The 50,507-nt window shown below is 34.0% G+C and overlaps 6 protein-coding genes across 7 annotated transcripts; 4 read left to right on the top strand and 2 right to left on the bottom strand.

The window, feature by feature from the left end:
* The first annotated feature begins 5,640 nt into the window (after positions 1-5,640).
* On the top strand, positions 5,641-21,523 carry LOC138313043 (uncharacterized). Of its 2 annotated transcripts, XM_069253701.1 has the most exons (5): positions 5,641-10,641; positions 14,390-14,533; positions 16,962-17,024; positions 17,479-17,555; positions 21,436-21,523. In XM_069253701.1, exon 1 carries the CDS (start codon positions 7,067-7,069, stop codon positions 8,384-8,386), a length of 1,320 nt encoding a protein of 439 aa, XP_069109802.1. In that variant the 5' UTR covers positions 5,641-7,066; the 3' UTR covers positions 8,387-10,641; positions 14,390-14,533; positions 16,962-17,024; positions 17,479-17,555; positions 21,436-21,523. The 2 variants fall into 2 exon arrangements, with proteins under 2 accessions (XP_069109802.1, XP_069109803.1); XM_069253702.1 differs by lacking the exons at positions 16,962-17,024; positions 17,479-17,555; positions 21,436-21,523 and adding an exon at positions 15,352-16,952.
* Positions 21,524-25,208: 3,685 nt separating this feature from the next.
* Positions 25,209-26,025, top strand: LOC138313039 (clumping factor A-like). The gene is made up of 3 exons (XM_069253698.1): positions 25,209-25,226; positions 25,308-25,703; positions 25,804-26,025. Exons 1-3 carry the CDS (start codon positions 25,209-25,211, stop codon positions 26,023-26,025), a joined length of 636 nt encoding a protein of 211 aa, XP_069109799.1.
* An 11-nt stretch (positions 26,026-26,036) lies between these two features.
* LOC138313040 (clumping factor A-like) lies at positions 26,037-26,552 on the top strand. Its single transcript, XM_069253699.1, has one exon. It carries the CDS (start codon positions 26,037-26,039, stop codon positions 26,550-26,552), a length of 516 nt encoding a protein of 171 aa, XP_069109800.1.
* Positions 26,553-27,657: 1,105 nt separating this feature from the next.
* Positions 27,658-32,226, bottom strand: LOC138313037 (uncharacterized). Its single transcript, XM_069253696.1, has 3 exons — positions 32,045-32,226; positions 31,465-31,578; positions 27,658-31,076 (listed from the first exon to the last, which is right to left on the bottom strand). The coding sequence occupies exons 1-3, from the start codon at positions 32,224-32,226 to the stop codon at positions 28,277-28,279; spliced, it is 3,096 nt and encodes a 1,031-aa protein (XP_069109797.1). The 3' UTR covers positions 27,658-28,276.
* A 362-nt stretch (positions 32,227-32,588) lies between these two features.
* Positions 32,589-36,023, top strand: LOC138313038 (uncharacterized). The gene is made up of 2 exons (XM_069253697.1): positions 32,589-32,705; positions 33,664-36,023. The coding sequence occupies exons 1-2, from the start codon at positions 32,642-32,644 to the stop codon at positions 34,596-34,598; spliced, it is 999 nt and encodes a 332-aa protein (XP_069109798.1). The 5' UTR covers positions 32,589-32,641; the 3' UTR covers positions 34,599-36,023.
* Positions 36,024-48,436: 12,413 nt separating this feature from the next.
* Positions 48,437-49,797, bottom strand: LOC138313041 (heavy metal-binding protein HIP-like). The gene is made up of 3 exons (XM_069253700.1): positions 49,687-49,797; positions 49,245-49,512; positions 48,437-48,951 (listed from the first exon to the last, which is right to left on the bottom strand). Exons 1-3 carry the CDS (start codon positions 49,795-49,797, stop codon positions 48,566-48,568), a joined length of 765 nt encoding a protein of 254 aa, XP_069109801.1. The 3' UTR covers positions 48,437-48,565.
* Between the last annotated feature and the right edge of the window lie 710 nt (positions 49,798-50,507).

Below are 50,507 nucleotides of genomic sequence, written 5' to 3' on the forward strand. Positions count from 1 at the left end.
CCAGATGTTTACTTAAAAACACTATAGCTGCCTTGTAGAAGCCACTTACCTGCTTTTGACAGAGGGGATATCAAAAAGTGACCTCAATAGAGCAGAAATGCTGTTAAACACATTTTGTGGAAACATGGCTGACCTTTATGGTGCAAATGTAATGAGTCTTAATGTTCATAACCTCACTCACCATTGTGAAGTTCGTCAAGCTCTGGGGCCCATTATTGGTGTTGGTCGTGCTTTGCGTTTGAGTCCTTCAAATGGGGAAATCAAGAAGTCGATCCATGGTACAGGCAATGTATGCAGGGAAGTGTTCTGGGCTCTACAATCCCAGAAACGAGTAGAGCGGAAGATGGAAGAATTACGACTTGAGGAGAAAACTCATTCTAATGCATTTTGGGTCATGCAGAAAATGACTTTGAAGCAGGAAAGTACTTCTGGACAAGCTGCATACATGTGCAGTGTGGTGAAAGTAATCAACTTCAGCACAAATTTCACAAAAGAAGTGAGCGACTCGTTAAAGCAAACATTTAAGAGTGACAAACAAGATGACTTTTTCAGTGTGGCAAAAATTCAAAAAAATGGATTTACTCTATACAGCAAAAAGTGCACAAAAGTCAAAAAGCAGAACTCGTACACAGTATTGATGGATACAAGTACCTCAGAATGTGATGTTCTTGAAATTGAATTCTTTGTTATGCACAAAGAATCACGGAAGGTGCTAGCATTTGGAAAACTGTTGAAAAGAGCAGAATACGTTCTTCTCAATCGAGTACCACATCTTCGCCGTCTAGTTTACGAAAGGTACTTAAGTTTATCTAAATATCTATAATGTCATTAATAATCCAATTCCATGAAATTAATAATTAACAACAAGTTAAAAATACAATGAAATAATACTGCTATAAGGTTGAGAAAAATCTTTAACTCTATAATTTTGTATTTTGGTACAAAATTAGTAACTTAAAGCTTAAGACAGGTGTCCTATATAAGTTTGTCTCTTGTCAGAGGTGTTAAGATCATCTAGGCCTCCTTTTTACAGTTTAATATATGGTAATAGGTAGCTCTAGTTAGCAAAAAAATAAAATCACTGACAATGTACAGAAAATATATCATAATCTTAATTTATTAATTTAGAAAATAATTTGGTCATGTTTTTATGTTCAGCCTACCTTCATTTATATCTACACTATATATATTATTATATATCTACATATATTGTGACTGTCGTGATGTTGCAATTTTAGGGGACCCATACTTTTCTGTAAAATCTGTATGCTGTCTAATGGAATTTAATCCAAATTTTTAAATCAGGCTTAAGGCTTAAGCGGTAAAAAGTACCAGGTACCGCCTGATGTTGAAACCTCAGATGTTGGATCGATATTGATAGCAATTGTTAGACTTTTTTTTTTAATTCAGTGGATTTGGTCAACACTGAGTATTAGTCTGTATGATCGTGAAGAAAACTCGGAAACAACAACACAATATTCATATATCACAATACATAATGTATATACTTTATTATTAAGCATTAAAATCATATACAAGGTAATATAAATACAATAGTAACAATACAATTAAAATTCAACTTCATTTTATAAATAAAATGCATGTTTTATCACAAATTTTGAATATACATTGTATTCTCTTTTACCTGACAGTGATGATTCTCTGGTAGCAGTAAAGTCTGAAGTTCTGAGGGAACCTTTGGTGGTAGTAGGAAATGGAGATTCAAGATATGCTGGAATTCTACCAAATCAGCATGAAAGAGACTAGAACCAAGGAATTGGTATTTGTTACTGATATACAAGCATAGTACAGAACTTAAAAAATGCATATTGTAAATCAGTTTTATAATTCTGAGAGTGAGGACTCAGATGTTGATTTTTTTATATATTTTTTTAATCATGCAGAATACAAAACTGATAACTCCAAGATATGTGTTTTTTTATTACGAGCAAATTGCTGCCAGACTTAAAAAAATCGGACTTGAAACACCAAAGTTACATATTTTTAAAAGAAAATTCATGTAGCTGGGACTTAGAAATTTTTTTGTACCAAACCAGAAAATTGTCGAAAATTGTCTAAGTCCACAAAATGCTTAAGAAATATTGAAAAATTATTCTAAGTACAAACTTCCATGGAATTCCGCGGTTTTCTGTGGAAAATATCCACACATATTTCCTCTCTTTTGAAAAATCACATGTGGAAAAAATCCACAGATTTTTTTCAAATCCGCAGATTTCCACAAATGTCCGCAGAAAACCTTGGAAATCCGTGGAAATCTGTGGAAAGATTTTTATCTTTCATTCAACTGTGGAAAATGTACACCCGGGTTCATTGTACAGAGGAACTGTTGTCTGTTCAAGCCTCTGTTGGTAATATTGTGTAATTCACTGTCCTGTTTATAAACCATAATAAATCCATTTTAATTCATACTGTTTTTTGTTTAATATTTTCAGCATTTCTGTTCGATGAATTCCCTGTTAAGTGCCGAAAGGAAATGGAAAAGGTTTGGGGGCAAGTGGTCAAATCCATAAATGACAAACTGAGAAAGAGGAAGTGATTGTGGTGATTTCTGTGTGCTTGAAATTGAAAGGAGAACAATGAACACATGACATTAATGAATGAATGTTTAGTTTTTAAATGGTTTTTTTCTCTCTCCGATATATGGATACTGATTAATACATATAATGTACTGCCATGATATCTAGTATATTTCATGTGGTGAGATATACTGTTGCACACATAATGTAGTATTTGTACTTGGATTTTCCCTATATTTTTTGGGATATTACACTAGCATAACATATCCCCAATAAATCAAATCTAAATTCAAGTCATCCATTTCATTACAATTTTAGATATGTAACATCGCAGTTGAGCTATCTGCTACCTTTTGCTACATACATTCTCATCAGCCATATGCTGTGCATGGTTCATTGCTTTTAATTATATATATATATATATATATATATATGTCTAATTTGATTTGTTACAGATTGGAAATGCATGAATCCCAACTGAAATGTTTGAAATGCCACTGAAACATCAGTGGTAACATTCTAGATCTCCAGAGTTCCACTGAACTTCCACTAGAATTCCAATTTAAACATAGCTTAAGGACATCATTATCACCTCAACACACCTAATTGTTGCGGGTTTCATTTCAGGATGTGAAGCTTAGTGATGCTAATACTATACTTACTTCTTTTTTCTTCTTCTTTTTCTCAAATGTTTTTAAATAGTCCATTATAGTTATGTAATAAATCAACAATGTGGTAGGGGCGATACTTATAATTACCCATAATTCTTGTTATATATTTATAATTAATTTAATGACTTTAGTGCACATTTAATAAAAAAATGTATTTTGGATAGAAGGATGAGAAAAGAAAAATGTGCATGCATATTAACTGGACTATTGCCTTTATTAGAACTGGAGAGTGTATAAACCTTTATGCATTATATTTCAGGCGCAACCAAGGATCAGATTATGACAACAAATGGAGAATCGACAGTAACCAGCTGCAGGGATGGAGGATGGACAATCCAGTGATGAATTAGCTCAAGTAATACACGGCAGGTGCCTTATGCTATGGATGAAGACATGACAAAGAGTAAGTGGAAGAAGGCATACTTTGAAACTGAAGAAGTAAATAATGATTGGCTAAATGGAATACAGAGGACTCCACATAATCGAATAACGGTTATTTGAATATTTCGGTTATTTGCATAAAATTCTGAGGTCCCGATTTTTTCCTTCTCTATCTTTGTTTTTCAACTCCGTTTATTTGCATAGACTTTTACATGACCTCCAGTTATTTGAATAAAATATTTTGGAAATTCTAAAAATAAAATAGAATATTTTTCAATTTTGCAATATATTTTTAGCGAAATTCGCCGATATATGTTTCAAGATACTTCGCTTTTACTAGAAATCATCATGGTGACAGATTAACATTATCGTATGGCTTGTTATTTTATGCATGAATCTGCAAAGGTATTCGACGCTGTTACGATTTACATCAGCAGCGGTTGATCATAACTTTAGTATAATCACCGACTCAAACATCTAATTAAAGCATTTGCACTTTCAAATATGTTTATTTATTAACGTAACGTACCTTAGTTTGCGATCGTTTGGAGAAACCATGTACAACAATCGCCATTCATGAATAGTCTCGTTCATCCAGAGTCTTGTTGACTACGACAGACATGTTCGAATCAAGCGTTTCGTTGAACGAGACATAAAGCATGCAAAGTCGGCGTGCAATGACTATACCCCAAGTTTCGTACAGTATGTAGGATACAAAAGATACTTGCTACGTTGTTTCATTGCTACTTGAATATGCATTAATTTCTCAAATGTTATCAAGCTATTCGCCGTTTAGATCAACAATACAGAGAGAATTCTCAAAAACACATTTTGGTCCAGTGAACGCATGGCTTCATCACCTGCCGCCATTTTCGAATTCATACACGTGTTAAAAACAACACTACTAGTTGATCGGCACTTTGAAGTTTAATCACGATCGGAAGTTCATTTTGCCAGGCAAATGTACGTAAATTTGTTTGTTATTTAGGTTCAGAATTATAGACACAAATTCAATCCTGTTTAGTTATTGCATTTGATATCGATCGTTTTAGCTGTTTCTCAAATATTCACGTGTCGATCTAACGTAAACAAGAATCTAATATTGGAATAATTTTTTGTTATTAAACAATTAAAATCGGTTTACAACTTCAAAAATAATTACTTATTGTTCGTTTTAAGTGTAAATAATTTACATATTTATCAAGTAAACGAAACGATATCTATTTGCCTGTTCACATACATATGTGTGAGGTTGAACGAAGGTGCAAAATTGTCATCTCCTCCTATTCGAAAAACTCCCGGTTAATTTGCATATTTTCATTCTGGAAAATGGACTAATTCAAATAAGCGGAATCCTCTGTACATGTATATGAACATGGTATTGAAGATGATGAGTGTCCCACATTCATTCCATACAATTCAAGTGATGACAATGGAACTGAAGAGATAATACTGGACAAGGGTAAATTCTTAAAATTTAACCAACTACATTAGGAGAAGGAAGATGAGGCGATAGAATCACCAATTTCTGGGCTGGCAGAAACTTAAATAATCAGAGAAATTAACCATAGGAACATATACATTAGAAAAATTCTGAAAAGTGAGACAGCATCGCAAAGCCGGGCTTCTAAAAAAGATTTGAGGGTATATAACAGTTACCATGCATGCTTTATATGCGAGACCCTTAGTGCAGCATATTCGTATGCATCTGAAAAGGCACAAAAACAATCTGGAGGTCAAAGCTATCTTTGCCCACGATAAGCCGGACTTTTAAAGACCGAGAAAAAGAGGCGATGATATGCACAATAGAAAAATTGTGCAGGCTTGTGCCATCGAGCTGTTGTTGTCAAGACGACCACATGATGACATTCTTTCATCACATTTACAGCTGTCACCACTATGAATTTACCTACATGAACATTGAACATTTTTCCTACACTGAAAAGGTTTTGCCCATAACTGTCAATACTGTATCTTTATGTGGAATTGGGAGATCTTCTTTAATATTAATTTATAATATTTAATTGTTTTTGGCTCTTTTATATTTGGAATCAGAGTTGAGTGGACACTTAACAAAAACGAAAAAAATAACTGTAAGACAATGTCTTATAAATCAAAAGCGTAAATGTATTTTAAGACATTCCTAGGGGGAAAGCACTATGCTGAAATACAAGAATGAAAATCTTCTATTATACCAATCCAGAGAGGCAGCTGGGGTACACAAAGATAACAGATATCTTTTCCCACGTTCATCATTTGAGTCATTGAATCCACAAAGAAGCGCAGATTGCTTACGCAGATTCGCCAAGGATGCTGGTCTTGAAGCACCAGAAAAGCTCACCAGCACTCAGTTGAGAAAACATGTTGCTACTATTTCCCATGTTCTTGACCTTAGCAAGTCAGACCTGGAAAACATGGCTACTTTCCTTGGACATGATATTGATGTCCACCGCTCATTCTACAGGCTTCCACTAGTTTGCGTGGTACCGCCTTTTCACTTCTACACACAATATCTCTTTCCACACACATTCTGAAAGAAGGAATTTCATTGGTCCAATGTTACATAACATCTGATTGGACAATGGCGCGGATATGGCGACATTTACCGAGGTTCACAACACACACAGATCACGCATGGACGTTACAGCTGAAACGTCTGGTAAGTAGCTTAATTATTTGTAATTTTAAGTTTAAATGGTCGTGCATTGCAGGCGATGTGGGGCACCCTGTATACATATAACAGTGAAGACTTGTATAATACTGTGGAGTGTTGTGGGGCATTCTATATATAAATGTGGGGCATCCTGTATACATATAACAGTGGAGCCTTGTATTATACTGTGCAGTGTTGTGGGGCATTCTATATATAACTGTGGGACACCCTGTTCACATGGGATTAAACCCTATTGACAAATTTAATTTATTTGGCAATAACTTTTGTTCTTTTATTTTTCAGGATGGCCTAAAAGGTTTGATGAGACAATAAAGAGAGACAAAATAGAAACAATTGTTGAACCACTTGAGCCTTGGCTGAATCAACTCCAGATATCCATCAAAGAGGCCTTGAAGCCTGGTAGCACAGACTCGAATATTAGTATTAGGATCCAAGTAAAACCAGATGATTTTGAAAAACTGGAAAATGTAGGATTGCTGCAAAAGCGTCTCAAGTCAAGAACAATTTATAAACTGAGAATGCGGCAGGATCTGGAAAGACTCCTGGGGGTCGGTTGGGATTATAGAGTCTGTAACAAAGAGGGAGACTGTTTCTATGTATCAACCAAAACAGTCCGATTCTGAATAAACAAACGCAGTGATCTTACTGATTTCTTGGTATTTACGGACCACACTGAGGAGAACTATATATCAAGAGGATATCAGGCAGTATTTAATTTCGTCAGAGTTGCCTGGCAATAGGAATGACTTTCCAAACTCCTTTAATGCTGATATGTTATAACTTGTAGACTGTCTTCTAATGAAATGAAAGTTTTAAAGTCAAAATTATTTGAAATATTGGATACTCAATTCAAGGATGTGCCATTAACAGATGATGTTGTTATCAAGATCAAAAGCATTTTAGAAAATTTATACTTCACCGGCATTGATGCAGATACTGCGGCGTTAAAAGTTTTTAAAGCATATCTCTATAGGTTAAGAAATTCAGCTAAAGAATGCAGGAAGAGGGGAGGCACTCAGTTTTCATTATTCCTGAAAAGTCTTTCATGTGCATACTATACATGGAAAGTTGCTTTGTGCCCTCATGGAATGGAGAAACAAATGGAAAGGCAAAAGGTTGAGGCTAAAAAAGTATGTGATGCTAAATTAAAAGAACAAAAAAATTCATATTTATCAGTCATCAAAGAGAAAGAAAAAGAAAAGAAACAGTTGGAAGAAAAGTTTCATAATTATATAGCTACTGTCAAAGAAACTCCCGGATCCACTGGCAAAGACAAGAAACGGAAGCCATTTTCTGATTTAGCAAATTCTTCCCAGTCTAAACGTCGGAAAGTTGAGAAAGACTTTTGTAAAGATGCATTGAGTTCCTTAGATGATTTTGGACTTAAACCTGTATCAGTAATTGTGACGCGGGGAGGAAAACAAGAAATCATAAACATCTATGAGAAAGAAAATAACACTTTACCGGAGGGATCAGAGAATACCAGGACACCTGATCAAAATAATACTAGTCAAGAGGATGTTGATGAACTCAATATGTTGGTGTATGTTTTGGATGTTTTCAATGTGTCTAGGGAAGCGTATGGAAACATAAGCATGCTATACCAAACTCTGCCTAGAAGGCATATCATACAGAAATATATTTCAAAATTAAACTCTAAATTCAAAATCACGGATACACCAGATGGTTTAGGTGTCCAACAGTCTTTCAAAGATCAACTGACCAATGTTCTCAAATCCATGACGACAGTGGAAAATGGTGATGTAATCACTGTTAAAGTTTCAGGAGACGGTACAAATGTTGGGAAAAGATTACATTTTGTCAACATGACATTTGCAGTGATTAATGAGAAGAAATGCATCTCTGCCCAGGGGAATTATCCATTGTGCATACTGTGTTGCAAAGAAAACTATGAGGGACTGTCAAAGGGATTAGCCGATATCCGAAAAGAAGTAAGCGATTTACAGGGCAGCACACTTAATGTCGACGGCAGGGAGTTTGAAATAAAGATTGTGTTAGGGGGGACTACAAGTTTCTTTTGGTGGCCGTTGGCATACCAGGAATTATGGCCAAGTTTTTCTGTGTGTACTGTAAATGCAGCAAATCTGACAAGTGTAACCTGAACAAAAATTGGTCGATGACGTCTGTTGAGCATGGAGCAAGATTGGAGTATCTTTATGATCAACAGGTCAAGCAAACAACAAAAGGCAAATCAAAGAAGAACAAACATGTTGAATATTATTCCATTACACATGAACCGCTTTTCAAAGTACTGCCACACGAGGTTGTTATTGATCAACTTCATATGTTTATGAGAATAAGCGATAAGTTGTTCAATCTCCTGGTCATGGAATTGCGAACTCTAGACAATATAGCATCAACTGTGAGTTCTGGTGTGCTTGACAGGGACAAATGTAAGCATGTAGCTAAACTGGAAGGAATGTTCAACAAATTCGGAATTAACTATGAGCTAACTGTTGATCGTGAGACAAAGAAACTACTATTCCGAGATCTGACTGGCCCCGAAAAGCTTGTCCTCATGAAGAATTTCAAGGCTGTGGAGTTGATGGACGATGAAGCAAGAGCAAGAACAATCCAAACCATTTGGGATGACTTCAGGGATCTTAATGAGATGTTCCGTTCAGAAAATCCAGACCCTGATGTTATCGAGGTGAAAGCTAAAGTCTGGTGCTCCAGATTTATTGATGCATTCCAATCAAGGGATATAACCCCTTATATCAATGTGATGAGATATCATGTACACGAACTTGTCCGCCATTATGGGAATATTTCACGGTTTAACCAGCAAGGTCTTGAAAAATTGAATGACAATATCACCAAACAGTATTTCAGGGGCACCAATCATAAACTTGGTGGAAATACAGCAATTAAGCAAGTTCTCCAAAAACAAAATCGGATATCGCTGTTGGAGGAGCACAAGAGGAAGCCAGAAAGGATACTGAAATGTGGTATATGTGGAAATGTTGGTCACACCAAAGTCACCCATTTTTAGGGGGAATTGAATTAATACCAGCCTGCAACGCATGTGCTATGTGTTGAATTAAGTCATCATTAAAAATATTGTATTTTCAGTTTCTACACCGACTTACTGAAAACTAATACCGGTACATCATTTTATTTGATTTAATTTTTTTTATTGTGATTAAAATGATTTTATCAAAGAAATTTCACATTTCAAAAGAATCTCTACTTAAAAACCTATCCGTTATTGATATTAAATACCCAATGTTAAAAAGATGAGTAAGGAAACTGCAAACAAACAATGTTTTAATGATTCCCAATATGGAGTTCAAGCTATCTGACATTCTTAAGCTTCATCTAGAGTGCTGCCAATTGATGTCCACTTTTTAACGACTTTTGCCAATAAGCATGGTGGTAAAGTTTTGTTGATAATTAAATGCAGATTAGATTATAAGCATTATGACCATGCACATTAAATAATGAATTCAAGATAATGAGTCCTGGTTTTATGGAAAAGATCAGTAGGGCACCCCACCTTTTCAATCCAGGAACCCTTTCTGTAAATTCTGAGCTTATAATTAATGTACATGTGCTGCCATATTAAGTCAAATAAGGTCTTTAAAATTTTCGTTGTATTGTATTTACATTTCGTTTTTGTTACATCTTGTGATTTTATTTTTTTTTCAACTTTATTTATACATTCAGAATAATTTAATTCTGTGATACAATTTTTGTTTTGTTTTGTTTTTTTGTCACCATTTTTACACTCATTTAATTCTGTGATAGTCTTCTTAGTATCTAGTGACCTATATATTCTAATCGCCTTTTGTGTTTCGTAAATCAATATTGTTTGTCAGTAAACAATTATACATTTTTGACTTTTTCGCCCACCATCATCAGATGGTGGGCTATTCAAATCGCCTTTCGTCCGTGGTCCGTCCGTTCTCATGAAATAATAGTTATGTGACTAATATTGTGCCCAGACCAGAAGTATGTGACCTTTCATAGTTATGTGACCGTCACTTAGGATACTTGTTTAAAAGTGTGTAGAACGTGTAGTTATGTGACGTGAAGCTAATCCCTGAGGGAGGTCACATAAATTTTAGGACACATGGTTTCCGTACTAAGGACGTCCCTATAGCGTGTTGTAGGCGTTACCTCCCTTGCTCCACAATCGGTTGAATATCTCGGACTACCTCGGCCTTTATCCGCTTGGTGAAAAAGGCAAAGTGATCCGAGTGTAATCTCTGTCAATTAGCTTCTTGTTGCTCCCCTACTTTAGCCATATTGTTAAGCGTCCTCTTAACGAAGAATGATTTTAATCGTCATTTCCGCCCTGTTCGCGGGAAAGAAATCGCGCGAGTTCATCAGCGGACATGTGATGCTGTGAAAGAAGGTAAGTTTATGAGAGATTTATGTGACCAAATTAACAAAAATATACGATGATAATAAGCACATTTTCGATGTTGATGCTGTTAGTGATTCACCACAAATGATCGAAGCGTTATCATCCAAAAACATGGCGGACTTTGAAAATAACATTCCTATGCTTTTTGAATCGGATTTCGAGTATTCACAGGCTTGTGCATTCTGTTCTGAATCAAATCTAGATGTGTTAGAACTTTACATCCTTGGTTTTGGTATTCTTGTGTTTTTCTTGCCTGAAGAACGGAATGCCTGCTGCCTGTTTTGTGTTTCTCGTGGATTCTCGCTCGTGAGATTCGTCGGACAAAACACGTAAATTCGAAGAACTTTTATTTAATTCACTATTTGGAGTTTTTGTGAAGCAACACAATTTAGTTAAATTATATTTATTGGTATTTACCGATCAAACATGGCTGACCTCGGCAAACCAACACGTTGTATCGGTTATTGTGAGTTTGAAAACCTTTCAGAAATGATATCTGCTTTAAATTACTGCTATTTTAAAAGGCTTGATTTCGAAGAAGACTAAATGAAAAAACGTGTATATTTCTTTGGTTCAAATGCAATGCTTGTATTCTCGACTTACTCAACGAATCTTGGATTCAAATACAAGGTGATCAATCTTGATTGAGCAATATATTTTGAAGGTGAGTATCGATTGGTCGGGAGTGATAATTATCAACAAACGTATTTATAATATGGTAGTTTAAGCGTATCTACATGATCATGTTCTGACACAGGTTTTCTTTTTTTCCTGATTTTGATTAGATTGATCAGAAGATTCATTAGTTTATATGATAGTGCATGACTAATCTATAGTGCTGTGTATCACAAGGTATGTGGCAATACGATGCATATTGTGATTATAATATGATACATGTCACAATATATGAGAAACCAATAGTGCATCAGATAGCTTCGTGCACTGTTCCATTTGCTTAAACACTGTGTAACTAGTAACTCATGGCATGAAATTAACTTTTATAGTAATTGTCATGTCGGGCAGGTGACCACCCAAACTTAATTACCTGCCCGAATGGAAATTGGGCTTGCGCGATAAAATTTGCTAAAAATATCGTGAGGAATTGATGGGCATGAAAAAGACCTAACTGGACCTGTCATGGACCGTTCGGCAGTGGTTAATGTTGAGAACTGTAACTGCAAACTGAGGCCACATTTATTTATTATTTACAAACATATCTTTGGTTCTGCCTGTGTCATAGTCGTTTTCTGTTTCTGATGTGAACTATAAAGAGTATACATACAGTATATTTAATAGTAATAATTATGAACAAAAGCATTACTGCCACATAATTATGGACACATTAGTCACATTATTTTGAGTTGTAATTTCTGTCAGATTTTCTGCTATCAGATATATATCTGCAATATGAACAAAAGCATATTGGCGTCGCATAATTATGGACACATATTAGTCACATTATTCTTGGGTCTAGTAATTTCTGTCAGATTTTCTGAAGATTTGGCGTCACATAATTATGGACACATTAGTCACATTATTTTGAGTTGTAATTTCAGTCAGATTTTCTGCTATCAGATATATATCTTTAATATGGTCAAAAGCATTATAGCCACATAATATTGGACACATTAGCCACATTATTCTTGGGTGTAATTTCTGTCAGATTTTCTGAAGAATTGGTGTCACATAATTATGGACACATTAGTCACATATTATTATAGCCACATAATATTGGACACATTAGTCACATTATTCTTGGGTGTAATTTCTATCAGATTTTCTGAAGAATTGGCGTCACATAATTATGGACACATTAGTCACATTATTTTGAGTTGTAATTTCAGTCAGATTTTCTGCTATCAGATATATATCTTTAATATGATCAAAAGCATTATAGCCACATAATATTGGACACATTAGCCACATTATTCTTGGGTGTAATTTCTGTCAGATTTTCTGAAGAATTGGTGTCACATAATTATGGACACATTAGTCACATTATTATAGCCACATAATATTGGACACATTAGTCACATTATTCTTGGGTGTAATTTCTATCAGATTTTCTGAAGAATTGGCGTCACATAATTATGGACACATTAGTCACATTATTTTTGGGTGTAATTTCTGTCAGATTTTCTGCTCTCAGATCTATATCTAATGTGAACAAAAGCATTATAGCCACATAATTATGGACACATTAGTCACATTATTTTTGGGTGTAATTTCCGTCAGATTTTCTGAAGAATTGGCATCCCATAATTATGGACACATTAGTCACATTATTTTTGGTTGTAATTTCTGTCAAATTTTCTGCTTTCAGATCTATATATCTGTAATATGATCAAAAGCATTATAGCCACATAATTATGGACACATTAGTGACATTATTTTTGGGTGTAATTTCTGTCAGATTTTCTGCTATCAGATATATATCTTTAATATGATCAAAAGCATTATAGCCACATAATTATGGACACATTAGTGACATTATTTTTGGGTGTAAATTTCTGTCAGATTTTCTGCTATTAGTTAGTTATATATCTGTTGCATGAACAAAGCATTTTTGTCGTCACATAATTATGGACACATTAGTCACATTATTTTTGGATGTAATTTCTGTCAGATTTTCTGCTATCAGATACATATATCTGATGTGCATGAACAAAAGCATTATAGCCACATAATTATGGACACATTAGTCACATTATTTTTGGGTGTAATTTCCGTCAGATTTTCTGAAGAATTGGCATCCCATAATTATGGACACATTAGTCACATTATTTTTGGTTGTAATTTCTGTCAAATTTTCTGCTTTCAGATCTATATATCTGTAATATGATCAAAAGCATTATAGCCACATAATTATGGACACATTAGTGACATTATTCTTGGGTGTAATTTCTATCAGATTTTCTGAAGAATTGGCGTCATATAATTATGGACACATTAGTCACATTATTTTTGGGTGTAATTTCTGTCAGATTTTCTGCTATCAGTTATATATCTGTAGCATGAACAAAGCATTGGCGTCACATAATTATGGACACATTAGTCACATTATTTTTGGGTGTAATTTCCATCAGATTTTTCTGAAGAATTGGCGTCACATAATTATGGACACATTAGTCACATTATTTTTGGATGTAATTTCTGTCAAATTTTCTGCTATCAGATATATATCTGTTGCATGAACAAAGCATTTTTGTCGTCCATAATTATGGACACATTAGTCACATTATTTTTGGATGTAATTTCTGTCAGATTTTCTGCTTTCAGATACATATATCTGTAGCATGAACAAAGCATTACTGCCACATAATTATGGACACAATTAGTCACCTTATTTCTGTCAGATTTTCAGATATGATACATTTTAGAATTGTGATTTGACTTCTTGAAAAGAATATATATAGTCAGTTATATAAAGCCAGATAGTTATGGACACATTATAATTAATTTATATATGATTACCTACAGTTTTTGACTGCTAGAGCATAGAGTAAACTTGGAGAGTATGGTTTTGACTATGCAAAATCAGACTTTACTCTTGAGATTGAAGGAACATGCCGGAAAAATAGTTATATTTGACTTCTGGAATTGCTGAAAGTCAACTGGATGCCCTGGCTGCAATTTTCATGAAATTTTCTGATTAGGTGTATATATATGATGATCCATCCTTTAACTGAATCAGTGAATGGGCATTAATGTTAAAAATATACTTTTTTTATTGCAGAATGCAGAAATGTAACAGTATATATGTGTGGGCAAAACTAAAGGGATTGCCGTCAAAAATCAGATGGCCTGTTGAGTTATTGTGTTACGAAACTTACGATGATCAGGATATTGCCGAAGTTTACTCGAAGTCGGATGATATGGTGTAAGTAAAATAGAAAGAAAAATTTATTGAGACTTCACAGAATTATAATAAAACTTTTTCTTCATCCCTTTGAATGATAGCTCTAGATTGACAAGAACTCTTTGTTTTATTCAATGATTTCAAAATTGAATTGCTTTTTAGTTTTTAGGTCACCTGAGACGAAGTCTTATGTGACCTTTTCTAATCACCTTTTGTCCCTCGTCGTCCGTCCATAAACAATTTACATTTTCAACTCCTTCTCGGAATCCCTGAATTAATTTCAGTGAAATTCTGCAGAAACCTTCCATGGTCAAAGGTTAATCAAAATTGTGAATTGTATGGTGCCCAACCCCTAGGGACTGTGGGGCGGGGCCAAAAGGGGTGAAATTGACTGAAATTTCAAAAATCTTCTCAAGACCCAAATGAGGTAGAATCAAATGCTATTCACAGATGGAATGGTCCTAAGGCCCTTTACCAAAATTGTGAATTTCATGACCCTGGGGTCTCGAGCTTGCCCTGAGGAGGTGATAAAGTTTACCATAGTTTATATAAGGAAATCACATTTTTGTCTATTATTTGTTGGATTTCTATTGGAATTTGTTTAAAACTTAATTGACATTATCAGCTTGGGATGACATTTTGATGACATGCACATATCGACCATGACTGACCCCCAGGGACTGATGGGCGGGGCCAAAAAGGGTCAATTTAACTGAAATGTTTTAAAACTCAGGTGATGATGTTAAGGCCCATGGGCCCCTTGTTATTAAATAACTCTTCCCACTCATGGACTTTATTTATATGCTTATCTTCATATTATTATTGATTTGATACTATAGATACACAGTTATAAAAACTGATGTGGAGCAGGATGATCACAATGATTGGGAACACATAGGCCTAAATATATAATTGTTACTAAATTATGAATTGTTTATGGTGTTTAATGAATATGTTCAGTTTATTTTGTTTATTTCCTGGTTTATACTTAAAGGTGCTGCATCAGAAAAGAGTAAGAGATTGATTGAAAACTTTTATAAAATTATATATGCAGGCTTCAGACTATTTCTGTTTAAACACCCTATCAAAAGTTTGAACTTCTTTTAGTATTTTAAATTCTCAAAAGGATACAAAATTGATTGGATCTGCCATGGAATTTGATTTGGCTCTGTAGACTTTGTATAACTTCTTTTATAAGTTACAAGTAATTATTAGCATACTGCTATTTTGTTCATACCATGCCACTGTTTGTGCCATTTTATGGATATTGTGTATCATTTGTAATTGGTCATCAATGATGAAGCATCTTTAAGATATTGTTCTTTTCCTGATAATACAATGGTTTTTTTCTTTGCCATTGGTGTTCTTATTTAAAGGGACTGAATGTTTAGGTTTAATTTTAATAAAAATTACAGATAAAAAAAAAGTATATAAAAAATTAAATCACAATATTTTATATATATCATCATTTGGGGAGTGTAAACATTCCTTTGCACATTTATGTGCGATTCCATTTTCGTCAGGTGAAAGTGGTCATGAGGTTTACTGCAATCACCTGTGGCAATTAGTAATCTGCTTTTTCTGATGAAAATAGTGAATGATAAATTGATGTTAACGAATGCAACCTCCTTGTTCAGCAGTGGCAGTATTTTGAAGTTGATTTCCAAATATTTCATATGAAGTGCCTTTTTTTTAACTCTGTGATTTCATGTATCGCCATTCTGGAAATCAAATGCATGTATTGCATGAACACAAAATTTAATGAAATCTAAACATCTAGTCTCTTTAACTTAAACGTGATGGGATTTGCAGTGATGAGGATATCAATATGGATGTGGAAAATATTCTGCAGATCATATGTAACCACAAAGATTATTTTTGTCAGAGTTTAGGAAGAAACTTAATGAATTGGGGAATATAATGTGTCCTTATGGGTGGGTGGCTGGATGACACAGTGGTAACACACTTGCCTTCACTGGTAGCTCATGATCACAGGCAACATGTACAGTGATTTGATTGCCCGATTGGATGTTAAAAGGTGTGGACCTGTGGGGTCACCTGTCAAACTATGTTAGTTTTCCTGTGATTTTCAGGTTTCCTCTCTCTATGCTAATGAACTTAAAATCTTCATATCATTAAAAATACAGGGTATAGTATAATAATTGTAAATTTGTTTTCATTTATTGCTTTGGCATGTTATCTGACATGTATATGATAGTGAAATCACTGAATATTACAAATATTTTAGTAGGTTTCTTCAACTCTTACCCTTTCTTGGTATAGTTTAACTGTTAATATAGTTCTATTATTTTTTACTTGACACAGTATATTTTTGGATACAAGTCAAGATTTAAAAAAAAAAATAAGTAATGATCAATTAGTACCATAACAATTTGTCGTTTTCCTTCAAATTAATCAACTCTTATTATATATGACATTTTTTTTTCAGAATATCTAGAGAAAAAAGGAAAGATTAAGGCCCAATTTGAGGAAGACTTGTCCTGTCTCAAAGGTAATCTTTTTTTACTGCGAGTATTTTTGGACTTTCTGTTTAAAAGGCAAGAGAGATTAGGCCATGGTATGTTGTTTGGCAACTGTTCACCTCTTTTTTTTTTTTTTTTTAAACTTATCAATGACCATTTATAGGTTTCAGGGTCAGATGTGTTAAAATTGTTTAAATGATTTTTTTCTCGATAACCAATTGCAAGAGTTTCTTTCTGTCATTGGGCCTGTAGTATGATGAGATGAAAGCTAATTGTTCACATAAATGACCTTCACCTTTATAATGTGAATTTAAAATGTCAAATCAATCAAGTTAAGTCACAAAAAAGTATTGTCATTATGCTGTGATACTTTTCTGCCAAAATGCAGGAACTATTGTGTTGATAAAATCCCAAGTTTAACTTGGGGGGAAACAGCTGCTGTTTTTTTCATGTAAGAATACTGTATTATTTTAACATTCAAAGATCACTCTCGAAAGTCTACCAAGAAGGACTGCCAGCATTATTGTATTTTGACCTCTGGCCTAAACCAGACACAAAGGGTATGTATTGTATTGCTGTGACAATATCAAGTGAAGAGTACAAGTACAAAATACAAACCATACTAGGCATATTGTTGTCACTGTTTGTGGAGATTATGAAGCATACCGTATTCATTCCAATAAACGCCCCGGGGGCGTGAAATTTTTCAAAGAGGGGGCGTTTAATAGCACACAAAATTTCCGACTCAGAAGTTCGTCAGGTCACATACCATTTCACACACAGCCATCAATGTTGTAGGGTCATATTTGAAACATTGTTAAACAAACAAACAAAGACATTACATGGCCTCGATGTTAGCATGAACATTGTTGTCATTTGCACTCCGGTAACCTGTTCTAGCATGAACATTGTTGTCATTTGCACTCCGGTAACCTGTTCTTGTGTGTGAATCGTGTCAATTTCTGGCTAGACGTCTGCAGTACTCGGGTAATTAGGTCATGTCAAACGTGTTCTCTCACCACTTGCATTACGTCACAAAAATTGTGAAATAAAATCTAGCATTAGTCAGTTTAATTCCAAACACATCCCTACCTTGTAATCAGCATGTCGGGAGCTAATTTTAAGCGAAATTATGACGTTGCCTTTAAACTAAAGGTAGCCGGTTTCGCGGAGGAGAAAGGTAAACATGCTGCCGCGAAGGTGTTTCACGTTGACAGGAAACGAGTGCGGGACTGGTGCCAAAAAAAAGATAATTTAAAAAACTCTGACTAAAAGATCTAAGCGTTGCAAGGGAGGTGGAAGGCATGTTCATTATGAAGATATAGACAAAAACTTAATGAAAATGGCTAACCGACCGAAGAGAGGCAGGTATCCGGGTCACCGGGGAAAGCCGCTACGGTTTGACGGCCCTACGAATGCACAAAGCAAACGGGAGTCAGTCCTTCAAAGCTTCATATGGATGGTTCGCAAAAAAAAACACAGCGGGGTCATTGAGGTGGATATGGATGTTATATATGCTATCTCTTCGGCTAATTATATCTCAATCGACATCATTTCCTACGAAATATGGGCAAAATATGTGTTCAAAAATACTAAAGTAAACGCCGACCCCTTCCCCAGGGTGGTAACGTGATAACCCCAAGGTCATATTAATTCACAATTTTTATAAAACATCGTTAGAGTACGCTCTCCATCTATAATTATTTTTATTCTACTATATCCAGAAATTTTAGAAGATTTTTGTAGTTTTAGCCTATTTGACCCTCTTTTTTGCCCCGCCCCTCGGCCCCCCAGGGGGTCGGCTCAGGACCAAATGTGGAATATATTGCTATCTCAGGCTTATAATATCGTACCTAAGGTTTGACTCGTATTCCAATGAAAATTGTAGCAAAACAAGCTCATAATATGTGTTTTTTCCGATTTATAAATATTAAAAACTTGACCCCCTCCCCCAAGGGGAAACAAGGAGGACACCCAGGGTAGACCTTTTTCATCTTTAAAGTGTATTTGATTTTAAAAGGAATATATTTTCGATAATAAAATGCTAATGTTGCTGGCTATTAATTCTAACCAAGTTTGCATTGAAAAATTGAGCCAAAACATGCTCAATAAACGTTTTTTCCCTATATAAAACTATAGTAAAACTTGTCACCCCTCCCCCAGTGGGAGGAAACGTGATAGTCCAGGGTCATTATAATGTCACAATTTTTGTAAACGGACATTAAGACCTTTCTATTTTATTAAAAGTATTTGATGTTCTAACCATCAGAAACTTCAAGACGATTTTTGAGAGTTTAGAGACCCCTTTTGGAGCCCGCCCTAAGGCACCGGGGTTGTCTGCCATGGGAAAATTTGTTAATAGGGGGATTCAATGTACGGTTTGCATAGGATTAATTCTGACATTCATTTGACCTCATTTCCTTTGCCATGACCAAATAATGCTCAAAAATGTTTTTTCCCATAATATAAACTATTAGTAAAACTCTTAACCCCATCCCCAAGGGGAAACCGGAGACCCCAGGGTCATAATAATTCACAATTTTTGTAAAGGACCTTTTGACCCTTTCCTATGCTATGAAGAGTAATTTTTATTCCATCACATCTGTGAGTGGAGAAAATGAATTTTGAAAAATTCTAGTCTATATTTACCTCTTTTGGCCCCTCCGCGACTGCCCCCACAGGACCATTTTTTTTCACAAATTTTTGAATTGGTATGCCCTTAAGTTTGTGCAAAAAATTACATTTGGACATGTTTTTGAGAAGAGAATCAGGAAAATGTATAATATGTTTTACGGACAATAACGACGCAGACGCAACGACCGCAGACGGACGGACGTCGGACAAAAGGCGATTTAGAATAGGTCACTTGAGACTTCGGTCTCAGGTGACCTTAAAAAAAAAGACATAATATTTCATTTAGGAGTTCAACACACGTCGCCCCCCAACATGCCGTGTCTTTAATTGATAACCGTATTGCACAGTGTTTTTTGAACAAAAGGATTGCGGCGGCTTTTCGAGAGCACGACATGCATATCGCAATACATGTGAAGACACTCCGGTGTGGTTTGACATGCCATGGCTGTAACTAAAGGGTAGAAAAAGGAAGTTAGGGTGTATAGTACGGGACATTACAGTGACTCTAGCAGCCTATTGCTGACCAAAAATCGTGTCCACTTGCCTGGAATCCAGCTAACCAAAAAGTGATATCCGAGCGGAGCGGTATCGTAGTATACATGTGCGGGGCTGGAGCGAAATCATGGGCAAAATGAAGAAAGTATTTAAGTTTTGGCTGAAGGAAAATATGGGGTGTGATAACAACACTGACAAACGACTACTGGTGTGGGATTCATTCCGGGTCATTTAACAGAGGGATGTTAAAAAATTGGTACAGTCAGAAGTACAACACCGATATCTGTGTGATTCCCGGTAGGATGCACTTGTAAATTGCAACCTGCTGACGTTTCCTAGAAACAAACCCCTTTAAACAGAAACTTGGAGAGTTGTATGATGAGTGGTATGTTTCTACATGGCCCTGTAGCACCAAAGGATGGAAATCGTACAAAAGGCCCCATCGAAGGCTGTCATGTTTGTCATGGGGTGAAGTAGCAGCATGGGACAGTATTTAGTCTGAGTACAATAAGAAGATCGTCTTCAAAAAATGTGGCATTACAAACGCACTCGGACGGGTAACCTTTGATGAAGACAACATTTTACAGCAACACTCTGACACTTGAGGAATTCGAAGGATTCACTGTAAAAGATGTGCAAGCTGCAGACGATGTCTTGCAGAATTTGATGGCAGATGCACATGTGCCTGTTCAACATATAGAACTACCCAGTGAAAGCGACATTAGCGAAAGTGACAGTGAAGACTCCTATGGCAGTCCCGGACGTTAGTGTATATATATACTGTACAGTATATTGATGCCGATTTAAATGTAAAATATGTAAATAAATGTGTTATTCATATGAAACTGGTTCTACTGTGGATTAAACTTTGGATTACCTTATAATGTGTTGACGCCACCAAGGTAAGTTTTGCGACTTGAATAGGAAAATCGTTGAGAAAACAGTGGGGGGGCGTTTATTAGAGAGGGGGCGTTTATTGGAATGAATACGGTAGTTGTACAAGAAATGATCGTAAGATTGACATGAACATGTTCTATTTTTTGGAACATCATACCATTATGCACAATTGTTCAGGGTGCTATGTGTACTACACTAGTAATAGCTATTTATAGCTAGATGACCATTTAGGCCCATTTGCCCCTTGTTCTTTATGTCAACTATTTGTGTAATCAATAGAGAATGTGATAGTGTTCATACATGATAACATTGTATTGTATTGTATTATACATTTATGTATGAACTATGTAAAATATCTTGTTATACATTAAATATAATAAATAATTCGCTGATATATATATATTATATTTGTAGGAGGAAGTTGAAATGGTATGCCAAAAGTTTGGTTGGGAAAACACAAATTCCTATCATCCAAAAGTGACCCATCTGGTCATGAAAACAGGTAAGAAATGGACAAATGACATTTTAATTGCCTTTTGTCTGCCGTCTGTCGTCCATTCTTTTCAATAATCAAGAGACCCAAGGTCATTAAACTGGGACAGTGTGAGAGGCATGACCTTATAGCAGGTTACGGGGCCACACTTGTCAAATCTGTTAATATAATAACAAAAGCATTGAGGACTATCAGCATAGTAATGTCAGCCCCGCTCATGTGAACCTTCAGGATACAAAATTATGTGTATTAATTTGAACAGTAAATTCCATGTATCAAACATCAATATTACTATTGTCCTTTATGGTAACTTACATACTCACTTCTGGAATAAATTATGCAGAGAAAACGTTAATTCAGTTATAAACAGAATTCACAGAAAATCAAATACCATTGAAAGACACCTTTATTGCCGGAATTTTTAGAACTTGAAGAGAAGCATGATTGTGTGAAAGGAAACATTGGCTAAATATTCTCGCAATGGATAGTCCACGCCAAGATCTTTCATAGGAAAATTTACTATGTCTATCAAAAACCAGGGAAATAACATGCGTGCATACCCAACCAGAGGAACCTTTGACACCAAAACTACAGGTCACTAACCCCACTGCAGCCAAATATATACCCTTATATCAATACAGATCGAGTTACATCCGTAGCTCCTTAGTAACTTAAGAGTGTCTTGATAAATTCACATTCTATATCTATCACTAGAGTTAGAGTTATCACTTGATGCTATTGAGTAACCAGAACGGATTTCTTTGACCTAAGATTTTAGACGAGACATACCACAGGAAATGGTGTTGTGGACAAACAGATGCAAGCGCCATGACCCAACCCCCTGGGTACTAGGTGGGCGGAGTCATCTAGGCCAAATATGCAGCACATTAGCTAAAATTTATAGGTTACTAAACACACCTCACACCCTTAAAAAATGAAAAATGGATTTAAAAACAAAACTTGATCAGAAACATCACTGGTATGCAGTCACAAACAATTAATATAAAAGATTCAGGATTTGAGGAACGAGTTCCAGCTAGTAAGATTTTGTCAGAAGCCTGGTTCAGGCCGTATAAATATCTGGTTGCTGGAGAAATCTTCAGACTAAACATGAACAACCCATGGATAGGTTAGCAGAGTAGGGAATACACAATAAATTGTGCTATAAGATGAAATATTACTAATGGTCGACCTCAACATAAAAGCAATTATTAAAAAGCATAACTGGGATAGGATAAAAAGCTTGTATTACACAAAAATAAGTTAGACCAGATCAATCGTTTATTTTAATATCTGTAAGCCCCCACCTATCTGACAGAAAAACTACGAGGATTTTGTTGGGGAATACCGTTACCATGAAAAAAACACCATTGGACCAATACTTGGTCACGGACACAACCTAACATTCTTTCTGCTCAAATGTTTCTGGCATTTTATCTCATTGGACAGGCTGAAGATATGCTTTACCAAAAGGTAAGCAAAACGAGTTTTGTCCTTAAGAAATAAAAGCCTTAGCATTCATGTGACAGTTTTGAGAAAGACATTCTGGATGCCTACATGTGTTTCAACACTGTTCGTTCTCTGGATCATAGTCCCATTCAAGCATATACATATATTAAAAATAAATGCTTGTTTGAAAAGACTTTATCTAAATACTTCATTTGAAAATACCGGTACCATGCGGGAGAGGGCGAGCGTGTGCTCAGAGAGGTGAACCAATTGTCTAACTTGAAGTGTTTTACAGTTAAGATTGTCTCAGTCAGTAGGTGCCAGAAAGTAAGTTATTAAGATTCTAATTGTCCCAGCTAAATGATAAGAGATTGCATTTTAAAGTACCTAATTAAATGGTTAGTAACATTTTTAACAGTATAAAATTCTGAACATCTGTATAGTCCGTGTTTACAACTAAATTAAAACTTAATTATAATTGATGTTTTCTGAAAGGAACTAATAGAACTTATTATTAGCTTGAGGAGGATGAATTCCATTAGTTCATCAAAGAGTGTGACAGATTTCTGTTGTTTGTGACATGCTATAACCATGAAGTGAAAGTATGAGAAGAATGTGGTATAATCTTCCTAGATGAATGGAATGAAGATGAAACGTAAAGAAATTAAGTTCATTTTTTGGCAGTAGATAAAGAATGTAGTCATTCTATACTGATTTTAATATGTGATAGGACCAACAACAAAGGAAATTATCGGTACACCAGACACAAAGACGTCCGCGTGAACTTTTCTAATTGCCTTTTGTCGCGTCGTGCGTCGTATAAATAATTTTTCAATGTTTTTGACAACTTCTCGGACACCCCTGAACCTAAATCAGTAAAATTTTTGCGAGGAACTTTCCCAAGGCTCAAGTCAACCCAAAAATTTACAAATATAGACCCCCCACCCTCATGGCACTGAGGGGGGAGGTCCTCAATGTGGAACAAATTGACTGAAAATCAAAAAGCTTCATCTCGACAAACACAAAATAGAAGGGTTAGAAACCATTACATTATGCTGTAGTTAATAATAGGGAAATCAAGTTTTTGGCTATTATTTGTTTGATTTTTATCGGAATTCCTTTTAAATCCGTAAACATTATCAGCTTGGGTTGACAGTTTGATGGTATGCACACGTTGGGTCTGACTGACCCCAAGGAACTTGGGGCAGGGCCAAAAAAGGTCAAATCGACAAACTCAGGTGACCGTTTAGGCCCATTGGCCTCTTGTAATGCTTTCAAGGTCACAGTAGTTAAATATATTACAATCTAACAACTTCATCATTTAAGTGGAAGAAAAGTTGAGCATTTTCATCCCATCAGGTCTTTAATTTATCCAAAGATTTTTTTCACTACTGTATACTTCCTTATGTGCAGTATTGTACAAGCAGTCAGATGACTGTTAAGGCCTCTTGTTTTAGCATTTGAAATGTACACATGTTTAGAGGTGATGCTGTAAAATCAGTGTTGATGTGACTCATTACAACTTCACATTGTATTTTTTTCCTTACGAAATTGTAGAAGTCTACAAAGATTATGGTGTGCATGCTGAATCCAGGGATTGGATAATTGATTCGCTGACGTGCTTTGCTGTTCAGCCAATGGATACATATAGACATGTAAGTTTCAAGAAATTGATACATTCTACCCAGAAAACATTGACTCCATTGTTGAAAATGCAAGGTATATTTATTCTTAAAATAATTTCCATGAAATCCAGCTAATTTTAATTCTTACCTTTGCCTCTCTAAAAAGTCAACCTAGCAAGATGATAAGAATTAGATCTGTCTTTTAATACGTGTATTGATTTTATTATAACTAAGTTGTGATGAGCTAGAATAGCCCTTAGTAATAGATTGGCTTTGAGCCTGCATAAGTAATTGTGACATAATTTATTTCTTTAGATGGACCACAGAGATTCTACTAAGAAAAGAAAAGATAAAGGGGACTCTGGCTATAGTTCTGATTTAGATGAGGAAGACTCTGGTTCTGATTTAGATGAGGAAGGCATTGATCATGACGAGAATGACATTGCAAGCAAAGTAGATTCAAAGAGGAAAAGACCTACAGACTCTAGTTCTGATTTAGATGAGGAAGGCAGTGAATCAAGACGAAATGACATTGCAAGCAATGTATATTGCAAGCAAAGAACAGACGTAACATACTCTAGTTTCAGATTTAGATGGAGGAAGGCAGATCATAGACGAGAATGACATTGCACAGCAAAGTAGATTCAAAGGAAAAGACGTTACAACTCTATTTCAGATTTAGTGAGGAAGCATTGACATGACGAGAATTGACATTGCAGCAAAGTAGATTGCAAAGAGGAAAAGAGCGTACAGACTCTAGTTCAGATTTAGATGAGGAAGGCATTGATCATGACGAGAATGACATTGCAAGCAAAGTAGATTCAAAGAGGAAAAGACGTACAGACTCTAGTTCTGATTTAGATGAGGAAGGCATTGATCATGACGAGAATGACATTGCAAGCAAAGTAGATTCAAAGAGGAAAAGACGTACAGACTCTAGTTCTGATTTAGATGAGGAAGGCTCTGGTTCTGATTTAGATGAGGAAGGCATTGATCATGACGAGAATGACATTGCAAGCAAAGTAGATTCAAAGAGGAAAAGACCTACAGACTCTAGTTCAGATTTAGATGAGGAAGGCATTGATCATGACGAGAATGACATTGCCAAGCAAAGGGTAGATTCAAAGAAAAAACCTACAGACTCTATTCAGATATAGATGAGGAAGGCATTGATCATGACGAAATGACAATGCAAGCAAATAATTCAAAGAAAAGACTACAGACTCTAGTTCTGATTTAGGTGAGGAAGGCATTGATCATGACGAGAATGACATTGCAAGCAAAGTAGATTCAAAGAGGAAAAGACGTACAGACTCTAGTTCTGATTTAGATGAGGAAGGCTCTGGTTCTGATTTAGATGAGGAAGGCATTGATCATGACGAGAATGACATTGCAAGCAAAGTAGATTCAAAGAGGAAAAGACCTACAGACTTCTAGTTCTGATTTAGATGAGGAAGACCTCTAGTTCTGATTTAGATGAGGAAGGCATTGATCATGACGAGAATGACATTGCAAGCAAAGTAGATTCAAAGAAGAAAAGACCTACAGACTCTAGTTCTGATTTAGATGAGGAAGGCATTGATCATGACGAGAATGACATTGCAAGCAAAGTAGATTCAAAGAAGAAAAGACCTACAGACTCTAGTTCTGATTTAGATGAGGAAGGCATTGATCATGACGAGAATGACATTGCAAGCAAAGTAGATTCAAAGAGGAAAAGACGTACAGACTCTAGTTCTGATTTAGATGAGGAAGGCATTGATCATGACGAGAATGACATTGCAAGCAAAGTAGATTCAAAGAGGAAAAGACGTACAGACTCTAGTTCTGATTTAGATGAGGAAGGCATTGATCATGACGAGAATGACATTGCAAGCAAAGTAGATTCAAAGAGGAAAAGACGTACAGACTCTAGTTCTGATTTAGATGAGGAATGCATTGATCATGACCGAGAAATGACATAGCATAGCAAAGTAGATTCAAAGAAAAGACGTACAGACTCCTAGTTCAGAATTAGTGATGAGGAAGGCATTGATCATGACGAGAATGACATTGATAAGCAAAGTAGATTCAAAGAAGGGAAATTTAGACGTTACAGGTTCTGATTTAGACTCTAGTTCTGATTTAGATGAGGAAGGCATTGATCATGACGAGAATGACATTGCAAGCAAAGTAGATTCAAAGAGGAAAAGACGTGCAGACTCTAGTTCTGATTTAGATGAGGAAGGCATTACCCGTGATGTCAATTTCAACTCGCTTTACATAAAACAAGAGGCCCATGACTCGCTTTACATAAAAAACAAGAGGCCCATGGGCCTTTACGGTCATCTGACTCATGGCACAAAACAACAAAGTCACAGTATAAAGTAGTGGTTAACAATTAATATAAATAATACAAGGAACTCCTTAGTTGAATATGTAAGTTTCTGAAATAGGTAAATGTCATTTGTTGAACAAACTTGGTTGCCCTTCATCCATATATGGTTGTAACCCATTCAAGGATTAATATAAGGAGTCAGATTTTAAAGCCAAATTTCAGATAATCACTACTGTATGATGTTCTCATTAATTAACCATGAATTACCTCTTAAAAATGTCTTAATTATTAAAATTCCATTAAATTCCATCATTAAATGTTGTTTTTTTTATTTTAATGAAGTGCAATGATTGACATTAAAATTTCATTAAATGACAATAAAAGTTTGTTTCAAATGCATTAAAATGAGTTTTAACAGCAATTAAAGTGTTGGATTTATTTGTTGATAACTTTAATGACAATTAAAATTTGTTAATTCCTGTGGAATAGTAAATTAATAGTTATTAATAAATTTTCAAACATGTTAAAGAATAATTTTAATTGCTGTTAATTTTACTTGTTGATTCAAACATACCTTAAAAAAAAAGTTTTCATTATTAATAACATTATCACATTATTAATAATGCTTAAAAATAATTTTAATGCAGATGTTTGTTGCATATAAATATATGCCTAAAAAGCCTACATTAAAATTTATTTTAAGAGCTATTAAAATGTTTCACAAAAGATTTTAATGAACATATACATAATTAATATACTATATAATTATATATTTCTGAGGCATAAAAAGAGCTTTTAGTGATACATAATATTTTTGCATTTTAATGCTATTTTAAGTAATTATTAACAATTTTCATGTTAATTAATAGTTACTGATCAAACCTTGATCATTTAAGTTCTAACTTATGTTGCTCATCAGCTCTACTAGACAAGTACTGTTTTTGGCTAATAAGAATTTAGAAAATACATAAATATTTGGATTAAAGTAAAATAAGCCATAACTTGGCGAAAATTTTGACATAGTATTTTTTCTGTAGTAATCTATTGAAAACCATCAGGTTTGATGAATTAAGTTGCAAAAATCATTCAAATCGACAGACAAATTGATGCCTTGTAAACATTATTTATTTGAAACATACCTGCAGAAATCACTTTATAATTACTTAACACATTGTAAAAATGTTGAATGAAATGTAATTTTCAAAATGTTGATAATTTTTAGTGTTGGATAAAACATCAAAAGCTTGTCTTGATTCATGAGTATGAAAATTATGGCACATAATGCGTACATATAACTAATAAGAAAATTGTCATTCAATCAAACACAAGTAGCTGATCAACTGTTATGATACATTCCATGATATTAAGTAATCAATCATTGGTTGCAAATGGCACTTTGCAACTGTTTAAAAACCACACATAACCATTTTCCTTTGCAGTTATAAGAGGATATGATATTCTCTTGATGTTAACATAAACATGATTCTTGGCAAAATTATTTTCATTCGCATACCACATTCTTGTGCAAGAGTCAAAGTTGATTGTTGAATATGCTTTCACACATGCACAATAGGTTGCCACTGAGTTGTTTTTATGTTCAATAAAGCACAATATTTCCCCAAAGACAATAAATTTTCCTGAAGAAACTTTGTTGACAGGAAGTCCTCTATCCTCTTCAAAGCACACAAAATATGACTTTGACAACAAATGTGAATCCCTTGCACTGCTTGTGTAAGTAATACATCTGTTGGTATTTGGTTCAGTCCTTTGGTAATGTCCAAATCTCTTGTAATCACATTCACAGCCATCTTGATCCCCTGCAAAACAGGCTTTATGAATGTTCTTTTCCACTCTCTTTGATGGTTTGAAAGATGTGCCACTATTTTTCGACTTGTCAGACACAGTATCTTCTGATTCCAACTGGTAGATTTCATTCATATCACACTCTTTTGGAAGTCTGAGTGATGACCTCATGTAATTACACCAATCGTATATGATAAATGTTTCTATTACAGTTGATTCAGGGTATCGCATATTTAATGTTCTCTTACAGATCCAGGAATTAAATCTCTCAAATGTATACATCCATGTGGAATATACTGGTCCAAAATCTCGTATACCATCAGGGATGTGATGGAGAAGATGAGTAGTAATGTTTTGCACAACAGAGGGAAAATATTCTTCTAGAAGAGCAAGAGACTTGTTCAATCGCTTCTCAATATCACATATTTCATCTACTTTCTGACATTCATTACACAGTTCTGCCATGGAGTCTAATAGTAAGAAGAAAGTATTTCTGCAATTTTCTGAAAGTGAATCCCTTAAGCAGAACTTAAGTATCCCTTCTGTTGCTAGTATTTTCCAATCATGGGACTTAAGACTTCCTGGTTTACTTATGAATGGTGCAGGTTTCAATCCAACAGAGAGAGGAATGATGAGACTCTTGGCCCTATCATCTGCCTTTTGTAATTCATGTTTTGTTAATGAAAATGGATAAACATCTGGCAAATTCCGAATCATACTGTCAGACTGATTTGTTTTCCTCTTCTTTTTTCCACCAGACTGATCTGTAACTTTTGTCCTGGTCTCGGAAACACAGTTGTTTATGCCGAGTCGAGCAATTGTTTCCTCTGCAGTTGAAGTTATTACATGTGAACGATTGTTCTCTTTTTCTGAGATCACTATCTTGTGTATATTCACATTTCTGTTTGTGATTACATTCATTATATTTTGTGTTACATCTTTAATAGTGTGGCAGCTGTCTGGTAAGCTTTCTTGGAGTCTATTATGCCCTGGTAGCTTCATAAGAGCATATGGCCCTTTACACCCTGTTGCAGTTGCTATGACACTGGCTCGGGTTTTGTTTGGTGCATTTTCATACGCAGATCTGTAGCGAACTTCATCATTTAATTCCCTTGGTGTTGGCTTTTCCTTTAATTCCGGTCTTTTATCAATGAAAGAACTGACATTTTGACGAACTGGATCATTTTCATCCAAATATTGACGATTGTTTAAATAAATAACTTTATCAAGATGACTACACTTTTGTCCCTTTATATTACACCAATGGCAGCCTGATAAACTACCACTTCCCAACTTGTTGAAAAGTTTGCTGAGTCCTGGGTAATCAAGTACGAACAAAAGTAGTTTTATCTTTACATCAACGGGAGCCTTGGCATAAGCAGAGTATGTCTTACATGTCGTGAGAAACAGCAGTTCGTCAACAAGTACTTCCACGTAGGGCCCAACATTGGATGTCTCACTTTTACCACATGCCTTTCCTGGAATAATTCCCATCAGAAATATATAAGGAAATAGATTTCTTTGATGACGAGGTAAATTTAATATGGTCATTAGCATAGGTGTCATGCTGTATGTTACTCCGATGTTATGAAATGGATTCACACCATCAAGTTCGAATGACAGAGAAATACCACTTTTATCACCAGCAAAGTATCCATTTTCAGAGTATAGACTTTGCCATACAGGGGAATGATGAATATCCCACATTTCATTCCCAAAGAACTCGCTTCCTGAATGAGCTTGAATCAGTTGAACCAAATTGATATCCCCATATATCCTAGCAAGTCTTGGTCCAAACGGGAGGTACATAAACTTACGTCGAGGTTGAAGATATTTTGCAGAATTATCTACAAATCTTGATTCACCACATTTAGGACATAATGTCAAGTTTGCATAGTTGTACTTCTCACTGTCTCTGAACAACAAACAGTCATTTACACAGGCATGAAAAATCTTCTTCTTTGTTAAATATGGTGCAATAACTTTCCTTGCTTCATAATATGATCTTGGAAGTTTAATACATGTATCTGAAAATCTTGAACCATATATACTTGCTTGCATATTCAGGAAGCTTGAAAATGCTGTTTTACTTATTGATGGATGAGAAGAAAAAACCTCAAAATTAAGTGCAATCCATTGAAGAATAGTGATATTAGTGCCTGGAATTTCTGTTATAGCATTTATATCTGTGTCATATATGCTTGTGTCATAATTGAAAGACCATTCTTGTTCACTTCCTTCTTGAGAAGCCTCAGTATCACTATCTGTGTCATAATCCAAGAAGAAATTATCCTCGTCAGATTCTGAAGTCGCCTCATCTGACAAATCAGACCTAGCTGTATGGATGTCATCAAGGATATTGCTGAAACTGAAATGAAACAAAATGTTTGTTATTAAATCAATACAAACATAGAAAATAAACCAGTCAGTATTTAAATCTATTGATTGTATAATATTGTATAATATATGAGTACACAAATTTGAGATGATGATGTATTGAAGATCTGTGTATATAAATACTTAAAAGCATTATATCTCAACTTGACCAAGTATAAAAAGTATAGATTTTTTGTAAAAATAACTAAAAGTGTGCACTATGTATCAAAATAAGATAACCAAAAATGTCAGTATGATATAAATGTCTTCACTTCCATATATATATCAAAATGGCCTTGGAATTATCTAAGTATCTAGATCATTATTTATTATAAAACAACCATCTAAAATTTTTTTAAAAAGCCATATATATTCCATACCTTGGTCCCAGTGAGGCTTCTTCATCTTCTGCAGACCTATCTTCTGCCAACACATCTTTCGCAGACCCATCATCCAACAACTGTGGTAAGACTGATGCGCCATCAAAATCATGACTGAAACAAATTACAATTTAAGTAAATTATTTAATTAATAAATTATAAATGTTTGGTAATTAATATTTACATGAAACTAAGTATATTTATCAAAAATATCAATACTTTACATTTGTTTTCATTTCCTATTATATAAATATGTAATAGATTAAATCTTGGTATACACTTTTTTAATATATACATCACAATATTCAATTTGATATTTTAGTATACTATTACATGTATCATTTAATATATCATAATATGCATTTTGAAGTATAGGTAGCTGCAATCATTATCACATCATATCAAAGATTCATTTGGAGTTGACAAACAACCCATCCATGTCATTTATAATGTGTTAGAAGTGTGTGTTGTTAAAATTCATAATTGTTTTTCGTTTGGGAATATACAAGCAATTCGCTAACCTTTATATATAATGGGATATTGGTGATCGTGACAAGAAAACACAATGTGTTACACATACCCTGTCAACAGCGAAAATCTAGAGTTTGAGCTTTCATCATCAACGTTGATTTGTTTAACTGGCGATGACACAGGAGATTCTGATTCATATATTCCGTATTTAAGAATATGAGCTTTCAAAGTTCTGACATCGATGGGCTTAAGTAAAGATTTACATAGTCTGCAGTTGCATATTTTCTTCATATCAAGCTTAAGTCACGTTTTCGTCCATCGTTTTCTCTTCGGCAGGCAGTAGCACTAATCGTTCAGACGCTTAAACAGTAGGTAGCGAAATGCAACAGATCGTAAGCGTTTGTATGACTGAGACCCAATACTGGTGCGCATACGAAAATATTCCCTATATAAATGTACAAGTCAAAAATTGTTTAAATGACCTGTATTATGAAAATTAAAATACATTTCAAGCTTCATTTATTTATACAAAACGTAAAGAATGAACGCAAATTCAATGTAATTAATGAGAAGACTACCTTCTCGCTTACACGTATAAATAGTTGGGGGCTATTTCTAGTCGACACCGATCATAAAATTTCGCGCGTTGCGTCGTCACGTGGGAGGGTTTGGGACGAAGATTTGACGATTTGACTGCGGATGCAAAATGTGTGACGAGATAAAGTTAAACATCCCTGGACTATCGGTGGAAGCATTGACAAGTTTGCAAGGTAAATACTTTTTTTGTAAACAATAAGCTAACCTAACGTAACGCATATTCCTAATGACTAAAATGACTTAGTACGTTGCTATTGCTGAATAAACTGGGGTTTTTTTCTGCAACATTTTGCATAGACTCACCTGACCAGTTCTCGAACAGGACAGTGCTCGAACACCTATTTTATTTTTCGCTTCTCATTCCTAAAATCAGTCGATTCTTTTGTTTAAGGTGCATAATAATTAGGATGTGTGTTGACACTTTTCTTCTGGCAATAAGAAAAAAGTTCGCTAAGCAGTTCCGTAATTTGAATATGAGCAGACGACACCTGACGGCAAATCACAAAATTGACGATCGCCAAAATAAACAGCATCGCATGAAAAGTTAGAAATATTCTAAAAATATTTAATTAATGTTAAAATGATAACAAAACTTATCTTCTTAGAGAAAAATAACAATCGCAACATGTTTTTGGAATGAATAACGAAAAAATGTGATTTCATCAATTTTGGTTCAATAAACGCGTGTTAATTAATCCGTGATTTCCGGTGCATTACCCATGAAATAGATGACTTAGAAACTATTGTTTGTTGCTGTTTTGTGAAATTAAGATATAAATATACCAGATTAGGTAGAAAACGTGTCATAAAATACAATGTTTATATTTTTATTCGAGGACTGGTCCCTTCTTACGTAATTTCCGCCATTTTGACAGTGACCTTTGACTCGCTGTCATAAAAAACCAACACGTGAACTTAATTTTAATTTGTTGAAAATATTCTTCATAAGTCTGTCCTAAGTTACAATAATACAAACATCAACCATTGCTTACTATTTTAATTTTAACTGCCGAAAACCGTGTTTTTTGTTCGAGCACTGGTCAGGGGAGTCTAGGGCCCCATACATATCTTAAATTACACATTACACAAAGATTTCCTTCCAATTCAAATCTTATTTTTTTTTGTTTTCAGAAAATGGGATTACCTTATCTGATATCAGCTTATTTACTGAAGGAGATATCAATGACATTGCCATCTTAAAATCATTTAAGGACCGTTTCCTCATAAGACAATATTTGAAACAAGCAAGTGATAGTATATGTAGTTCACCTATCAAACCAGTTGCAAGTGACAAATCCAGGACCCATGTTGAAGAACATGCATCTGTCGAAAACCAAACACAATGTCAATCGGTACAATATGATGCTAGGGAGATGCTATCTTTCAAAGAAAGACGAGGTAAACCTACTGCTTCTCAGGCCTATTTTATGGGTTTGTTACGGGATTCAGCAAAGGCTGCAAGGATTTGGAAAAAGGCGTTGCCAATGTGTGAAATATCAGAAAGAAAGCAAGAACATTTCTTTGAAACCATTGTACAAGCATGCCCTCAGCTGAGGGGATACAGGAGAGATGTATTTAGGCGCTTAAATGCTGCCTTGAACAATCGTAGGAAATATTTACGTGATATTCTAAATGGAAAGAGGAAACTTCATAAGACCCATAATGCTTCAGCTGCATGGTCAGAGCCTGCAATTAGCTCGGTAAAAGCCTCATCAAGCTCATCATCAGGACAGCATTCAAAGTTAACCGAGGGAGAAAATGTTCAAATTTTGTCCAAAAGAAATAAAATTATTGGTAAAGGCACATACCTAGGACAAAAAGGAGGTTTTTGTGAAATATTAGTTACCTATGTAAGTGTGGATACCCTAGCATTACTTGACGAAGATCTTGATCTGCCTGCACCATGTGATGGAGAAACTGTTTTCTCTCAATCAATACTTAAAAAAATTATCATGTGGAGAAAAGACAGAATAAGTTGTACAGGGGGTAACCCATTGAAGAAAAGTCAGCAGGATATCAGGAGTAGTATGTGTGCCAAGCCGAAGGGAGATAATTTGAAAGCTTAAACTGTGTCATCTAAGTGTGCCAAGCCTAAGGGAGATAATTCGAAAGCTTCAACTGTGTCATCTATGTGTGCCAAGCCTAAGGGAGATAATTCGAAAGCTTCAACTGTGTCATCTATGTGTGCCAAGCCTAAGGGAGATAATTCGAAAGCTTCAACTGTGTCATCTATGTTTGCCAAGCCTAAGGGAGATAATTCCAAAGCTTCAACTGTGTCATCTATGTGTGCCAAGTCTAAGGGAGATAATTCCAAAGCTTCAACTGTGTCATCTAAACCAAAAAACTCTGCTATTGCAAAACAAACTGTAAAACATACACGCACAGATCTAAAAAGGAAGAGTACAACTGATAATCCAGAATCTGCACGTGCATGTTTATATGAATGGGGGGTGGGGAGTTTTTTCTTGGTGCCCTCCTGATTTCAAATGGCTTAATGGTGATTAACTGTTGTAAACCCATAGCCAAAAATACAGGAGAGGCTGTAAAATTGACATTTACCCAACAAAGCGTTTTATTGAACAATGCTGACCAGCAAAAGAACCCTGACCAGCGGTATCAGGTGACCATGTTGCAAAACAATGTTGACATTCGACGAGTGAATGGAAAAATAGAAGGCTGGATAGAAAACATTGAAACTGAAAAAATATTAAATTTTATCAAAATGTACCTAAGGAAGAAGGTACAGCGCGAGAGTTATTCTGAATCAAGCTCAGATTATAATTAGTTTAATCTGTGCACAAAGAACAAACTATAGTTAAGGCCTTGCATATTATTCATGTGTAATCTTTTACTAATCGGCTGGTTATTAGTCTGTCCATATGTCCGCGTCTGCCAAATGCATGACTATATTAAGTGATTATTTTTCATGGCTAATAATTCATTGATCATTTTTCAACTTGAGAATTCATTGAATTTCTGAACTTTATTCTAATTGTGGTATAATTATATCTAGATCACCTATATATGTTTACTGACTTCCTTTGTGGTGATATGTGTCAAGTGTGCAAATAACAACAAATTCATTTATTAGTACAAAATGTTTTTATTCAATATATAGTACAAATATGAAACAAAAAGTTTCTTAAAGCAACAACATATTGTCTCCATGAAGGAGATTTGTCAATATTATTTGCAATTTTATAGCGTTAAAGTTTAAGGTCATTACCTTTTGTTAAATTCTCATTAAATCGTGTCCTTGTAATTACATAATAACTTTCAACAAATTTAATGATAAAAATAATGCTATTAAAATTTCAATATGTTTTTTCATTACCATTAATCATTTTAATGTTCTTAATCATGCACTGATTTCATTAATTTTAATGATTTTAATTATTGTTAAACTAGTGATGAAGACAATTAAAAGAAAATTAAAAATTAACAGTTTTTTTAATTAATTTTTAATTAATTTAAAATATCATTAATTAAATCATTAACCGGTTGGAAAACCTCATTAAGTTATTTTTCGTTAATATGATCTATTTAATAGCAGCGTATACATATAGTAACCGTGTTGATCATAAGCAAAGTAATATAATACAGACATGTCTCAACATACAGATTGATGTATCTCGACTAGCGTCGATTCCAGTGATAGTTCATCTATATGTACATGCATGTACTATCAGATATTTCATAAACGAATATCGTTATAAAATATCCAAAGAATAAATTGAAAGCAGTTTTTATAATACATGTATATAGTAAGCTATTAGTCCACCTCTTTACGTATGTTCTGAGTATTTAGATATACTGTGCTCTCCTTACTCTCAAATTATGAATAGATTAGTAGTATCATAATATTTATTTATCTATATATAGTTTTGGATTAATACTGTATTTATCTCAAATTATTACACGAGAGGAAAGAAAACCAACCGATCATCACCAAAATTGACACGGCCACGTGTTTATATTTATACGATAAAATACCCCATATGGTGCCCCATGTATGCATTTCACGATTTACATCCACTATTTTTCGATTAATACGTATTTTGTATTAAGCTTTATATAAACTATATGTAACCTTTGACAGGACACATTTATAATCTGTGAAATCTAATATGTATCATATACTAAAACAATTATAGAACATGGTATTGCTCACCGTTTCCTCAAAACTGCCCTCTGTCTCGGCCATGCTTGTTTTGTTTACTATATCCGGGTATCAAACATATACGTATACACAAGGTATTTTTAACTATGCAAATCAAACCGTTCTATTTTAAGAATTCTTTACTAATTGATTATTGCGTAATTATCTTCATTGGAAAGAAACCAAATGAAGGACCTTCCATAAGGGATGTTAATGTATATTTTAGCAAAGTTTGGTGAAAGCATAATGGGACTTTAAACAGAATCTAAAGTGCAAGCGTTCTCGGCACATCAGTTAGCACATTACTTTGACACTTTGGTCAAATCCGAAATAACTACATTGGGATTGACAGATGATAATATAAACTCTACATATAAGCTTAGTACAACATCACAATATTATCATGACTAAACACTAATTAACGTTTCTATAAAGACTTACCATCTGGGTCCAGTTTCAGGAACATTTCTTAAATTTAAGGAATTCCTTAACTTAAAATTCTCCATAGGAATGCATTACAAATTTTAAGGTAGGCCTTAACTTTGTAATGCTTTTCTATGGGGAAATTTAAGTTAAGGAATGTTCATGAAACTAGGCTCAATCATGAACTACTCATACCATTTTCTTAATGATGTTGATGCTCTTTTATAAATTGATTCATGTATACATTCGACTGTATAAGATTTCATATACAGTCAAAATATGCTGTTAATTTTAATTTTCTATGAATAATGAAATTTAATATCAATTTGAAAAGTGAACTTTTAATTATTTTTTGTGAATTCAAAATTTTATGAACAAAATGATGATTAACAATTTAACTTAAATAGACAAATGACAAATGTATGTATGGGTTATGAGTTATACTTACAAGAAGTAATGAAAATGATAAAACACTGTAATATGCCAAATATTATATTAGTGTTTTGTTGATGAAATATCTAGGTAGCATTTTCATCCGACACAGAGTAATATTTAAATGTTATAATGCTCATTCATTTTCAACAGCATACTACGGTAGCAATTTCTTCAGTTTGCACTACATTAAGGAGCATGTGATTTGGATTCGGCTTATTACATTTAATAAGCATATTAATTTGGTATTTATGTTTAGGTTTGACGAAATCACACAAAAATGATCCTGGCTGATAATAGGACGTAAATACAATGATAAAATTTCAAATTAAATAGGTTGTTTGGTACTCTATCATACTAATCAATAAAGACATACCACAAATCTCTGAACAATAACTTTTTATATTTATTGATACATTTTTTGTTTGTTACCAGTCCAAAGACATACAATTGATGTTACATCGTACATGGAATATAAAAACATGCACTGGGAGGTGTTGTTATATATCTTATTGCAGACGAAATCCGTTAAAATCATGTAATTGCGTCTTTTGGATATCGGCTCCGCTATTGTGTGCCGTTACTGTACCCAAACTGAGTCACCAGGAACAAGCATTGTTTAATTGCTCGACGCTGAGCTTGTGGAAGCATAGTCATTCTGTCCAATCTATGTTGACCTATGACCTCGCCCATTACGAACCAATTCTGTATACCAGCGTTCTGTAATCTTACCCTATTCGTGTACTCAAACATCCATGAAAACTTGTAAATAGTTCGCCAATTTGCACTAATCAGGTTAATGTGTGAATTCTCGCTTCGTTGAGAATGTGAAGTGAGAACCGATATTTCATAACAGTTTTTTCAAACTTTGAACAAGATGGTTTGTTACCTGGATATGTTACGTTGTGTGTGAGAATGGCGTGGAAAGCTATTACACTGTCAGTGGTTGGTGTACATGCAAAATAACACAAAGTATAAAACTGATGAGGTGACATTTATTATGAAATAAATTTGATGTTAGGAGATCATTGACCAATACTTTACATGAAAGTTGTGATTAGTTGCATTTTATAATAGGCATGACATTGACATGAAAAAGAAATAAAAGATTGATTATCAGAAATTGGCAATCTTGAATCGCAACATACATAAAAACAGGTCTGAATTAGGAAATAGAGTTCACTTAGAAAAATAAATTTAAAAGCTTAAATTGATAGCCATCTAAAATATATTTCATAGTTCATTATGTGAATTTAATAAAAGCATAATTTGAAAACAATACAGAAGATTTATTTAAAGAAAGTATCGAAGCTCCAATGGTTTCAAGAATATATGATCTCACTTTTCAGTATATTTTACCGTCAGAATCTTTCAAATAAATACATCATTATCGAGAAAACAGGAAATTCATCGTACAATATATAACAAAATTCAATACAGTGTTGATAACTAATATGATATGACACTTCATTGACTACCGATACGTTTACTTTTTTTTTGACACCATCTGTTAATCGGGATTCGCCAATCCCTCCTGATTCTTCTCGACACGGTCTAGTGATTTCTTCTTGTCAGCAGTAGGCTTTTCATGTTTAGGCTGATCTTGTTCTAATGAAGTGATTTTGTCTTCGAGAGTTACAATTTTTTCTTCAAGTGAAAATCAGTTTTCTCTTGAAGAAATTTTTCTCATTCGAGAGTAGAAGATTTCTCTGCAAGTCGGATGTTTTCCTTTTGGAGGGCCTCTGTATATTGCAAAAAACGTAAAATTTACAGATTATGTTATTTCATATTTGGGAAGCATGACATGAGAAATATTTAGTATAAACCGAATGGTATCAAAACGAAAGTTATAAATAACTGAAATAATTCCAGTTTAAATTAACGAATTCGATGTTGTTTGTTAAATTTGAGCCTCGTGTTTTAGCAGGAGACGTTGGACCTGAAGCAACACTAAGATCAGTGGACCCATCTACAACCATAGACAGGAATGGCTGTAGACCAAACACATCCAGTATTAGGATGTCACGCACAGTAAACAAAAACCACCATGCCATGTTCACAAATGTCGTTTCTGGAATGATTTCCGATAAATGAGTAACAGCAACACGTATATAAAGTATCAGATAAGGCCCTGGATCTAAGGTTTTATGTAAGACAAACACTTTGACTTATAGATAAGGGGACACAGTTACAGTCTTTATTCAAATTAATTGTTAGTGTGTTTAAGACAAGTATTAAATACTTCGATTATGCTTAATGAAACTCAAACAACCTTATTTTACCAACGATTTGAGTTTGTAGTCTGACCATCTTCCTTACATTAAACTCCATCTCCCAAAATGTTAGAGAACAAGCATACTACTGACATCTGATTCACGACAAAAAATGTTTGCTGTTAAAGTTTGCATAGGATGCACGAGCACTGTAAAACAAACTCCATATTTCCATTTAAACCTCATTTGAGAAAAATTCTGGTTATTAGTCTACTGTGCAAACCAGTACAATTTGGTTTGCTCAATTTACTATGTTAAAGATCTATAACAATACAACCTGGCCGATAATAGAACGTTAAACAATATTTTATAGCGCTACAGGTATATGTAAATATTTGCATTACATACGGAGAATGTGAAAAAAAGAATGCTGCAACCGTGATTTAACTAGAAAGCTAAATGAAATTCGAATGGTTCCTATAAATACCTTAGTACTTACTGACCCTGCTTTTCAGTAAGATCAATGTCAATCAAAATGCTTTCTATTATGATAACGGTCTTTGATGACACCACATACGATGGATTGTAACTTTGCATCTCGTAAATGTTAACTGTCTATATATTCATTAATCAAATGGTGATTCTCTTGTATGCAGTTTCTGTCTAAACTGTGACTGTGATGATATTATATGTGTCTTCCATACTTGGTTCTTGGTTTGGTTCTTTAGGTCAAATCTGCTAGCAATGAAAATATCACAAATACTCTCAAAACGTAACAATATGATATTGTTTGAAAGTAATTAGCCACCATTTAGTCTTTGAGTGACAAACCGGCATCAAAATATATCATTTGTTAATATCCAAATTTTGCTCTACATTACTAGGGATTGTACAGAGATATTCCATTTTGAAACTGACATCTGCTTAATATGAGTAACATTACATTTTTATCAGGTATATTAAACACTTCAATTAAATGATCAGAAAACGCTTACAAATATCCGCCCCCTTTCATATTATTCAACATGCGTTTTTTAAATTTACAGGAAAAAAGTGAAATTAATCCATATCCAGAAACTTTGCTGATTTTTCCCTTAACTTAGGAATTTTTCTATGGGGAAATTTCCCAGTATCATTGTGGTGTTCAAAGAAACTTGGTGGATTAAGGGTCCATGAACCTCATCACCAATTTTGATGTTTCCTTTTAATAATGAATTATGTTATGAAATCAAGTTTCAATACATGATCAAAATATGACTGCTGAAGCCAATTTTCTAAAATTAATGAAATTCCAACCCGTGGATTTTACATAGATTCATGTTAGAACATCTGTTAGTTACACCTGTAGTTTCAATATAGAACAATAAATATGAAAACATTAGACAAAAACGAGTTTTTTTTGTTCAAATCAATGATAACATAAAACAAGCAATTATTACATTTTAAAAAAACAGGTATTTGTATGATTTGAGTATACTTGTACAAAAGATTGAAAATAGATAAAACATGAAATTATGCCAAAATATTACAAATTAGTGTTTTGTTGATACAAATAACTAAATTTTATGACATCGAAAAAGAGTAACATAAGACAATGTTATAATGCTACATGTCATTGTCAACCGTGTGGAACACGGTAGCAATTTCTTCACTATTGAACTTTAAGGAGCATGTGATTTGTACGTTCGGCACTTTTTACATGATAATAGCATATAATTTGGTTTTATTAGGTTTGACGTAAAACATTGAAAAAGTATCCTTCAAAACCGCCATAGTCGTAAATTCCAATAAACTACATATTAAACTAGGTTTGTTTGGACATACAAAATACAAACTTACCACAAACTATGAGACAATAATACTTTGTTTTATTGTTTAGCCTACTTTTTACCTCCATAAACATACAATTGATTAGACCATTAAAGAGACATTGTACATCGGAATATAAAAATGCATGGAGGTGTTAAATGTTATATCTATTCCATGCAGACAGAAATCCGTTGAAACATCGTAAGCGAGATTACTATATCGGCTCCATTATACTTGTCCTGATACTCGTACCAAACTGAGTCACCAGGAACCAGCGTTTGTTATCGCACGAGGCTGAAAACTCCTGTGGAAGCATTCAGTGTCGATCTGCAAAATCCTGCTTGATCCTATGACCTCGCCAGTCACGAAAATAATTCTGTAAGATGTAAATGATTACTATTCCGTGTATGATATCCATGAAAACTTGTAAACACCAACTTCAGGAGTAAATAATTCTCGTTTGAGAATTTTGTTAGTGGGAACCGATATTTGTAACAGTTTTAATCAAACTGAAAATACGTTGAGTTGTACCTGGATCTGTTATGGTGTGTGATTAAATTTCGTTTGGAAAGCTATTTATACTGTCAGTGTTGGTGTACAAAAAAGTTTAAATTTCTAATGTAGGTGATATGAACTTAAGCCATATGAATTTTGGAAGTTTTAATAATCTGATGTGGATGATTAGACTGTTGAAAAATTTAGTTAATATTTTACAAATGTGTCATTCGAAGATTTGCAAGTTTGATAATTTATGGAAGTCAATTATTACCATTTAACAAAAGGTAAAAGCATGTATCTTATCAGAAAACCTGGAGGCATCAATACTTTCTAAATTTTAACTAAGAGAAAACATCTCTTTAAAATATCCGTTTAAAATGGTAAATGGTAATTTCAGGTTTTGAACACAATATACCAAGACTTACAACACATATTCATTATTTAACTCGCATAAAATTTACAAAATAAAAGCAATAACTTTTCCTATGAAAACAAATTTCATGTTGAGAAAGAAATAAATAGCCACTTTGAAATGAAAAACAGCATCATGATAAATATTAGAATAAATGATTCAGTTTCTCAAATTTCACGTTCAGAAGATTCACGTACTGGAACGTGATTCATTGTAAACCTAATTACGTTTATAGGAAAGCTTTTGTTTTACATCCGATCAGTAATCACGTTCATAGTCTGCAGTCTTTTTATTTGAATAATTTAATATGATAAACTTCATAATATCAGTGAGATTTAATATCATGATACTCCTTAATTTACCATGTTAGATTTGACTATTCTGGACACGGTCCAGTGATTTTTTACTTGTTTTGGCAGATAGGCTTTGATCCTGTTTCAAATCATGTTTATCTACAAATGATTGTTGTATACTTCGAGAATTACGTTTTCTCATTCAAAAAAACAGTTTTCTCTCGAAGAAATATAACCCTTCTCCTTCGAGAGTAGAAAGATTTTCTCATGCAAGTTTGTTTTCCTTTTGGAGGGCCTCTACATTTTTATGTGATGTCAAATAGACACGTAAAAAATTTACCTGGATTATGTTATTTACATAAAGCATGAATACATTTAGTATAAACCGACTGGTATCAAAACGAAAATGGATAATATGAAATAATTCCAGGTAAAAATGGCGGTTGATGTTACCTATTTAAAGCCTCGTGTTTTAAGGTATTGGACCTGAATGATCAATTGGATTCAGTAGTACCCATCTCCAACATATGTGAATGGACTGGCTAGACCTTTTAACGACTGACATCCAGTATTCTGGATGCTTACATACCGTGAAAAAAGTGAAAAAACGTACCATGTTCACAAAGGCTCGACTATGAATAGTTCCGATTAAAAACTGAAACACGTATATAATAGTATCAAAAAGGCCAGTAACTGATCTAATTTAAATTATGTAGTACAAATCTGTTTGACTTATAGATAAGGGGTCATAGTTAATACAAGTCTTTTATTCCAAATTAATTGTGGAAGTTAGTTTTAAGACATCCTTATCTCAATACTTCGATGTAAAGAAACCAAACAAAAATATTTTAACCAACGTATGGATTGAGTTTGTAACTGATCTGATGTACTTCCATTACATTAAATTAAACATGTTTTCCTAATTCATACATACAATTCGATAAGACAATTCATTCAATTGTACATCACTGATCAATACAAAAAAATGTTTGAATATAGTTAATTTGCCTGGATGATACACGAGAATTCTAAAAAACTGCCAATTTTCCATTTCCTATCAAGATACTCACTGAAAATTCGTGGTTATTACTAGGTATTTTACATATACATACAATTTGGTTTGCTCCCGAATTACGTATGTTCGTAAAGAGTATTAACAATAATTCTTTACATAATTGGACCATATGTATAATATTTAATTAGTTTGAAGATATTGTAAATATTCCTGACTAACTACACAACTAGTAAAAAGAAATCACCTTGATTTAAACTAAAATCAGATAGCTTGTTCAATGTTTAGCATGTCAAACCTGTTCCTTAGTGGACCCCTTCATTCCATGACCATGTCATGTGCATTCTACGTGAAATGGTCTTTGATATAAACATTTTATTTTCAATATTCGAAATGATCTTATATGATTTCTAATATTTGAACAATTCTTGTACTGCACCAAAATAATTTTTCATAATAAAAATATGATACGTCATAAAGTATGCTTGTTCGTCTAAACACCCAACTTTGCTGAATTAAGTAGGATTGCATATATCACATTATGTTTTGGGGTGAAAATATCGCTAATACCAAACTTTGCTGAAAATGAGCATATACCTTATTTCCAGCTGTAAAAAATTTTCCAATGTAATTTAAAAACAATAGAAAACCCCTCTTCGAGAGGGGGAAATCCGTAGTTCCGGATATCCCAGAGCAAAACAATTTCATCTAGTACGCATGCGTAGGCACAAAAAAGTGGAATTTCCTTAACAAACTTCTAACATCGTGCATGGCGAACGCACTGATAGACTCCCAAATACGTTGTCAGCGAACACACATGGGTCCGTTCTTCACCACGTTGCACGTTCTTCAAACAACGACAATTTTAGCGGTCAAGTTGCATTACACTCGATCGCGTATCGGCTGCAACGTTACGAAACCACGAATTCCACGCGTGGACCTTACAAATACATGTTGTACAATGCATGTACAATTACATTTTAAGTTTCTATATAAACATATACTAGGCTAAAACTATTCTAAAAGTGTTTGTTCTTGAATGGAAAGCAATCAGCAATTAACAAAATATAATTACAATGGTATTTGCTGATCTTATGTATTTTGTAATTAAGATTTATAGATGCCTATAAGGGTCTAATCTAGCTTTATTGAAATGTACATCGAAAATACGAACCACACGTTTGTGTAATCGAAAACCGCACACAGTACGTTTGTGTTACCTGACGAGGCCTCCCAAATCGGGTGACTCGACAAAACTCGTAAACAAATGAAAGTAAACACAAACACGCCATGTCGTACCTGCTATAAGATATTACACTTTGTTTATTTTTATAATACTGCGAATGTAATGTATTGTAGATACATACATACGAAGTCTGGAAAGCCTACATGTTCTACTCCATCGAAGACCGAAAATGTAAAAGTTTATTCCCTTTGAGAACAGAACATGGGTCAACGACGTATCGGCATTTATCGGATTTTCTCACCACATACCAAATGATCTAAGTGACAAAGATCAATGAATTATAACTGAGTACAATCCACATAGTAGCATAAAATTACTATGTGTTATAAACATATATTCATACTAATACTAGTTTATGGCTACATTGTAAAGATACATGTATATGAACCACAGGTTTTCTGGCTCTATAGACTTTTTTTTATCTCTATATTATACATACATGTACAAATGTAATGTAATAACTGTGTCAATATTATAAAGAGAAAAAATGTCACGAGCCAAACACCAGTGCATGAACCACATGTAGGCCAAATGTGATTCATATTTATCTCATAATTCATTGCATGCACGGGACAGGAAAATTAGGAATGCATGTACAAAATGTAGAATAGTTTGGTTTGAGTGAATAGTACTAATTAAGAAATGGAGTATATAAACAGTCCGTTAATGATTTCTATACAGTTCATCAAGTGAAGAAGATCTGGTGGAAAAGTATACCAAAACAGCTAAAGAAAACCTGGATCAGTCCTTCATTAAAAGAAGAGAAAATGGGGAAAAATATCCGTTTTAAATAAGACTGTAAATAAAGTCATAGCAGGCATCACGAAACTTATTTTTTCTCACATATTTTATTTAGCGCATAAACTTTTAGACTTGCTCCATAAATCGAACTTTTCCTATGAAAAAACAAATGGGCTGAATGCTAATAAACATAATTCACGTTCAGCGTAAAATGGAATGCACACTCGTGAAATTAGAGAAATTTCGTGTTCAATTCCTTTTTCTTTATTACTACGTACATGTAAGAATTACGTACCGACGGCAAATGATAATCCACCAGGTAGAATCAAAGGGTCAAAATAATATATGTTGTGTCTTTTTAATGATGAAACTCCAATAGTCTGACAATATTTATATCCCCTTAGTTCACTCTAATACTGACGTTTGTACTAATATAGATGCGAGTCTTTGATTAGTTTAATTCGCTCCGTGTACATAAAATTGTAGGACTATATTCAAAAATGCCCATTCAATGATAATTAAGACTCATGCACCTGGATAATCACTAGTTGATGTATATACACGCATACTCTGATGAAATGTAAAATGATCCTTTTCTAAATGCACGAAAACGTAATCAAGAAACATTTAATCAGTTAATTATACAGAAATGAAATCTCGACGGAAATCGGTATTAGCCCACCCCACCCCCCCCCCACCCACCCCCCACCCGGTTGGAAATATACCATAAAAAGTTTACATGTATTATTTGATAACAAGAATAAAGGAGGTAATAGCAACGGTATATATATGTCAATTAAGGACTTGGATTCTTACATATCTGCTGGGTAACATGAATACTGAGAATTATATATATATATATATAGTCAAATAGATTGTATATATACGTTATGTATACATATATTTACAAATAACGGTTATACATATAGTAACCGTGTTGATCATAACAAAGTAATATAACAGACATGTCTCAACATACAGATTGATGTATCTCGACTAGCGTCGATTCCAGTGATCTTTTCATCTATATGTACATGCATGTACTATCAGATATTTCATAAACGAATATCGTTATAAAATATCCAAAGAATAAATAGAAAGCAGTTTTTATAATACATGTATATAGTAAGCTATTAGTCCACCTCTTTACGTATGTTCTAAGTATTTAGATATACTGTGCTCTCCTTACTCTCAAATTATGAATAGATTAGTAGTATCATAATATTTATTTATCTATATATAGTTTTGGATTAATACTGTATTTATCTCAAATTATTACACGAGAGGAAAGAAAATCAACCGATCATCACCAAAATTGACACGGCCACGTGTTTATATATTTATACGATAAAATACCCCATATGGTGCCCCATGTATGCATTTCACTATTTACATCCACTATTTTTTTCGATTAATACGTATTTTGTATTAAGCTTTATATAAACTATATGTAACCTTTGACAGGACACATTTATAATCTGTGAAATCTAATATGTATCATATACTAAAACAATTATAGAACATGGTATTGCTCACCGTTTCCTCAAAACTGCCCTCTGTCTCGGCCATGCTTGTTTTGTTTACTATATCCGGGTATCAAACATATACGTATACACGAGGTATTTTTAACTATGCAAATCAACCCATTCTATTTTAAGAATTCTTTACTAATTGATTATTGCGTAATTATCTTCATTGGAAAGAAACCAAATGAAGAACCTTCCATAAGGGATGTTAATGTATATTTTAGCAAAGTTTGGTGAAAGCATAATGGGACTTTAAACAGAATCTAAAGTGTAAGGCGTTCTCGGCACATCAGTTAGCACATTTACTTTGACACTTTGGTCAAATCCGAAATAACTACATAGGGATTGACAGATGATAATATAAACTCTACATATAAGCTTAGTACAACATCACAATATTATCATGACTAAACACTAATTAACGTTTTTATAAAGACTTACCATCTGGGTCCAGTTTCAGGAACATTTCTTAAATTTAAGGAATTCCTTAACTTAAAATTCTCCATAGGAATGCATTACACATTTTAAGGTAGGCCTTAACTTTGTAATGCTTTTCTATGGGGAAATTTAAGTTAAGGAATGTTCATGAAACTAGGCTCAGATCCATGAACCTCATACCAATTTTTAATGATGTTGATGCTCTTTTATAAATACATGTATGTATAAGATTTCAATACAGTCAAAATATGCTGTTAATTTTAATTTTTCTATGAATAATGGAAATTCTAATATAATTCTAATATATAATTCGCGTTTAAGCTTTTTAAAATAATGACTTATGTATGAGGTTTGAGTATACTTACAAGAAGTAATGAAAATGATAAAACACTGTAATATGCCAAATATTATATTAGTGTTTTGTTGATGAAATATCTAGCATTTTCATCCGACACAGAGTAATATTAAATGTTATAATGCTCATTCATTTTCAACAGCATACACGGTAGCAATTTCTTCAGTTTGCTTTAAGGAGCATGTGATTTGGTTCGGCTTATTACATTTAATAAGCATACAATTTGGTATTATTAGGTTTGACGAGCACACAAAAAGATCCTGGCTGATAATAGGACGTCAATACAATAAACCAAATTAAATAGGTTGTTTGGTACTACATAAAGACATACCACAAACTCTGAAACAATAACTTTGCTATTTATTGATACATTTTTTGTTTACCTCCAAAGACATACAATTGATGTTACATCGTACATGGAATATAAAAAATGCACTGGGAGGTGTTGTTATATATCTTATTGCAGACGAAATCCGTTAAACATTCGTAAGCGTCTTTTGGATATCGGCTCCGCCTTTGTGTGCCGTTACTCGTACCCAAACTGAGTCACCAGGAACAAGCATTGTTATCGCCGAGGCTGAGCTTGTGGAAGCATAGTCAGCGTCTGCACTCCTGCTTGTTCCTATGACCTCGCCATTACGAACCAATTCTGTAACGATGTAATGATTACTATTCGTGGAGATCGTCCATGAAAACTTGTAAACGCCAACTTCAGGACAGATAAACACGCTCGTCTGAGAATTGAAGTGAGAACCGATGTTTGTAACAGTTTTATTAAAATCCACGACGTGGTGGTTACCTGGATCTGTTACGGTGTGTGTGAGAATGGCGTGGAAAGCTATTACACTGTCAGTGCTGGTGTCTACAAAATAAATTTGAAGTTAGGTGATATGAATTTACATGAATTTTTAGATTTTGCATTTGACGTGCAGAGACTTAGAAAGGATCATCTTGATGTATAAGTGTATTAGGAAGACAACTTTAACGACAGGTATCTATATATCATTATATGAACTTAAAATAAAAGAAAAATACCTTTTATCAGAAATGGTGGACAATTTCCAAATCTCAACATAGAGAAAACAGGAAACATTCATCGAGGACATATAACAAAAATCAAATACAGTGTTTGGAACTAATATACCATTGACTTACCGACACGTTTACTTATTTTCTTGACACCATCTGTTAATCGGGATTCGCCAATCCCTCCTGATTCTTCTCGACACGGTCTAGTGATTTCTTCCTTGTCAGCAGTAGGCTTTTCATGTTTAGGCTGATCTTGTTCTAATGAAGTGATTTTGTCTTCGAGAGTTACGATTTTTCTCTTCAAGTGAAACAGTTTTCTCTTGAAGAAATTTAACTTCTCCTTCGAGAGTAGAAGATTTCTCTGCAAGTCGGATATTTTCCTTTTGGAGGGCCTCTGTATATTGCAAAACGTAAAATTTACAGATTATGTTATTTACATATAAGCATGACGAGACATTTAGTATAAACCGACTGGTATCAAAACGAAAATAAATATGAAATAATTCCAGTAAACATGGTGTTTTATGTTACCTATTTGAGCCTCGTATTTTAGCAGGATCCGTTGGACCTGAAGCATCACTGGATCAGTAGACCCATCTCCAACCATAGAAGGACTGGCTAGACCAAACGACACATCCAGTATTAGGACGCACGCCGTAAACACAAACCACTGTGCCATGTTCACAAATATCGTCTGAGAATGATTCCGATTAAACAGCAACACGTATATAAAGTATCAGATAAGGCCCTGATCTAAGTTTTATGTAGACAAACTCTTTGACTTATAGATAAGGGGACACAGTTACAGTCTTTATTCTAAATTAATTGTTAGTGTGTTTTAAGACATCTATCTAATATTTTGGTAACGAAACCAAACAACAAATATTAACCAACGATTTGAGTTTGTAGTCTGAGGTATCTTCCTTACATTAAACTCCATCTCCTAAATGTTAGATAAGACAAGCATACTACTCACTGATCACGACAAAAAAAAAAATGCACATAAGCACTAACAACAACTCCATATTTCCATTTCCTCATTTGATTCTGGTTATTAGGTACTGAACACAAACATAATTTGGTTTGCTTTACTGTCTAAAGGTATACATACAATATGTTAATATAAACGAGCACAGATATATGTAAAACACGGAAACAAAGAAATCCATTTAATTAGAAAAATAAAAACCAATTTCTAATATCTTCTAGTTTGATTAAAGACAATGTCAATCAAATGCTTTATTAGGTAACGGTCTTCGAACACACGAATTGTAAGTTGCATACAATGGTTTCAATGGTGAGAGTGGATAGATGCAGTTTATATCTAGTATGTACGTGATAATAAAACCTCATTTCATACTTGTTTGGTTTGGGTTCATACTGAAATCT

This window comes from Argopecten irradians, unplaced genomic scaffold (genome assembly GCF_041381155.1).
Source record: "Argopecten irradians isolate NY unplaced genomic scaffold, Ai_NY scaffold_0563, whole genome shotgun sequence".
Lineage (NCBI taxonomy): Eukaryota > Metazoa > Mollusca > Bivalvia > Pectinida > Pectinidae > Argopecten > Argopecten irradians.

Excerpts from the sequence above, each read along its gene's own strand:
- LOC138313041 (XM_069253700.1), bottom strand. The coding sequence starts at position 49,797 with ATGGCACAGTGGTTTGTGTTTACGGCGTGCGTCCTAATACTGGATGTG. Across the intron at positions 49,513-49,686 it reads CTGATCCAGTGATGCTTCAG|AGGCCCTCCAAAAGGAAAAT; the intron begins GTCCAACGGATC and ends TGCAATATACAG. Across the intron at positions 48,952-49,244 it reads GAAAATAAGTAAACGTGTCG|ACACCAGCACTGACAGTGTA; the intron begins GTAAGTCAATGG and ends TTTATTTTGTAG.
- LOC138313039 (XM_069253698.1), top strand. Across the intron at positions 25,704-25,803 it reads ATGACATTGCCAAGCAAAGG|ACTACAGACTCTAGTTCTGA; the intron begins GTAGATTCAAAG and ends TTCAAAGAAAAG.
- LOC138313038 (XM_069253697.1), top strand. The coding sequence starts at position 32,642 with ATGTGTGACGAGATAAAGTTAAACATCCCTGGACTATCGGTGGAAGCA. Across the intron at positions 32,706-33,663 it reads AGCATTGACAAGTTTGCAAG|AAAATGGGATTACCTTATCT; the intron begins GTAAATACTTTT and ends TTTTGTTTTCAG.
- LOC138313043 (XM_069253701.1), top strand. The coding sequence starts at position 7,067 with ATGAAAGTTTTAAAGTCAAAATTATTTGAAATATTGGATACTCAATTC.
- LOC138313040 (XM_069253699.1), top strand. The coding sequence starts at position 26,037 with ATGAGGAAGACCTCTAGTTCTGATTTAGATGAGGAAGGCATTGATCAT.
- LOC138313037 (XM_069253696.1), bottom strand. The coding sequence starts at position 32,226 with ATGAAGAAAATATGCAACTGCAGACTATGTAAATCTTTACTTAAGCCC. Across the intron at positions 31,579-32,044 it reads AGATTTTCGCTGTTGACAGG|TCATGATTTTGATGGCGCAT; the intron begins GTATGTGTAACA and ends AATTTGTTTCAG. Across the intron at positions 31,077-31,464 it reads GAAGCCTCACTGGGACCAAG|TTTCAGCAATATCCTTGATG; the intron begins GTATGGAATATA and ends GTTTCATTTCAG.